The sequence below is a fragment of the Ruditapes philippinarum genome, unplaced genomic scaffold (genome assembly GCF_026571515.1).
Source record: "Ruditapes philippinarum isolate M1 unplaced genomic scaffold, ASM2657151v2 ctg598_1_1_1_1, whole genome shotgun sequence".
NCBI lineage: Eukaryota > Metazoa > Mollusca > Bivalvia > Venerida > Veneridae > Ruditapes > Ruditapes philippinarum.
Window position 1 is genome coordinate 7,898 of NW_026859523.1, and position 71,490 is coordinate 79,387.

General features: G+C 31.8%; 5 protein-coding genes across 8 annotated transcripts in view; 1 reads left to right on the top strand and 4 right to left on the bottom strand.

Annotated features, from left to right (window-relative positions):
- LOC132756846 (inositol-pentakisphosphate 2-kinase-like) overlaps positions 1-7,462 on the bottom strand; it is a gene marked incomplete at its 3' end in the record, with an annotated part of 7,818 nt that extends 356 nt beyond the window's left edge. Inside the window, exons 1-5 of the mRNA XM_060747989.1 lie at positions 7,320-7,462; positions 4,347-4,415; positions 3,942-4,040; positions 2,503-2,569; positions 1,230-1,372 (exon numbers count right to left, since the gene is read on the bottom strand). Of these exons, the coding sequence (XP_060603972.1) occupies positions 1,230-1,372; positions 2,503-2,569; positions 3,942-4,040; positions 4,347-4,415; positions 7,320-7,388 (447 nt within the window). The remainder of the gene's footprint in view (positions 1-1,229; positions 1,373-2,502; positions 2,570-3,941; positions 4,041-4,346; positions 4,416-7,319) is intronic.
- A 7,159-nt stretch (positions 7,463-14,621) lies between these two features.
- LOC132756831 (protein BTG2-like) lies at positions 14,622-16,063 on the bottom strand. Its single transcript, XM_060747972.1, has one exon. The coding sequence runs from the start codon at positions 15,790-15,792 to the stop codon at positions 15,229-15,231; it is 564 nt and encodes a 187-aa protein (XP_060603955.1). The 5' UTR covers positions 15,793-16,063; the 3' UTR covers positions 14,622-15,228.
- Positions 16,064-23,437: 7,374 nt separating this feature from the next.
- Positions 23,438-25,443, top strand: LOC132756834 (uncharacterized). Its single transcript, XM_060747977.1, has 2 exons — positions 23,438-23,560; positions 23,859-25,443. Exon 2 carries the CDS (start codon positions 23,908-23,910, stop codon positions 25,225-25,227), a length of 1,320 nt encoding a protein of 439 aa, XP_060603960.1. The 5' UTR covers positions 23,438-23,560; positions 23,859-23,907; the 3' UTR covers positions 25,228-25,443.
- A 1,685-nt stretch (positions 25,444-27,128) lies between these two features.
- On the bottom strand, positions 27,129-60,589 carry LOC132756832 (striatin-interacting protein 1-like). 4 transcript variants are annotated; one of them, XM_060747974.1, is made up of 20 exons: positions 60,456-60,589; positions 56,251-56,320; positions 50,134-50,208; positions 49,437-49,568; positions 47,000-47,120; positions 45,272-45,340; positions 42,951-43,057; positions 41,785-41,912; positions 41,226-41,420; positions 40,030-40,053; positions 36,910-37,091; positions 36,354-36,483; positions 35,714-35,860; positions 35,288-35,385; positions 34,239-34,365; positions 33,475-33,575; positions 33,048-33,114; positions 32,292-32,396; positions 28,472-28,676; positions 27,129-27,867 (listed from the first exon to the last, which is right to left on the bottom strand). In XM_060747974.1, the coding sequence occupies exons 1-20, from the start codon at positions 60,528-60,530 to the stop codon at positions 27,617-27,619; spliced, it is 2,409 nt and encodes an 802-aa protein (XP_060603957.1). In that variant the 5' UTR covers positions 60,531-60,589; the 3' UTR covers positions 27,129-27,616. The 4 variants fall into 4 exon arrangements, with proteins under 4 accessions (XP_060603957.1, XP_060603956.1, XP_060603959.1 ...); XM_060747973.1 differs by having other exon boundaries at positions 36,910-37,106; XM_060747976.1 differs by lacking the exon at positions 40,030-40,053.
- Positions 60,590-68,992: 8,403 nt separating this feature from the next.
- Positions 68,993-70,749, bottom strand: LOC132756847 (cerebellin-1-like). Its single transcript, XM_060747990.1, has 2 exons — positions 70,304-70,749; positions 68,993-69,962 (listed from the first exon to the last, which is right to left on the bottom strand). The coding sequence occupies exons 1-2, from the start codon at positions 70,452-70,454 to the stop codon at positions 69,541-69,543; spliced, it is 573 nt and encodes a 190-aa protein (XP_060603973.1). The 5' UTR covers positions 70,455-70,749; the 3' UTR covers positions 68,993-69,540.
- Between the last annotated feature and the right edge of the window lie 741 nt (positions 70,750-71,490).

Genomic DNA, 71,490 nt, shown 5'->3' on the forward strand with positions numbered 1-71,490 from the left:
TAAATTTTAAATCATTTGGTTTGATCTGCAATTTTGCCAGGAAGTCCCTCATCAAATACAATCCAGTCATGTCAAACAACCTTTGTGGAGTCCCTTTAAAGGGATTTGAGAACAGAAATATCAACATTTAGCTGCTAATGTTACAAAGTCTGTTTGGTTGTGGCAAATACCTGTCTTTATTATTGACAAGAATTTAATTAAATTCAAGATGCAAAACTCGAATCTTTTAAACCTGTAGAGAAAGCAAGTATATAATCAACTGTTCAGGTTAGATTTTCTCACTCCTTTATTATTTAATTTGAATAAACATCTTACAATAATGCAACAAATTGACACAAACTTGTGTGTTGTTTACAATAAAGCATCACTGTGTCTCTTCAGAGTCATAAATTTAATATGCATATATCTTTGATTTATTCTGACAGAACCATAAAATTCAGTCACGAATACATGTTAAAATTTAAGGACAAAGACATATCTAGATGGAAATAGAAATTTAGACATAATTTGTAACGAATCTTGAGCATATGTAACTTAGAGGTAACAAAAATAACCTTGCGTCGCCTGTCATATTTACTCATAACCAGGGGTTAAGTGTGCCTATGATAACTACTTAATTATGAACGAAAAGTTGACGTCTGCTTGACAAATTGAGACGAAAAACACAGACCAATCTTAAAGCCTCCAGTCATATATACATATACGAGCTAGGATTGTCAATCTGTTAGCATGGACAGATCTAGGTTAACTTTTATTAATATTTAATGCAGTGTGTACAGGAAAATGCTAGCTTGTATTATAACAGCCATAATATTTTAATGGAAATTATATCATGATCATCAATAAGGAAATGAATTTTAAATACACTTCTGTACCTCAGAACAATAAAATTGGTATGCTTTAAACTGAAAATATGATCAATTTAGGTCAATGTATACATCACATAAAAAACAATTAAACTATTCCTTTTTCAATACGGTCTGATGCATTTTTCATGTTTTGTAAAGGCTTTCAATGGATCAAATGTTTACATAGGAATTTTGAGGTGCATTGCCCCAATAACCTGGCAACCAAGTATATACAGTCTGACCAGTTTGCCTATCTTGTCTCCTACCATAGAGTCATGTTCATCCCATGATTAATGTGGTCACTGGGAACATCATGTACATGAAGCATAAGTTTACATCAACTAAAGCTTATATATGCATATAAAAACATTAACATGTTACCTTGATTTCTACACTTAGTATGGGATATGAACATTTTGGGTACAAGTGTGAATCTCTGATGTAGCACAGGTCTGGCATCACTAAAGCCGATAATGTTGTGGGGTCAAGTGTACTGTGCTCAACATCTTTTCCTTTCCTCTGAGCTGTCAAATAAAAGTTACATAAATAAAGTATAATGAGAACTGAAATCTTTGGACACTTGTTGCCATTTTTGTAACAAGTTTCAACATATTTTCTTCAGGGATATTGACCTTTTCGAAAACCTAGCTAAACACCGTTTTCCGGTACGTTGCGGATTTAGCTCTGGGGAATTACACCAAATGAGGTACATAACACAGTTACATGATATTTCTATTTTTCTATCATTATTTTACCAATTAAGGTGAAAAAAAATGATGTTTTTGAAAATTATCAATATTCCTTTAATATCTATTGCAATTTTTTGTAAAAAATAAATTGTTTATAATGAAAATCAATAAAATTTAAACTGACGTAGTGGAATCTTCCATAATAAATAAGGTTATTTTCTGCGTAAACTTGTGTATTTAATTTATTTTTTGTATGGAATTATTCATACAATGATATTTAATTATTTTCTTATAAAGAAATAACTGTTTTATTTCAATTTAGTTTAAAAAAAGGCCGAAAACATTGAGTTCGCTATTACACTCCATTAGGTGAATTCCCCAGAGCTATGTACAGAAAGTACCGGAAAACGGCGTTTAGCTAGGTTTTCGAATTCGTGAATATGTTACTGATGTAATCATTCATTGCAGAAGATTGCTGCCAAAATCTTTTTTTCTTATTCATTAAACAATATTTAAGTTCCTCTCACAACCATTTCTGGGTTTTCAAAGTTTTTGTAATTAAAAATGTGTGTCTGGAATATATCATTCCATCAGATGCCAGTTCTGTTGTTTTATCAGTCCAGGGTACTCTGATAATGATGAGCTCAATGTTCTAACAGTAATCAATGCTACACTGTTATATCTATAAATTTAGTGCAACATTTGACAGAGGCACAATAATCATGTATATGTATCCTGTAACAAAGTTAAAGAACTGACCTTAGACCTACTAGAATAGGAAAGTCATTATTACATCAACAAATCATTATCCATAAGTTTCGTTCTTTAATATTATATAACACCCCAGTGTTTCTAGTTTAAATATTCAAAGTGCGAACAAATATTTTCATTATAAAACAATGCATATACATGTATTATATAACTGTACAGACATGTAAGAAGAATAAAACATTGTTTCACATTACCTGGTCTTGATGTTTTTATTTGATACTCAGCTTCTTGTGTTAGTCGACCTTCAAGCAAACGAAGTTCCTTGAGAAAAAAAAGAGAGAAAAATCAATCACATTTACGCAAATAGACAATTATTTTCCAAACTAAAAGGCGAGTGGAACATTATAATTATTTTGTTGTGGCATCTAGACATCCTTCAAGCTCTGAAATAAATTCTCTCTAATGGGTTTAACCTTTCTCTTATGGAAGAAATAATAACGCATGTGGCAGACAATGCATCAGAATTACTTTTTCCCCTATTATGATGTTTTAACTATGAAATCATACAATTTAAAAAAAAATTTAATACAATCAAACATATGCTTTCAGACTGTTTACCTGTTTGTGGATACTAAAAGTCTATATAATATATCTTATTAGTCTGAAAATGATATTGTTGGAAAAAAGATATCCATGATGTCAGTATTTTATATAATCACTATGTTATTTGACCTTGATTGTTCAGTCCCTGACCTTGAATCTTTAAAAATACACACTACAGACTATCAAGGTTGATTTAGTCAATTATTGACCTTTGACCTTCATGAGTGACATTGTGAATTTTCCTAATATAATGCAACACCACTGTGAAAGTGTTCAAATGATGAGCAATTGTGTAAGTCAATCAATTCTGGGCAATCAAAATATATAACAAGGAAATAAATTAACCCTTTGATGATGACCGTCAAACATGAATGTTGGTATCTATCTATTGGTTGATTAAATCAAATGGTAACATGAAATTCAGCAGAAAAATAAGGCACACCTTAAAAAGACTCTGTAATACCTGTCTACAGACAGCACTCTCCATATTTACAAAAATTAAATGAATGCCAACACCGAAGACATGGTCATTACAATAACTCCTGATCACTTTTTTTTTTACAAAAGTGAAGCTGGAATTGACCTCCAATCTGACATGATTATCACCAAAACTTATGAAAGATAACAGTCACTTATCAGTGACTTTCTTGCTTATATAACTGACTTTGATAAAAGGCCTCTTTCCAATTGAAATTTTCTTTAAAATCATGCAGTTTTCCCAAAAATGTTAACTTAAACCTGCTTTTTTACTTCAAAAAAAGCAATTTTAACAATAATATTTTCCCAAAATCAAGTGGCTAAGGCCTCTTCCCAATAATGAGAGAAAAATCACTTGTTTGTTTCATTTTACACCTTTTCCCAACAGTAATTCAGTCATATAGGCGGGTAGTTTCCTAATCATCGTTCCTGGAGAGTTACACCAGTACTAGACTACCTTCCTCCATGCTAAACTACCAAAGCATCTCCCGGGTTAACTGGATTAGAAGTCATCGCCTCTAACCCCTCGACCACGGAGGCGATATAGAAAAATCATATCACTGCTTGTAAAAAGATGACAAAAGTATTCTGTAACCTAGGAGTTATAACTTACTGGGAGAATAACAAAATATGGTGACAGCAATGGCTGCATGACGTTCTTCATATAATCAACAACTAATTGCAATTCTTCATGTATCCTGTCCATTTTATCCTGAAAATAAAATTAACTTTGCAGTTATATTCTGTTTTAAACATATATTCATCCAAAGTATAATAAATTGTTCCAGGATTATCATTTTAGCAAAAATGTGTTATTAAGTTTTTCAACTAAATCAGGCTAATAAATCAAATTTAATGTTGTGTTTATTTCCTTATCAACTTTTCCCTATTTTTCTATTTATAGTGTCCCAGTAGATCTAAATATGAATGAAAAAAAATGTTTTAAGACATCAGTGAGGTTCCTTTAATATTAAATACTTATTTCTAACAAACATAAAGAAAGACAAAAATAGATTACCTCTGCATTTGTTAACAAATGACCTTTACCCCAGTATTTTGATTTGGCAAGTCTGTACACCATCTTTTCCTGAAATGCAATTTAGAAAACTACACATTTGGTAAAGGAAAACTTGAATTTGTTTCTGGTCTTTTAGCATACATTGTTTTTAGCATTGTAACTGAGCTTCTTCAACAAGGAACATCATGCAGCTTTTAACCATTCAAATATACCTACTTTTCTTTCAAAATCCAAACATTTCATTTTCAATCACAAAAAAATCTACCAGTTGAAATAATTTAGCTGTGTGATATGTGATATTGGTATGCACTGTCATGTAAAATACTATATAGTATCTATTAAGGCACCCATGGTTACATTTTTTGTAAACATTAACTTAATTGTTAAACAAAAGGATCATGATGACTCTATATTGCACACCTAAGTATAAAGGCTCAAAATAACAGAGGACTGATAATATTGATAACTACTAATGAAAGACAGGCATTATGTCGAAATCAAGGTCAACTGATATCAAAGTTAAAATCTGAATCTGTGACAGCAGTTTTCAATGATGTAGTTCTCAAAATAAAAAGGTCACTTGGTCAAAATGCTGACCAACATTCCTTTAAGGTTTTGTGGCTGTAGGTAAAGCTACTGAAAATTGCAAATTTTAATAAATTGACTCAAGGGCAATAACTCTTTAAATACTGAATAAAACCACAAGCAAAACTTCAGGTCCACAACTACACATGCGCATCAACATTCCTGTTAAGTTTCATGACTCCAGGTCAAATACTTTTTGAGCTTCATGCGATGTAAGTTGAATATTGTCAATTTTACCACGGATTTATATTACAGGGATCGGACACTCCCAGTTAACCCTATATAAACGCTTAAATATCTTGTCGTGCACCCGATAAAGGTACATCGATCGATAATTTATCGGCGCTTAGCGTAAATGCGTGTTCGCAACGGATACCTACTTTACAAAATACCATATAGCTTTTCCATTTATTATCCGATTTTGAAAATTTAAAGTTTATTTTGAAGAAAAATACTTGTTTAATTCGAATATCTAATTTATTTTTTAAAGGTACAGTTTATCTGTCGGCAACGACGATTAAACAATTAACTTGACGAAATCCGCGGTAAATTTATAAAAAAAAATATAAAAAGCGGGTATTTGAAATCTATTAATATGGTAACATAATAAATTCAATTTCAAAATAAAAAAGAAGCCGATGTAAGTTATTCACAGATGATCAAAGATGCAATATTTAAGATTCATTGGGTTATGTAGTTAAATTTATTAACGCACAATTGTTTTACGGGTAATGTACGGCTTTACAATTCACTCAACACGTAAAGAAAATTTATTCATTTTTTTAGTACAAAATATTGCCGAGATTTTAATATTGCCATATTCATAGAATGTTTAAATTTCCTTCATCATTTATGTCATTATTATTTTTTGTAAATCTTACTATATTTATTATAATATACAGGTAATAAAATAAAAAAAATATACAAATCATTTGGAAATAATTCACAGAAATAAGGACAAATTTCAGACATGAATTTCTTTAAAAGTTTTTAAGCAATCAAGAAACATTTTTTTGCAATGCACCCATTGAACCATGTAAAAAAGAATTATCTTAATCTGAATCGCGGTTATAATTTGTGCTTGAAGTAAAAGGGCGTCAAAGTGTAGAGAGTATGCCTAAACAATAGGCGAATATTTTTTTAATAAGGTACTTTTTTAACTAAGCGTTGCATAGTTCTATCGGCATATTTTCATATATTAATACTTTAGCGACACAAAATAATACTATATCAATACATTCATATGTGTATAATTTTTGACAAAGCTGCAATAACACCACATACTCTTGTGAAAATCTGTCATATTTCGCACTCCGCGCGTTCCGCCATCTCTCATTCTGTCCACCTTTATCCGATGTCCGATTCCACGCATGCGCGCGACGAGACTTTACGCTAAACGAAAGTGTCCGATCCTTGTAATATAAATCCGTGTTTTTACTGAGGGCAATATAAACTAAAATAATCCACACACAAAAACCCAGGTGCACAACTTTACATGTGTAATGTTTGTTGACTCTGGCTTCTTCTCTAGCTCAAGCACTTTTAGAGCTACATGTGACACAACATTTTGGTAGAGTTTTTGACATCAAATTATCTTATCATTTTATTGTACTGGTATCAATGTTTTCTGTCGTTAAATACTATTTAAAATCTCAAAATGGTTTACAGTCAGAAATCATCATAAATGATCCTCTTTCGTAGGGTGACCATCAGCGTAGAAACAAAACACGATGTTGACCCTAATTTACATGAGACACACTTAAACGCTGTCACTGTAAACTGCCAAGTTATATGTTTATTCAGCTGAGTGACCTCCCTTATGCCATGAAAATGTTTACAAACCTGCCACAGTTGGTCATTTAAATTACAGTGTGATGGAAAAATAGCGAAAATTATTAAGGCATGATGTAGGTTACGAATGCAACATGACAATACATATGGTATGCTGGGAACAGATGAAAATGCCTTTCCAGAACAGATTATTAAAAGTGAAATAATTGTTTCTTTTCATCACATAAACCTCACAAGACTCTGGACATTAACTGAAGTGTTTTGACTCTCAAGGACAAGGTTGACTTTTGTACACTAAAAAACTAGTCCATATCAGCTTATCATGTCTATCCAACATGCTAATTACATATTGAATTAACAAATATATTTGACTTTTATAATAATATTATAATTTTTCATTGCTGTTACTTTATTGATTGTAACAAACGAAAATAACAAACCTAAACAACATAATTTTTATGGGAAAATGTTTCGGATGCTGACATTGCACATCGCAAATCAAAGTCTCTCAAACAAGAGAGTCATATATTGCTGACAACCTTTTCTAACACTGTAAACTTTTAGATTTAAGTGTTTCTATCTATTCAACAAGCTCACCTCTAAATTTACAAGCACCAAACATGCATTTCCTTCGCCCCGAAATTTCCATTTGCTCGCGTCCGCCATCTTTAACTAACTTTTCTATCTCCTTTGAAGAGTATTTACAAGAGATTGTATTTTGACGGAAATCGCTCACCTATATTTGATACATCAAATTTATTTTTTAATGGCTCACTATTTCATAACATTGATTATTTATCTATATTTAATATTTTCAAATGATTAAGTTTATTTTGGATAATTAGATTAGATTACATTCTGATTAGATTCTAGATTTATATAATTTATAACTTCATTAATTTAGTGACTAGATCTAAATGGTCTGTACCTACATAGCATTTGGTTTATTTTGTTTGCACAACAGAAGAGTTGAGTTTGAATACTGCTAAGAGCGAGTTTTTCTGAGATGCAGTTTTGTTAAGAGCTCACTTAAGTAATTAGGTAAAAAAAAAATTTTTAATTGCATAAAGCAAATTGTGCGCTTAAAAAAATATTTAAAGGGAATAATAAGATAATAATCATATATAATAATAGATTTTACTCATAACCCCTTCTTGAAAGCTCCAGTTTAGAAAATGCAATTACCCTTTGTCTAAATTTTATGACCCCCACACATCAGAAAACCTGGATCACGCCTGAAAATTGCTCAATTCTTGGTTACTTTTGAGAATTGTCTTCTTTTCTTAAGCTATGATGACACTGACTAAACAAAAGCCACCATCAGTTGGGGGGACATGCTTAGCTTTTTCTTATTTCCAAAGTGGAACACATTGGAAGGAGAATATTGTAGTAAAGAATGCTCCTAGAAAATTTAACTTGCTTGTTACTAATTATGTTTAAAATTTCTTATTTGACCTTGACAGTCCAGGTCATTTAAGATCAAGGTCATACACTTAAATTATTCAAAATTAAGGTGTTGTCATAAGTGTTGTTTTATCCTAATAGTATGAATCAAATCTGTCCATTATGATCAATAATGATAATTAAAAAGGTTGATGGTCAAGGTCATTTGAAGGTCAGTCACATTTCGAATTATCCATCACGTCAATTTTGTCATCTTTTCTCCAAGGACCATTCAAGTACATAAATAAATAACAAAGTTAAATCAAAATGTAGCAAAATTCACTTATTTGACCTTTAATTTCAAGATCAAATAAAGGTCAAGTTCAAATAAATCTACTTTAATTTTATATCCCAAGGATTGTTATTCCCAAGGATGAAGACAATTCATTCATTACTTACAAAGTCATAGCAAATTATAGCAACAATCAAGGTCACAGTCATGGATAAGTTAAGGTCATTGTTGTCAAATTGGTCTACTTTAAGGTCTTGTCCAAAGGATGTTCATGTCTAAATATTAAGTGTTGAAGACAATCCATTCATAGAGAACAAAGTTAAAGCCAACTGAAGCAAAAAAAAAAAAAAGATTTGACATTGAAGATAAGGGTCGTTTATAGGTCAATATATGTCATGTTCAGTATGGTCTACTTTAAGGCATTGCGCAATGGGTTGATGTGTCCATGTATGAAGACAAGCCACCTAGAAATAGAAAAATAATAATCAATATTAAAGTTTCTGGACGGCAACAGTGCTCAGGAGTGCGGGTAACTAATACCTGCACTCCAGTTAACGCACTGTGCATGTATATGTATACGATTTATCTCTGACCAAACTATGATACAAAATAAATTTACATTAGTCTTTCCTTTAGGTTTTGCATGGAAGATCACCTTGATGATTGTGACAAACATTTAGAATGTTTAAATCTAATTGTGATCTATGTCATTACATTTATAATTAATTATTTTTGTAATAATTATTGATAAGCTGATCATCAATGGGGGACATGTACAATATTGAGTCATTTCCTACTTTTCATTTCTAAATAAATAAACCCCACATCATGATATACTTATTATAGAATGGTAATATGGTAATTTGTGTTCCCTTCATTTTTCAATTTAAAAAGTACAGAAACTGAAAAATAGCCATTTTTAGGGTAATCTTCAAAGGATAATAAAGAAATATCTTCAGAATTAACAGAATATTCATTTTTTTTGTGATTTTTTGCCTAATTTGAATGAAAAGCATTATATTTTTGGGTCATTTTGCACTAAAAAATGACCATTTTGGAAAAACAGGATGAAGGAATGATCTTAATTGCACACAAGTTATTGGTTTGAAAATCCCAGGGGGGGAGGGGGGGGGGGGAGTCCAGTCCTGTTGTCAAAAAAACCTCAGCTGAGTGCCTTTCAGACACATGTACTAATCTTACCAATTCTTGAAATTTTGCACAATCACTCTGAAGTCAGGCAAATAAGGCAATTGCTTACCTTGGTTATGAATAATCAAATTTTCAAATTCAAGTGAAGATAACTGAAAAATGATGTTGGTGACTGCATTAAATTCCTTTAACTGTTTCATTTAGATCATGCAAAGATTAAATGAATTTTATGATATAGTCCAAGCCTTAAAGGGACTCCACTGAGTCATGACGGATTGAAAATATTTTTCGACATTAATGTTCCATTTGATGTAGGTCTAGACAAATAACTTGTCTGCAAAATTTCAGATCATTTACTTACTCTGTTTATCAAGAATTATTATTCTAAATGTGAAATTAACCTTTTACCTCATATATACGCGAAACCAAGCATTTTCGACCCCCCCCCACCCACCCCCCACTTCTTTTAGGCCTCAAATAGTGAAAAAATGTTCTGTTTTGGCTCCAAACACATGTTTTCGTTTGAGAAATGTTGATAAAAAAGTGAGCACTTTTTCTGGCGCCGCCCCCCATCCAAAAAGTACATCAGGGGGTTGCCAGAAGGGGGATGTGCCCCTGTCTGTTTGGGGGGCGGCAGTCCCCCTCATCGCCAAGAAAATTTTTGACTTGTGAGAGGCTTAAAATGACCCCAGGTCGATCATAAGGTAACGTGTAACCAATGCCGAAAAGCCTTTGACTCTATCTGAATCCATTGAGAAGTTGCAGCACTTTGAAATCAATTTTGATGTAAAAAATCAACACAAAATAGTGATTTTTGGCAATTTTGAGATGTCCCCTCATTGCCATGGTAACATGAAATTTAAGACTGAGCATGTTGTTACAAAGGCAATGGTCCAGTCAACATTTGTGCCAAGTTTGAATAGTATTAAAGAAGTCTTTATAGTTTTATAGCAATTTGAACTTGTAACAGTAGACTTTTCAATGAAAACAGCCATTTTTCACAAAATGCTCATGCAGTAATGGGTTAAATAATAACCCAAAATTGAAAAAAAAAATTCTCCTAGTATATTTCTTAATAATATTATCATTTTCATATCTTTTTCTTTTAAGTGCCCCAGGTGATCTGAGTATGATTTGAAAATTTCATGTTTAACTTCAGTGGCGTTCCTTAAAAGATGTTAAGCAGGTTATGGGTTATAACTGTTATTTATTACTGTATGGTTGTTTCTAATGTTCATCTTTATCAAGGTACTATATAAGTATAAAGAGCATGCTGAATATTAACGTTAAAAGATAAACAAGCTTTAAAACAGAGTTTTATATTTGGTATCATACACAAAGTTCTTACAAAACCATCTCTTCTGGCAGATGTTTCCTATTATTTTAAAGCTTATCATTATAATTATTAGTTTATTTTCAGTTCAATAGCAATATTAATCAGGAGTCAGGTGTGTTCAAACAAAATAAGCATTTAAATTTAAGGCATTACTGTTAATCCCTCCATTTTTGTGAGTAAATTGTTATTAATTTGAAACATAAATGAAGCAGTTTTACACATAATTGCAAAAATATGGTATTTCCTGATTACTAACCGTCTGTGTTAAATACATGTATTTGGAATTAACAGACAGTACATAATTTCAATTATGTCTTGATGCATCACAAAATTGAAGATTTTCTTTCATATGGGCCAAATTTTGGGATATAATTTTATGTTTGAAGGATGTGAAAACAACCATTATTCTATAGTCATCCTTCAATATAAAATAGTGAAAAAAGACCTACTTAGGCTCTGTTTGAACAAGTCAAATATGGTTTGATGAATCAAGAAATGTTGCCAAAATTAAATAAAGAATATTTGTACCTAGGTAACACTACCGTCAGTAGCATGTATAATATTGTATAATTTATCATTATTGCAAAGTTTAAAATAAATAGATTTTATCTAATTATGATAAAGTACATATTAAGAGGTACACATGAAATTTGCACTTTAACCCAGTTTTGATCCTATTCTCTTGCTCAAATCAATGTATTGATTATTTCTGTTCAAATAATTTTGAGTCCGTTACAGTGAAAATTTAGCAGTACAGCGAACAAAAAGAAATAATTTGATTCTGCTTAAAATGACAATGAAAAAAAATGAAGGTAGAAAATATTTTTGTTTTCCCAACAAAAAAGTATCTGAAAAACATCACCAGTCCTGATCACTTGTTAAAATTATCGTAATTTCTATTTTAATATTCTTGAAAGCTATAATGCTTCCCTTTCAAGTTCTGCAGTACAGATGATTGTATTATTGTCAATTATTTTATTTTCTAATTAAACTTTGACTTGAAAGTGAGTTTTAGGCGACAACTAGATATTTAGGCCTTATTCCTTATTTATTCCACCAATCTGCACACACATTTGGTCACTCAGTCTGACCAGTCATTACCTTTGGTTGATTAAATTTCAATTCAAGTCTGACCAGTTTATTCAACAAATCAAAGGCAGCTAGATGAGGGATAATAAGCATTTACAAGATTCAGTCAGTAAGAGGTAAGTATATGTATTCTAAAATACCTAATGAAACACAAGCTAGAATAAAGTACACTTTGGTAAGAATTGGAAGACTTAGTATAACTTATTGGAAAGATCAGCCAAAATTCATGCAAATAGAAATGCCATTTTGAAATATGAACAATGAACTAAACTGATATTTTGAAATATTTGTCATTTGTATATCATTGAAGGTTTTAAACATTTAGCAGATGTGGTTTAGTAACTGTTTACATCAGTCAAAGATAAGAACATTCAATTGTTGTTACAAAGGGAGTGGTCAGCCAGTGGTTAAGGGATTGTTTTTAAGGTTTCCTCATTGACAAATGTGCTTGTTTGACCAATGACTGAGAACTCGGTGCTTTTTTCGAACCGGAAAATGCCGACGTTATACCCAACTAGACTTGGTACTGATCCTTCCTGTAAGTTTGGATGAAATAATTTAGTTGTCCAGACAAATTTTGTGAGGGACAGACAGACTATGGAGAAGTGATCCCTGTATGTCGCCACTTCTCTGTAGAGGTGACACAAAAAAGGGAATGGAGTGGAACTGTTGAATGGTTCATGAATCAAGTTTTCTTTACCATCAAGCATTACAATGTATTATCATGGAGGAATTTTTTTGGTTTATATGTCCGATCGAAATATATTTCACAAGTGTCTACATATAAACTTCTGGTATTTAATTTAGTACAACTAGAAAGCAGTAAAATTATTAACTGATTTTTTTTTTTTGACACTCATGATCTTTTTAAAGGGAAATATGTCTGAACAAAGTCCTCCTCCCTACAGTAACAAGACATGCTGACCAGGAAAATCATCTAGTTAAAAGAAATTTTATAACAACAAGTATTGCATTATTTCCCATAAAACATGCACTATTTTGTTCCCTACTTTTTCTTACGAGACAGCATTGAAGAAATTGATTACTTTATACATATTTTTGTATGTTTTTTGTTCCCATTCATTAAATGGCATCAAACTGTACTATCACACATATGCATGAATGTTGTAGTTATGAAATTAGACGAATGGTCATAAGTCTGCTTGGTAATTATGAAGTGAAAGGCCAGTTAGATTACTTCACAGACTAAGACATACATGTATGTTTACTGGTAAATACAACTTATTACATGCTGCTGGATACTACACTTGCTGTGTCCTAATGATAAAGGTGCCTGCCTAACAACCCAGAGATCATGGGTTCGAGCCCTAATCAGGTCAGACACCAGTACTGGTTGGTCCAGGAAGCGGACTCGAAAGTGATTAATATAAGGTGAAAGAACTTGATTCACATTCAAGCTTAAATAGATAAGTTTACAATCAAACTACACTTGCAGAAAATAATATACTTATTTATATGGCAAACTTATTAACATTTGTTTCATATATTTAAGTAACAGTTTGATTTCCCAATTAGATCTGGAGTAATCCAAGTTCATTTGCTTAAAATATGCAAAGGATACCAGTATATGTCAATCTATTTATGTTGTCTGTTAGGTCATAATTATACATGATGTATCAATTTCATAGTCATCTGCATTAGTTCTTCTGTAGAACTTCTGCATCCCTTTAATTTTATATACGATAGTTAGCAGAATGTGTGTATTTCCAAATATAAAAATATTTCCTATGTAGCTTCATATTGATCTAGTTTTTTTTCTGATAGATATCCTGAACTCGTACAAAATACAATTCAATGTCATTGAAGTCATTCCACTTAAGTATGTTATAAAATTTTGAGAACATTTCAGCTTAGGAATGCAGTTGTATTAAAGTTCTTTTATACCATTGAGGATCATTTTCTCTGCTACTTTTAGTATTAATTAATCTACATAACAAAAGTCCCATAAGCATGTTGTCATCTTAAAAAAGTTGCATAAATTTAAATAAGAATACTTATGTTTCTGTTATCGGAATGTTTTGATTAGTGGTTCTTGATTAGTATATATAGTTATCTTATAGATTTGTTTTTCAAACAAATTTCACCAATTCATTCCATATTTAAAAGCTCTGCAAATTACAATCAAGGTAGATATGGGCAAAGAATACCGTACATGTATAACTGTACATATGATTATTTACTGTGGTATAGTGTAGAAGGGACCTGTACCAAGCACAAAATCTTTAGTACCACGCATTTATGAAAATCGATATTGTGCCACTCAGGTTCTCCTAGTTATCAACTTGTTTTTGCAGCTTAATAATTTGCTGATCAATAGTTTCAGCATTTTTGCAGCATTAATACAAATTTGTCCAAAGAATCGATAAAAAAAAAAAATGGTTTATCTATTCTGACAGACCAACACCATTTTAAATGTAATGATTAACCTGTATGAAAAGTCATCTTGAGTTACAAAATGGAAATATTTGCTCTATTTTCGACTATTTTCTAACTTAAACAGAAATTCTTTTCTAACTTATTAATCAATAAAATATGTACTTTGGACAGATATGTATTAATTTTGCAAAAGATATTGTGGCTAGGTTCTGATACATTTTCTGTATGGCATGGTGAATGAAAGAACAAGACGTTCTTATCATTTGCACATTTTTAATATTTTTAATCTTTATTTTTTGCACATATTTTATATTTAAAATATTTAATATTTTGCACCTATATCAGGGATATTACACCCCGACTTTGGTCAAAAATACATTGCAACTTTATATTAATACATATAATAATATCCCATTGGAGATCAGGATGCGTTAAAGTGTACATGAAAGACTTAAATTGCACTAAGTGCAAAGCATCAACATTGGAAATGCTAAATACATGATATCCTGAGCTATTCTGGCAAAAATTATGATTGACTTGCCCAACAGTCTTTAAAAGTAACTCCACAGGAATCACACTAATAAAGATTAAAAACAGATTTACATTGTCACAAAATACATAAAAAATCATGCATTGAACTACATGTCAAATATCATCCCAGAAATTATCACATTGGTACAACAGCACTGCTCAAAACTTAATGTCTCGAGTCTAAAATCACAATAGCCAATACATGATTTAAAACATCAAAATAAAATAAAATGGCATTTGTCAAAGTCCGTAAAACATGAGCTTGTAGTCGAAAACCAATTTAATGAAATGCATGCCCTAAGATTCTTTTAAAAAATATCCATGAACAATTAACTGGAAACAAATCCAGCAAATTGTTGATAATGCACTGCTTCTCTGGAAATACTTGGCAAAACATTCATGAACTGGTCCTTGCACGCCATTATGGTATTGTTGAAGTTCCTGTTCATTTGATGAAATGAGTTATCACTAGATTGCTGCACCATATGAGTTGACGTAGATTGAGATGGGGTTGCCTGCACTTGTGACTGAGAGTCCCTAGTTGTTTGATACAGGACACCAACACTTCCATTTTCACCAATTCTGAATGAAACGTCCCTAGGATCCACCCAAATCGTAAGCTCTGGTGGCAATGATGACTCAAGGAATAAGAGATCAAGTCCACACATATTTCCAGCTTGTAAGATCAATGGGTCCATATTGTGATTCAATCTGATACACCTGTAGCCTGAACCTTTGAATGGTTTCTCAGGAAACCAATGATCTTGGTATCGATCACTAAGCAAATTTGTCAAACTATCGTTGAATTGACGCGTTTGTGTTTCGTTTACATCGTCTCTTGATCTGATAATGTTCGTTAAAAAATCGACAGCACTTTTAATTTCTTCCTTCATAGTTTATACAAGTTCTTTCCTTTTTGTTCTGTTGTGCCTTGTGGCTTGGTTTTCTAGTCCTCCGCAAAAAATGATTTTTCTTCTTATTTCCAAATGAAAAATGTCAAACTTACAGATTGGTTTTCTTGACTCCACGTAGTTATATATTTTTTTGGTATTTTCTTCAAGTTTAGTAGGCGCGAGCCTAAATATTTTCTTAAAATATTGCTGTTTATTTAGCTTGTGTCTTTGTTCGCTTCGCTTTGTAAAATGGCGTCGGTCGCTGCGAAGCAATCGATATTGTTTACGTCACTCAGTATGACGACTGAGTAAGCACCAATGAAATCGTGCGAATAACTGTACGTCACTAATCTTATTTGCCATATATGGAATATCTAAAAATAGAACATGACTGGATAAACAAAATACAGAAAGTTGTAGGTCAACTTTAAGTGCGTCACTACCGTAAATACTCTAATCAATGAAACAGTACTCCTGGAACATGACATTTGACATGTAATTGACCGAGTAAACAGATATTCTCAGGGGGTGCCTTATAGTGGAGTAATGTTTCGATTGAAATGAATTAATTTACTCAATTAATTTTAATGAAGCTATTTATTTAATTGATTTTTTGATATATTCACGAATCTTCAAAAAAAAAGTGGTCGAACAGTTCTTTTCTTGAATATGTATAATATAACACATCTATACCTAAAAATAAGATAGTCCTGAGGTTTCAAAACAATACACTTTTCCTTTGTGATATATTTTTTATCAAACTTTTGGTCTTCTCGAAAGTGTAATTGAAAGACCCCGATGCATCTTTACAAAATGAACTCTACTCTGTCTGTGCTGTTAGAATTTTAAGAAATACACTTTATGGCTTTAATGCATTTATTTTTTCTAAAGTATTGCAGAGACATAGATATAACATCTACATCTCTGAGTATTGCAGTACTTTTTAATGAATCGTTACACACATATGCTTAGAAATTTGGCTTAAAAATCAGTCTAGTTAATCATTCTTTTTGTACAAATTATAAACACTAATTTAATTGGTAATTAAGTGTTTCCAATAACATTTAATTAAAACATCCTTGTTTCTCTTAACAATGCAACCTAATTAAACAAATCTTATTTTTATATAAAAAAGATTCACTTACATGGTATATTGGACTTTTTGAGATGTCATTAATGTTCAAGATATATTGTTTTCTACAAATATTCACAGATATACTCCTTGCGGAGTGATGCAATTACTTGAGATGATGATGATGATGATATAAAACTGAAATGATTTTTGCTACTTTGTAATAAATCTTCTTTTTTATCAAAACAAAAAATGCATAATTGTCAATTAGCAAATACAATTTGGTATCGCCACCAGGTATGTGGACTTCAAATGGCTGCTATTTTGTATCAAATCTTGTGAAAAGGAATCCTTTGAACTATACGCAAATAGTATCATAGGATTACAAAAATCTTTTAAAACAGCACCTGAAAAAGGGCCGCTATTCGGGGCTATTTAATTTTCCTTTGATCAAAGAGAGCCTCAAGCATTTTATGATTAAATATTTGATAACGCGAAGCATGTTGATTATAACAATACTACCGCCAGAGGCATTACGGTAAATCTGTTTGACACTTCAGAATGTTCCTTTGTCTCGTCGATTTTGATTGGTTACTACATTATTTCAACATCTGTCATTGTGTTTACATTTTGTGTGAGGCCCCAGACGGGACGGACAAGCATTATACCAGGAAGGGTTATCTTTCTTCTATTACTTATGTGCCATGCGGAGTAATCCCTCTTGATTTTGTCATTTTGTGTACGAAACCAATAGGCATACAATTGATTCATTTTTTAATGGATCATATCTGAATAAATAAATATGAAGATGAAGAAGAAAGAAAGGTAGAAAGAAAGAATCGGTTGATGATACTGTTAAATGATATACATTGTATATTTTTTTAATATTTATTTATATATATAGGGTATATATATAACATGCAAATCAAGGTCCATAAAAAATGCAAGGTTAAATCTTAACTGCTCTGAAATGATAGGATTGTGTCACTCAAAAATAGTAAAGGTGTCTGGCCCAGCGTGACGCCTTTAAAACACAAGTATACGGGGTTATAAAAACCTCACTAATTACTACTAACATAGATGATGATGTACCGTTCCTAATGATGCCACATTATTTATTGATAATGTCTTTTATGTTGACACGTGATTGGTGTATTGATTTCACGTGGAGTTAAACGGAATAGTGACACATGTCTCGCGATGCACAATTTGCATGTTCTCAAACGACACATATTTGTGAAATAAGATAAAAATCATTAATTATGACAGCGTCACCATTTCTTTAGTTATTGTTTTCAAATATATTTTTATATTTCTTTGACATACATAAAAATTGAGTTATGAGGACATTCAGAATATCATTTGACTACATCATATAATTAATTATACTAGCATAAATGCTCAGTTAAAATATATCTAATAATTAAGGATGTGAATGGCAGAACAATTGAAGAAAATAACAAGGAAATCATACACCCCAAAAAAGTTTATTACGGTGATTTATACACATGAAAAAAAAGTACATAATACATTCTGTATGGTACAGTATTAAAACTCACACGCAAAATATAAAAACACCAAATACACGTGCAACTTTTGCTGCCTTATCAATCAGATTATCCCCTTGATAAACTGACGAAGAAAGAAAAATATCCGAAAAGCTATAAATTTCTTGTAACTTGTCAGAAAATATTTATGCGCTTATAGGCAGAAATTTGTTAAAATTAAAAAAAAAAGAAGATGCTTCAATCTTTAAATAATTTAATAACACTACAGTTACTATCGTTTTTATGTTCAAAATACGACAAACTCACCAAAACATGGCTTTTGTAAAAGTAAAAAAGGAAAGATAGAATACAAGTAATATAAACAACAACTTTCAAACCGGATTGTTTTTCAACCATTGTGTGGGGGAGGCGGGGAAGAGGCGAAAAACAATATACATGTGCACATGTAATTGATAAAGTATGGTGTATATATAAAGTCATTTAAGTTTTGTATTGACAGAGTCGTGAATCCCTTTTTCTTCATAAAAACAGTAATACTATTCTCGTGCGCATAAAAATCCAATAAAATGAAGGTTTTGAGAATAAAAATTCATTTGAAAATGACACACATTTTCCATCCTTCCATGGATAATTTAACGAGTTATTTTATATCTATTATTTTACAACAAAATTATTATCATAATATATACAGTAAATGTATATTCTGCTCTATCTGTTTTATAGTCACGTGGGTGTTGTCTGTGAAAATAATAATAAAAAAATAAATGAATGTAGTGCAGTACAATGTATAAGTCTTTGCTAAATATTTGTTACTGTTCTGTTTTGTTTCGCACTTTTCATTATATAAAGATATTTGAAAGAATACTTTTAAAACATAAAGCATACTTTTAAAGATTACTAAAACTAAGTTACGAAAAACATACCATAGCCCACCAAGGACGCCAAAAAGTTACGAGCTGTAAAGCCTGACCCTCCCATAACACCATAAAGTAACGAGCTATTACAATTACCAATTCTGTATTCTGTACACCATGCTGCAACGAATACTATTATAGTCCACCACTACATAGTAACAGACATCAAAATACATAGCAACAGACACCACAATAGCCAACTCTGTACACAATGAAGAAACGATATACTACTATAGCCAAAAAGGTCCATGTCAACAACAAAGCAACATACACTTCAACAACCAACACTGTACACATACATCATTACCCACCATATCAGCTACAAAGCAACAGACACTACAGCAGCCAACACTGTACACATATATCATAACCCACCATATCAGCTACAAAGCAACAGACACTACAACAGCCAACACTGTACACATATATCATTGCCCACCATGTCACCTACAAAGCAACAGACACTGCAACAACCAACACTTACACATATATCATAACCCACCTTCTCAGCTACAAAGCAACAGACACTACAACAGCCAACACTGTACATATATATCATTACCCACCATGTCAGCTACAAAGCAACAGACACTACAACAGCCAACACTGTACACATATATCATAACCCACCATGTCAGCTACAAAGCAACAGACACTACAGCAGCCAACCCTGTACACATATATCATAACCCACCATGTCAGCTACAAAGCAACAGACACTACAACAGCCAACACTGTACACATATATGATTAACCACCATGTCACCTACAAAGCAACAGGCACTACAAAAGCCAACACTTACACATATATCACTACTCACCATGTCAGCTACAAAGCAACAGACACTACAGCAGCCAACCCTGTACACATATATCATAACCCACCATGTCAGCTACAAAGCAACAGACACTACAACAGCCAACACTGTACACATATATGATTAACCACCATGTCAGCTACAAAGCAACAGGCATTACAGTAGCCAACACTTACACATATATCACTACTCACCATGTCAGCTACAAAGCAACAGACACTAAAACAGCCAACACTGTACACATGTATCATAACCCACCTTCTCAGTTACAAAGCAACAGGCACTACAACAGCCAACACTGTACACATATATCATTTACCCACCATGTCAGCCACAAAGCAACAGACACTACAAAAGCCAACACTGTACACATATATCATTACCCACCATGTCAGCCACAAAGCAACAGACACTACAACAGCCAACACTGTACACATATATCATTACCCACCATGTCAGCCACAAAGCAACAGACGCTACTACAGCCAACACTGTACACATATATCATTACCCGCCATGTCAGCCACAAAGCAACAGACGCTACAGCAGCCAAAACTGTACACATATATCATTACCCATCATGTCAGCTACAAAGCAACAGACACTACAACAACCAAAACTGTACACATATATGATTACCCACCATGTCAGCTACAAAGCAACATACACTACAACAACCAAAACTGTACACATATATGATTACCCACCATGTCAGCTACAAAGCAACAGACACTACAAAAGCCAAAACTGTACACATATATCATAACCCACCATGTCAGCCACAAAGCAACAGACACTACAAAAGCCAAAACTGTACATATATATCATTACCCATCATGTCAGCTACAAAGCAACAGACACTACAAAAGCCAAAACTGTACACATATATCATAACCCACCATGTCAGCCACAAAGCAACAGACGCTACAGCAGCCAAAACTGTACACATATATCATTACCCACCATGTCAGCCACAAAGCAACAGGCACTACAGCAGCCAAAACTGTACACATATATCATTACCCATCATGTCAGCCACAAAGCAACAGGCACTACAGCAGCCAAAACTGTACACATATATCATAACCAACCTTGTCAGCCACAAAGCAACAGACGCTACAGCAGCCAAAACTGTACACATATATCATTACCAACCATGTCAGCTGCAAAGCAACATACACTACAAGAGCCAACACTGTACACATATATCATTACCCACCATATCAGCTACAAAGCAACATACACTACAAAAGCCAACACTGTACATGTATATCATTACCCACCATGACACCTACAAAGCAACAGACACTACAAAAGCCAACACTGTACACATATCATAACCCACCATGACACCTACAAAGCAACAGACACTACAAAAGCCAACACTGTACACATATCATAACCCACCATGTCAGCTACAAAGCAACATACACTACAGCAGCCAACACTTACACATACATCACTACTCACCATGTCAGCTACAAAAGCAACATACACTACAGCAGCCAACACTTACACATACATCACTACTCACCATGTCAGCTACAAAGCAACATACACTACAGCAGCCAACACTTACACATATATCACTACTCACCATGTCAGCTACAAAGCAACATACACTACAAGAGCCAATACTGTACACGTATATCATTACCCACCATGTCAGCTACAAAGCAACAGACACTACAAAAGCCAACACTGTACACATATATCATAACCCACCATGTCACCTACAAAGCAACAGACACTACAAAAGCCAACACTGTACACATACATCATTACCCACCATGACACCTACAAAGCAACAGACACTACAAAAGCCAACACTGTACACATATCATAACCCACCATGACACCTACAAAGCAACAGACACTACAAAAGCCAACACTGTACACATATCATAACCCACCATGTCAGGTACAAAGCAACAGGCACTACAGCAGCCAACACTTACACATACATCACTACTCACCATGTCAGCTACAAAGCAACATTACACTACAGCAGCCAACACTTACACATATATCACTACTCACCATGTCAGCTACAAAGCAACATACACTACAGCAGCCAACACCTTACACATATATCACTACTCACCATGTCAGCTACAAAGCAAATACACTACAGCAGCCAACACTTACACATATATCACTACTCCACCATGTCAGCTACAAAGCAACATACACTACAGCAGCCAACACTTACACATATATCACTACTCACCATGTCAGCTACAAAGCAACATACACTACAGCAGCCAACACTTACACATATATCACTACTCACCATGTCAGCTACAAAGCAACATACACTACAGCAGCCAACACTTACACATATATCACTACTCACCATGTCAGCTACAACACTGTACACATATCATTACCCACCATGTGACCTACAAAGCAACAGACACTACAAAAGCCAACACTGTACACATATCATTACGCACCATGTCAGCTACAAAGCAACATACACTACAAAAGCCAACACTGTACACATATCACTACTCACCATGTCAGCTACAAAGCAACATACACTACAAGAGCCAACACTGTACACATATCATTACCCACCATGACACCTACAAAGCAACAGACACTACAAAAGCCAACACTGTACACATATCACTACTCACCATGTCACCTACAAAGCAACAGGCACTACAAAAGCCAACACTTACACATATATCATAACACACCATGTCAACTACAAAGCAACAGACACTACAACAGCCAACACTGTACACATATATCATAACCCACCATGTCAACTTCAAAGCAAATAGGGGCGTCCGTGACCGAATGGTTAAGGTCGTTGACTCCCTAACCGCTGTGAGATCGAATCCCGACAGGGACTTTGGATTCTTTCATGTAAGGAAGCTATCCAGCTAGCTTACGAAACGTCGGTGGTTCTACTCACGTGCCCGTTCGTGCCTGAAAAAATGCACGAAGGGCCACCTGAGGTCTTCCTCCACCAGTAAAGCTGGAACGTCGCCAAATGACCTATACTGTGTCGGTGTGACGTAAAACCCAAATCAAACCAACAAACAAAGCAACAGACACTACAACCACATATTATTACCCATCATGTGACGTGAACTACAAAGCAACCATATACTACAATACGCATTAATGTTTATTATGAAACAACGGGTAACAACTAATTTTCACGATGTACGTAATAAAGCACGAGCTACAACAATACCCACCATATACATCATAAAACAACGAGATATATATCTGATAAAATATCACTATTTCACGAGAAGAATAAAGAGACGTCATATCCCCGCAGGCTTGAAAAAGACCCAGCAAAACTAATTAAAAATTTATTTAAAATTTCAGTAAATTTACGTGGCAACGTCCATTATTATTTATTCCCTAGTTATAAAAACTATCATGGTTACCGGATTATTATTTTTTCTAAAAGATGACGCTCTTTTTTAAGTAGTAAGTATCATTAATAAACACATTTTATAATAAGATTAATGTTTAAATAATAACTCGTGTCTTGCTTCAAATATATTAAGATTAAGCCTGCACTTCTAGATCTTTTAGAACTCATAACTGTTGATACTGATTTGACTGATTTTTAAAATGTGTACTGTGAAAACAAATTAGACTCAAAATAAAGCCCCACTGATTTGATCAACACCATGGATTAGAACGTGGACCATCTGTTATTCTCTTTGTGATTATTTAATCTCGATGTATTTAATTAAACGTGAAACTTCTTTATTTGTTTCAGTATAAAAAACGGACAGAGTAAGAGTGAAACTACAGATAAATGATGAGTGATGAAGCTCAAGAAAATGACAACAGTTCGCAGCTGTAAGAGGACAAACATGCGGTATACCGACTTCAGGAACATAAAGAGAGGCATTTTCTTGCTAGTTTTGACTGGAGTTAGTTTGGCATATATACAGCTTGTTGCTTTGGAACAATGGGGTAAATTCGTTCATTTGAACGTTCAGATCTCTCGGACTATACATTATAATAGCGGGAAAGGCAAGAACTTGTTAAGAAATGAAAAGTCATCCGATGTGCTCTATTTTGAATATAACGAAACGGATTTGATGAAAAAACAAGTTGATTATAGCAATCCTATAGCAGACACAAATAACAGCGCAGACAATGACGTCGTTGATTTTAGAGAATCAACAGACTTCAATGAAAAGGCGGGAAACAGAAATCAGTCAAAAATAAAGTCTTCGAAAAAACATGCGCGTAGAAACCTTTATGCAACCATTAATCTAGAAAAAATAATTTCCGACGAAACAAACTTTACTAAAAAACCTTTGATGGTGTTGTTTTCATCATGGGTGTCTAGTCCCGAAAAGGCAAAGGTGCAAGGTGTTGTAAAGCGTTTATGGAACTCTTGGTCTTCAATCAAACCAGCTGTGGTGACAACAGATACACAAGTGCAGAATGAATGCACGTTGGCAGGTTGGGGTTCTCAAACCGTGACGAGTGTAGACCCCGGGTGTCACGGACCACCGGTTCTTGCAAAAATGTTTACTGATGTATCAAAAGCACATGATGCTTATTTTTACGGCTTTTCAAATGCTGATATAATTTTTGGTGACGGTCTCGAGAAAACGATGAAGTTTCTGTATTATCATTATAGTCCGTGGAAAACTAAACCGGTTCTAGTTGTCGGTAGAAGGCATAATGTTGACTTTATTGAACATGCTAATTTTACACTCGACACACCAACTGACGTAGGAAAAATGGCCGAAAAGGGGACACTTGTTGTGAGGTCTACGGACTACTTTTTCTCAAACGAACTTTTTCCATGGGCAAGGGCACCAAAAGTGAGTATAGGAAGACCGTATGTTGTTCGTGCCATCATAGGTTGGGCATTGCAAAGGCGTTTTGACGTAATTGACGCTACAAAAACAATAGAATCCGTTCACCTGACCACGCAGGACGGAGTGTTTGCCTCATGGCACAAGAAAGGGACAATGTGTAATGAGCGGGTTATGGCAAAGCTACGCTGGAATATTCCGCTGTCATTCGGTCATTGTGAGTGTGCCAGACTTGAAACATTCAAAGGCGTTAATAAAACTATTGAAATGAGACACAGGCCTATGAGCAGACGATTCTGCGGGAGATGAAACAGTGATTTCAACAGGAACGAGTAAATAACCCTGGCATTGACAGAAAGTGAACCAAAGATACTTATAGCCAATAAATCATAGTGTCATGGTATAACGTTCCATTGTTTTTAAACATTATAAGTTTAAAACATCGCTGAACATGTCTGGAACTAATAAACACCTGTTATTTTCTGATGCAAAACACTGCTCATTATAACTGGTCAATATGCTAAATGGAAATAGCCCTGTCACATTCATAAAATACCATAGTTCCGCACTGAATAGCTGCGCAGTTTGTACTTACATTGATTGGAAAATGCAATTTCATGACTATGTCAAACTAGAATTTTATATCAGGGTTATTAAGGAATAACAACACTTCTCTATTAAGAGATTCATTATTTTAATCTATATTCATACATTATAACACATTAAATCATACATAAGGCTTATAAAATTTACATTTTTAACAATATTTCAAGCATACAATAAACATTCATGATAGAACGTGTCACATATAGCTCATTATAAATACAGTCAAACTGGTAATAGTGCATACAGACCACCTTCCATTCTGATGTAAAATATGGTCTAATAAGTGCACATCACATTATATTCTGCATATTAAGGTTAATCATCCAAAGTCTCACACACATTACAACTCCTATATTTAACATATGCCCAGTAGTAAATAAGTTTGATAATCTTAGGGTATATTATTTAATAAAATTATAATATGTTCTGTTCTGTTCATAATTTTGTCAATTGTTTTAATGTAATTAGTACTCTTCTACCACAGCTGGAAATACAAATAAGTTACAAGCTTTTAATACAAATTTCTTAGTCTTAGAATAAGGAAGTTACATGTTCCCGAGGTCAGAAATAAAAATAGGTTACACATTTTTGACACTGGGAAAAGGGATAAGGCTGGGAACAAGTTCCTGAGTCTCAGAATACAAATAAGTTTCCAAAGCTAGGTCCATAAAATAATGTACCAGAGACAATATGTATATTTCTAATACATCTTTTATCAATAACTGACATAATTTGCTGAAATAATATCTAAAGCTGGTATAGAATGCAGGTAAATTCATAATACATCGTATTTGGTACATGACTGCCACCAGTTGACTCTAAACTCAAGGAAAAATTACCTATATGTTTAGAGACATTATTTTAGTTATAACTTTGTTTCTTATTACCTAGAATGAATAATCATTTAGAAAGTTTTAACAAAATTCAGTCCTGACTTCTGTCAGTCTGGTATTGTTATTCATATGGGATCATGTACATATGAATGTATGTACTCAGTTTTAAACATGTTTAGGGATTATACATAAAAACAAACTGGCCTCATGTAGAGATAAAATACGTAAGAATTAATTATCAGCCATACTTTCCCATTTTTCCAAACTGTAAATTTATGTGACATATCATGTACCATAATTAACACATCGAGCAATGAACAATCCTCAGTGTAACATTTTATAAAACTTTTAATGTATAATCTACCATCTACGTGCAGAATTACAGACCACCAGTTTGTTATTCTGATAGTCTCATATCCCCTGTATAAGTTATTTCACAGTTTTATCTACATGTTTATGAAAACCTTTAAAAGTAATTTTAATGAAAAGGAAAGATACTACCGGTTATAGGCTCATTTTGGTATAACCTTTAAAAGCAAATGAAAAAAATCGTTCTGTGCGTCCGATTTCCTACGTATTGACTTTGCCTATTGACAATAACATTTCATAGCTTGGTAACCTTTTCTAAATGCTCCCTTTCATAGATAGCAGTTGCCATTTACTAAGGCTAAGGCTGGAAGAGACATAATCAACTTAAGGGCTATAACTTAACCATATCCTTACTGAGACAAGGCCTAAATAGGATAAAGTTTTATTGCTATGTGAAAGGCATACTTATTTTTTTACATAATCTGTCATGTATTCATGCTATTATCATACATGCTAACTGTAAATCTTAACAAACACACCGCAGGTGGTGTTAACTTTGATCTATTAAAAATTCTGAGTAAAAAAGGGGTATAACACAAAAAATTGCTTTCAGAATTATGCCACTTGTCTAACAACTGCACCTTGTCATGATCAGAAAGTTTTCCAAGTTTCATGTTGATGTAAACTTTTAAAACTTAAAAGTACACACAAAATGAGGCAAAATTTTAACAAAATGTGAAGTAAAGTAAACATTAGACATGAACATATAAATAAAATAATCTACATTTACATGGTTAATTTACACAAGCACTTGCATCTTTCCACAAGAAATATAATAATCTACATCATATCAAGAGTTCTCTTTAAATGATGTTCAGTCTGACTTTTTTTTATACAAAAATGTCTTCATAAAACTGCTTAAATGTCTTCTCAACAAAAATATATCACTCTTAATATTGCACTATTTGGTCCCAGTCAATTTGATTTGTAAAAACTTCCATATCTAACCAGACTTCATAATTTTGTTTGAACTCTTCACTAAGATCAAGGTTTTGTCCTAATACACTAAGTATACAGTTATCAACAGGCTTGAAATCAGGGTCGGCCCCATTAGTCCCGTATCTACGATTACTGAATCGATCCACACAAGCTCTAAGGGCACATTCTTCTGCTTGAAAATCCCATGGTCTTGCATCCATATCTGAAGGGTAATAGCATGTAAACTTATTTTATTGCAGTCTGCAAGTTTGAGAAGAAAATAATGTAAACATTGTTTTGTTTATAAATTATTTTTTGTAAGAATATTTCTTTCTTTTTATTATGATGTTCTATTGACATGTATAGAAATTTATAATTTCTAATACAAATCATACTGAAATTTAAGGAAGGTGAATCATTTGAAAATTCACTACTGATTTAAGGTCTATTAATTATTATTCAAAGTACCAAATAGAAATATATAACAAAGGATTTTTTTTTAAGTGACAGATATCTATTTCCATAACCTGCCATTTCTTTGGACATTAGTGAACAGGATATTGAAAGTTCGGTGTATGAGACAAAATTGCATTAGCGGTTTATATTTCACAGTAAAGGTTGTATGGCCAATCACTGGCTATGAGATTGAGAAATACCTCCGGTGTCCCTCCATACATTGTTTCAGGTACAAGAGTAGAACCATCAAAATTCAATATGATAGTTGGATATGTTACCCTATCTAAACTTATTTTTTCCCTCCTCAGCTAACCCATGTGCACATCACTTCCTTCAAATATGTATGTCAGCCTAATAACAGCTGAACTTACCATTCCCATAAGCCCAATCATCATTTAATCTATGCCTGACTTTCTGATAGATGGCTGACATAGTTTTCATGTTGGATTTCCGCCACTGACGACCCAGGTATTTGGTCTGCATCTTTAGAAGCTTGAGAATATACAACTGCATCATCGCATGCCGAACCTTTAAAGCCCGCTTCAAAATCGGCGCTGATTTAAAAACCACAAGCATCTGAAGTATAAAGCAGTAACACATTCTTTAAAGCAATGTCTCTAAACATATGGGTAATACTGAATACTAGTACATCTTATATTCTTTCGAACATTGATATTTTTCAAATTCCACCAGAATGTCAATTATTATGATGCACACTGGCACAGTTGGAGTCCTAGTTTTCCCTCATTGTATTGTTCAAGTCATTTGAAAATTACCTTACCACAAAAGTATCTAAAAATATAAACAAAGAAATTTAACTAAGTGTTATTTTTGCATAAAATTTGTGAACATACAGATACATTAACAGAGAAGGAAACATACATGAATGGATAAAATCATATTGCTGCAATCTCGGAACAATCTTTCAAAAAGAAAAGAATTATGACAGCAAACTTCACAATGCTTGATATTAAAACAAAGGCCATGTATGAATATTTAAGTTCTTAGTCTCACAGTTTCCAGAGAAAAGATTTTTAACTCTAAATCTGCTGGTAGGAACTGACCCTACCCATGTGACCAGTACAGACCATGGTCCATTGGAATATTTATGTACTCATGTGAAATGATGAATAACAACCCTTACAAAATAATTGCCACTTCTTCTCAACCAAAATAATAATTGTCCAAATAAACATGCAAATTAATTATTTTACTCATTAAAGGTAATTTAAGATTATTTTATTTATCAAAAAGATAGATATAGTCATATAATAACTTGTAGAAGAGAATTTTAAATATTGTTATTGTCATTACGAATCTTTTATCATGCAACATCAATTAGCATATCCATTTATGCACAGAATTTAGTTCAACGTGACCATTAAGGAAGGGCTTTTTTTATCAATAATGTCACATGTTTTATTATATGTTGTACAAATTTTTGGTTCCGCAACAAACATAATGTAATCCGAAGTTGTAGAAACTCGTTATCCTAAGTTGTGCTTTCACTTCAGGCTAAGATAACATTATAAAACACAGAAGATACAATTACGAAAAAAGTACAACTGTATAACATAAAATTTAATTAAGCTACAGTTTGTTTTACATTTATAGAAAAATTAAAAAAATAGCTGTCAAAGTAACAGCAGGCTCGACCATTGTCATAACTTGAAGGAAGAATGCAGGAATGTTCAAAAATCACAATGTATTAACTCAGTAAATTTTCATGCTAGGCTAAAATTATGACCAAACAGCAGGTTAGTTTTTAGATTAAAATTTCCAGTGGTTCAAATAGAACTTGCACACAGCACTTTAACCGGGAAATTTCAAAGTTCAAAAAGGACTATAATTCTGTCAATCTGTCAATACCCATGGGTTATAAGACTAGATAGTTATCTACTTTTATGATCTCAAAGACTTATTTCAAGTTTCAAATGAATCTTTTTGATACTTGATGAGAGATAAACTTCACAATAGAGTATAATTCAGTCAAAGTCCATACTAGAATAGTGTATCTTAATCAGTTCCCCACAGTTATAATACTGAAGATATCTGTGATGTTTCAAGAGAAAAGCTCCAGAAGTTACAAAGATATAAAGTTATATACAAAATGTAAACTAATATGTTATACAATATCAATGAGTAGGAGTTCAGTACTACTAGAGGTTCTTGTATAGTTAGGCTATTTTAAAATACATGTAGTCCAACTGCTTCATAAATTCTAAAGCAACTAATGCCTTATATACTTACTTGTGCTACATTATCAGCATACTTTTTTCAACATAAATCATCATAGGTGAAGCTGGTTGATTTGAAAGGATAGCACATTTCACTAGATAGGGACAGAGATAGTCTCACTCAACCAATAATGTGATATCTTATTCATGTATATATTATTCTAGATGTCAAATGAATGTGTTTTGGCACAAATCTGCAATCTGGGGGCCTTTCTGGTCTTTTTTGTCAAGGAGGGGAAAGGGGATGGGTGATGGGAAATTGAACAAGTGAATACACTGGTCTACAAGTCATAGTGCAGCTAGGTCAGTAATGATGGAATTAGTTTGTACAACTAGTCATTTCCACATCTATTTTCAAGATATAGAAAAATGTTCCTATCAGTAACATTACATAACAACACCGGGAACAGGATTTCCTGTTACACTCACTCCTTGTCCAGTTAGTATTAACAGTTATTTTAGAAATCCTTCACAGTGGCCAGAATAACAACAACAGGTAAACAGACTATCCTACATGAGTACTGTCACGTAAATTTGTCTATCAACAAAAGCAGCCTTCCTAAATTGCATGGGGATTGTCATTTACTTAACAGCATCTTAAAATATATTACAGGTCAATATTCTAACAAACAAATATTTTGAGGCAGGATATCAACATTGTCTATAACATTGTGTCATGTAGATTTTCCATGCACTGGTATTTACTAAGATGGTGAATGGAAAAACCAATTGTCACGTATGAATCTTTAAGTTTCTTTATGTATTTTGTTCCTAATCTAAAAGACATATTCATGCAAGTTATTATTATTGAAGGCAAATTTGAATTCCTTTAAACTGTCAAACTTCAAAGCAGAAAGTACATTCTTTTTTACTTACCACTACCAGATTTCATTGAGATAATAATTTTTTCTGCCCAATATGATTAGAATAAAATTTAATGATACATGATAGCTTTTTTAATAAGCAAATGAGTCAGTCCAGAAAGGCCTGATTCTCTGTAGAAACTCTGTAGAAAATTTATTGGGCTATTTTGGACTTGTTTAAAACAAATTTTCTCTATAAGTATAAGAAAATGGATACAATTATATAAACATGAGAGTCTGCCAAAGATGATTTGATTACAAAATATTCAGCAATACACAGGAACATATGCAGTTCAATTCAAGATATTATGATGCATGTACACTTATTATATACATTTGTTAATCTTTTCAGTGCCTGCAAAACTAGAATACACATCCCAATCAAAGTAATATCTAATTGCCAACAAGATAGGTATATTCATTCATGGAATATAAAAACATGTATTTGATTGTTTTAGTTTTTAATGTACGTGTTTATTTTCTGTTACTTTTAGTTTTAGAAGCTTGGAGTAAAATTTTTCTTTACTTCTTTTATTTTCTGCTTTGTTAAATATAACTTGTGTGCAAATTTTCAGATCATTCTATCACCCAATATTTCCAGAATCATCATTTTCATTATGCAAAATGATCAAAAAAAGAAAAGCATTACACTTTCACTCAAAGTGGGCCAAGAATTGCACAATCAATTTTTCAATTTAATTCTGAGCATATTTCTTTATTATCATTTGTAGATTTTTTCCATTTTAAGTGCTTCACTAAACTTATGTAAAAATTTCAAATCTTCAAATCAAATGTTTTAGGTTTTTTTTATTATATATATTTTTTATATCTTTAAATCTCAGAGGAGCTCCTGTAACTGTTGTATAAAGCTGCATTGCAAATTAACCTACCTGCTTATTACATCTATATAACGCAAATGAGGACACATAAAAATATATGCATAGCCATGCAGTATTATCTTTCAGCAGTCCCACCCAAAAATAATACAGGTATGTGATAAAAAACTATACTAAGATAAGCATCTTATGTGTATACCTCGTATAAAACATAACTACACACTTTATGAAGAGAAACCTATATGATATACCTACCATTGTTCTAGAGTGCTTCCATTTGGTCAGTTTGTTCAGAATCCTCAACAGATTTATACATGAGAAAACATTCCTCCAACAATATGGTTGATTATCTCCCTTTTCCTGTGTGAATATACAAATAAACCTGAGAAAACTAGAACTGGATATCAAAACTTTACCTAAACAGATTTCAACAATCTATCAAAAACCAAAAATCTTTTTATGTCCTATACTTCACAAGTGCCCGTCTGAGCATTATCTCAGACACAAAGAGGCACCAGAGTAAAACCACTGATGTTCTTTACGCTAGCTGGATAGATTCCTCACATGAAAAAATCCAAAGTCCCTGTAAGGATTCAAACCCACAATAGTGAGGGGCAAGTGGTTTGAAGACAACAACCTCATTCACTTGGCCAAGGAGGCTCCTTAACTGAAAGTAAAATCTCTATTTTTAGCACCTGTGTCCTTGATCCTGGAGGTTTCTAACCCTACCCAGTAAGAAGACAATTCAAGATAACTACCTACTAAATATTTAAGACATCAGTTAATGCTTGAAGACTGTATGAGCAAAACGAGTAAAACTTTATTTTTAGCACTAGTGACCTCCATGCAGTCAAACAGTTTGTGCTTAATCTTACAATTCTGCCAGTGACAAGTAGTTTCATACTCGAAACAACGCAGACACTCACTGCAAGAAATCACTGCAGCGTAGGTAAATCTACCTTTACAATGAATTTTATAGTGAAAGGAGCATGTTTATAAATTATACCATACCAAAGCATCAGCTGTGAGTTCCTTCTGGTCTCCAAGTACACATGATGGGAAATCTAACACTGGTATACTGTAAAAGTAAACAATATGTCAAACAATGTATTTCAGGGTTAATTGTTACACTATCTAACTATCTAAGGATTACAAGTTTAATCCCCACATTCTCCATCTAAAATTTGATAGTCTTTCCAACTGGACACTATGTAAGCTACAACTGGCACTAAAATAACACAACCAGCAACTTGCCCCAGTAATATTTCTAAATATTTAACAATACCTATGCAAACATTGATGTATCCACAAATCACTTGTTACATAGTACCACCGTGACAGGCAATATTTTTTATAAATAGTTTGCTATTTGGGGCAGTGACATAAGAAAATAATACTGATAGTTCATTTTATGGCTGTAATGGAGGGAGAAACATACCTATTTTTGGCTGTAACATAAGAGACAATGTTTTGGTTGAAGAATTTCAAAACCAGGGGTATACAATTGGCAAACACAAGATGCTGTGACATAAACTCAAACTGAAACAAAAATGTCAATATTGTAATGTATTATATAAAAGAACATAAAGATAACATGCATTTTTCTTTGAATTTCTTGCATTTAGCAAGAATTTTGAGCACTGAATTAATCTTTTAATTCAAGTATGCAGACATTTTATAATAAATATTATAAATATATATTACTGTATAATATTATACAGTGTTTTTTTTCCAAACTGTTCCATGATTTTGTTCAGCTTAAAATAAAAAAAATAATATCAGCAGATTATAATTTGTGTTGAAGCTGGTTCTTCAAGTGTTAAAAAATGTTACACATTTTATGACCTATTTATACATTAATGACATCATAAGATAGAATTTAGTTTGTATTTTTGTAAATATTTTGAGCTCAAGTTTTTAGTATGATAAGTTTCATTAGCGTCTATAGAAAATTGACTAGTAAAAAAAACCCTGAAATTTTGTTCAGAAACTGGTTTCATACCAGCACATACATGTATATTGGGGAATCTCATCCATATTCATTTTTTTCTCATGATAGATAATTGGCCAAAAAATTTGCTGATGTTAAACAGTGAAAAATGCCTTGATAATTCAATGCATATCTAGTTCTATAAAAATTTCTCAAATTTTATGCATTTACATGTTTATCAAATAATTTTATTAAGACAAAAAAGTTCTTACCTGATAGATATGGTTAAGTTTAAAGTGTTTTAACATGAGGAGAATTAGCCCTGAGATAGCTTTCACTATGATCTCTTTATGTCTGTTTACATCTATACCAAGTTTCATTGACTGAAATACTGTTGTTCTGTAATGAAGAAATGGACAAACTATCTGATTATATTTATACATGTAAACAGTTCTATGAAAGATTCAAGCATTTTCCCTATACAAATTAAACACAGGCACATCTTATAAAAGCCCCATTGTGCACAAGAAAAGCTTTTATTTTTATTTCTCTATGCATTTTTCTTTTGCTTTCCTGGTAAATTTTCTAAAGGTTATTCACTGACCAATTACATGAACCATCTTTTGCTTCTGTTGCATTTTAGAAATTTGTACAATTATAGTGCTTGAGTATTTTGTTGACATTTTGCTGCTTTTGTGACAAATAATTTCACATTCTGCACTAATTCCTTCAGGTGATAAGAATCTAACTTGCTCTAAAACAGTTATTTAAACATTAGCAAACTCACATTAAGAAAAATTATTCATTTTTGAGGCATAACGTGCCTTTAATGGTTTTTGTCATTAAGGTTATAAGTCACATAGGACATGTCAAGATTGATTGGCAACTTTCAAGCTCTTCTGATACAAAACACTAACATTACTCTCCTAATATCAAACACAAGCTGGTGCCTGAACTCAGCCTTTTTGCAAGTTCGCTGAATTATTCTGAAATAAAAGATTTCATATCTCTTCTGGGATTAAAGCCAAAAGAAGCAGAAAAGCCCATCAACATCGCAGGGTGACCACTAAGCCACAAATAATTTCTATATTAATCCTTCAAATTAAAGATTTTTTGCACTGAACTATGTAAAATATGATATCATGATTGTTTAAGGTGTGAATCACAATGATCAGTGATCTTAGGACTTACAATTAGTCGATCCATATTGTCCAGATCTGAATCATGAATATCCAATTATCCAAATAATCTTTACAGCCCTAATTAGCCCTCTTATATAATATATGACAATTCAAATTTGTAGAAATAAATAAAATCTTACGGCATTTCTTCAGGTAAGAGGTCAGCTAATATATTTATAGAATCTGTCTTTGTTTTAGATGTTGGTGCAGCTGCTAGTAAGATCTTCAACAATGCTATCTGTAAAACAATGATCACTTCATTTCATCATTTGATTATAAAACTTGTTGATTATAGCCATGTTACACAATAGCTCAGTATTATAAATTAACTCTAAATTGACAGGTATTATGCAGCTGTAAAACAATGTTTTAAGTTTGCTTTGAAGTTCATGAATGCAACAACATTTGATACTAATTACACAGGTAATGATTTAGTCAGCAACATAAACACAGGAATAGTGATATACAGGACTTGTAAATTCAGCATAACAATTAAAATCAGCACTTAATACACATCTACTGTTTGAGTCATAACTAGATAACCTAATGACTGTTAAAGTTCTCACCATATACTGTGGCAGATTAGGTAAAATAGCCTGAAAGAGTATTTCAGCTGGAGTGTTAGGGACATCAACTTCTGGCTGAGATAATGGATTCTTAGCGATCTCTTCTTCACGTTTTACCTGTAGCTCTGACAATGACACGTACAGGTGCTGCAATATAACCATATACAAATTGTTACATTACAAATTATTATATCTTTTAAATGAAGCTTCTGTCATTTCTCATAAAAGTATTGAGCAAAAACACACATATAATAATATGTATTAAGTCTATAAAACTATTTAAGTATTCTATTGCTCAAATTGATTAAACATTACCAACTAGTTTTGTTTAACAAACTGACAATGGAACATTGTTAATAAAAATTAAAAAAATGTCTGAAGAATAGAATTACTAGCATGAGCTGTTGGTAAGACAGCATGTTCAAATATTATACAATGACTGCTTATTATGCTCTCAAAAAAGTGTGTGATCTTCAATCCATTCCCTTCAGTAGTTTTGGAGATACAAACTTGCACACAAAAACTTAAAGTATAATGCTGATGACTGGGTGTGTTTAAAAGCTCTCCATTTTCTTCCAAAAGTTGAGCTAATAAAATGTTATTTGCCTTCAGTAAGTGTAGAACATGCATATATCTATACCTGTTTTAGGACCTTAACGCCCTCATGTATAGGTTGAGGTAGCCCAGCCAGAGAGTCCTTGTCATGCTTTACTTGAAATCCTACAAACTTGGCTCTTGTATGCTCCAAAAACATTTCCAGATCCTTTGTCCTAAAATATGCAAAAAATCACAACAACACTGTTATATGATATTTTGTTTGTTGTTTCATTTTACACCTTCTTCCAAAGTATTTCAGTCATATAGGCACCATCATTCCTAGAGGTTACATGATATAATAAAGCGTATGTCGATATTATAGCAGCTTTTACTAAAACAAGTGGGTCATCAGGGCCCTTTACCACTCGTGTGACTGAAGACTGTGAAAGTATTCAAGCATATATCAATGATGAAAAGATCAAGATTTTATTATGGTAAACAAAATTGACCTTGTATTTTGTCCAAGTACAATGAAAGACAAAGATTTAACCAAAATTGTTATCTGTTCACACTAGGATAGATTATCAACGAAAGACAACTGACCGGTCCTCAGGTCAGCTAAACTAACATTTACTTGATAATAATACAAAATATTCTACCTCACTTTTGGTTTCCATGGCAAGGTTTTCTGTGGTGTGATTCTAGGTGTAGATGGTCTGGGTGGGGTAGGTGGAAGTTCATCATCACTTCCTGATTTTGCTGAATCTAACTCCTTCAGTAGATCATCGTCGCCATTTTCAACACCATTCCCATTTTCAAACGGATTCTCATCCAGGCTGCTCTGTTTTATCAAACTCTTGAATTAGGCCGTTGCCATGACAACCGATGATAGTCATGCAAAGGTCAAGGCCATTGTTAGGAGCAGAAGTTAGCAGCAGAAAATAAAGGTTAGAAAAGGCAGCCATGTTAGTAATTGGAGTATCTATATTATGTTATTTATTTCAATTTTACATAAAGACACTGTTAAATAAAGAATATATTGTTGTTAATGGACCAGGAAATTTTTATATTGATGTTTGTAAAAAAAAATTAAAATGAGTGTCCTCTTTTAAAACAAAAAAAACAATATTTAAACAGTCTTATTACATTACTCAATGATAATCACAAATGGAAATTTTTCTTCTGAATTTTCTAATTACAGCGAAACTTTTTTATTCTCAGATTATAAATTTGTGCAATTTGAAAAAAGTTTTGGAAATGAGGCTGCCTTAGAAGGGTCTACACAGACTGACAACATGTATGCATTTATTCTCTGCCAGTTATCTAAACTCCTCCCACTCACAACAGATCTCCGCCCATTTACAACTCTTTCATTTCACAACACAAGATTCTGTATAGACCCCTAGAAAGGCCAAATGAAGCATGATAGAGGTGAAGTGAAAGGTAAAGGGTGGATATAGAGGGATGGGGAAACATGCATTACAAGTACACTCAATGACAATTCATAATAACATAAAATAACATCAATCATGAACTGGGTATACAACTTATTGAAATTAAACAAAACATTTATCAAAACAACAGCACCAAATGTGGTGTCTATGCTCATCTGTAAAGGGCAAAAACTAAAATAAAAATTTAATTCATAAGTGTTACGGATGTTTTGCAAGTCACTTCCTAAAAAGATGATTAACTTTGTGAGGACATACTGGTATTTGTACAAAAGTTCAATTATTTTCCATGTAACAAAGGGCATAACTCTAAAAACACTGATCTCTCAGTTATGGTTTTGTTTTAATTTTAAGAAATACTTCACGAAAAAAGGGGCATAACTCAAAAATAGTTTTAAGAATTATGCCCCTTATTTTGTAACTATGTCATGTCATGATAATCATGTCTTTTGAGTTATGCGTTGACAATCAAATCATTCTACTTTATAAGCAATTTTGATACCCCCCAAAAAATCAAAGTTAAAAACAGGCATACTTCCAAGAAAATAGCTTTCAGACCCTACAACTGCACCTTGTCATGATTATACAGTATGCCTACTTTCATGTGGATACTAATTGTCTGTATAATGGGCTACAATAAAGTTTTTACACCATGACAATGGCGACTATGACAACAACCCGGTGATCACAAATTCATAAAAGCTTGAAATTTTCTCTGAAACAAACAAGCTAACAAGTATGTTTCCTTAATAACTGTTAAAACATAAAAGTTTTTAACATAATCAAGTCACATATTGATACATTCAAGTTACACAGATAGCTTCAAGAACAAGATTTTTTGTTTGTATTACGATATAAAAGATACTTTATAGACAAGAACCTAACCATTAAAAATTTGCTTCATTTTCAATAATAGTTCATTAAATCTTACATGAATAAATAAAGCAATAACAATTACAATGAAATTATTATAACTGTTATCATAACAACACTGTAAATGTAAACTGTGGTTAAAATCAGTTTAACATACTGGAGTAACATAGACCATAAGGTCTAATGATATACAACACAAAATGTTTCATTAATTTAGGAAGAAACAAAAGCCTTTTGGTTTTTTTTGGCTCTTGTTTTTGAAGCTATTTGTGTAACACATCCCTAAAACTGCAAGATGTTTTATGACTAGACTTTATACCAACTAACCTATATAGAATCCAATACATAGCTTATCTAGACAGGCTTATTTTCAGATTTTTAGGGGAATGTACAGAATAGCATACAGTGCAGACCATAAACTGACAGCATGGATGTGCTGGCTGATTTCGGTCTGCACTGGTTGCATTGGTAAAAGCATATATACCGGGTAGGTACCGTATAATTAACATGTGGTAAAATGTCCCTTTTTCATACCAACTACTTACAACTTAACAAAAGTTATGATCTTTTGTTTGCTTTTGTTTAATACATAAAATGCAAAATTATTTTATCTATATGTGATTTATAAGCAAGGTTGAGCTATATAAGTTGTTTTTAATTATTAAAGCTTGTAATGATGGTAACTATGGTAACCTCTAGCAAAGCTTCTAGGGAAAACTGGTGGAAGCAATATTTCATATATTTAACTGTGGAAGAAGTTGTAGCTCTGTGTACTATTGTGAAGATTATATAAATTACATTTAATTGAATCAAATGTAAATAATGATCTTGAGCAAATTAACCACTGACAAGATAAATATCTTAAATGGACTTCTTTCAATTTGAATAAAGGTACAACAGACTAAGAATTCATAAGACACAATTTAATTTCATAAAAGAATGACACTTTAAATCTTGCCTGTCACATTACAATGTATTTACAAGTATTTTGAGTTCCACCAGAGATTGCCTTATTCTTGTTAAACAAGAGCTGTTGATAGAGCAGTCTGCTTGACTATTCACAGTGCCTGATAGTCCTTGGTAATGAAGACTTTTCTAAGCTCAAAAGGGACATAATTCTGTATAAATCCATGTTAGAGTTATGGGCCTTAGCCAGTGACCTCCTATATATACTCTCAATATGTGAGTAAAGTTTCAAGCCATTCCCTTTAGTAGTTTTGGAAATACCAAGAAATACCAAACAAAAACTTAACTAAAGTGTGACCTGGACACTTGGGTGAGTACAACAGCTCTCCCTATTCATCAAATAGACCACTAAATAGTACTTTCAACTCAAGACCATTTTTGCATTAATTGCTATATTCGGAATTTTTCTCTCTCTTTTTATATACTAATATTTGGTTTACAAAGCTTAGCTCCAAATAATTGGCAGGATAAATAACTGTCTGATATTACCTTAAAATCACTCATTGATAGAAACTAAAAACGAAATACATCAATGAAAATTGTGCCTAGATATAATGTAAATAAATAATTGTAAAATAAATAGCAAATGATAGAAGCATAATAAAGTATATCTTGTTAGCAATGTATATATTGTTTAAATAAATATAGCAAATAAATAATGATTCAAATTTCACACACAATTAAACAGTGCTTAAAAAATAACTATAAGGTAAGAAACATCCCCCCCCCCACCCCAGTAGTCAGAAAAATAGATGATGTTTAATTTTAAAGAATACACTTTCAAAACTGCTCTTGTGTTGTTTTTTTCTCTTTTATTAGCAAGCTTGATGTTTTACAACAAGGGAATCATGAACATTAACTTACATGCTCACAATGATATAAAAAATAAATTATACATGTTACAGTTAAAATATCTATAGCAAATCCTGCTGCAGAATAAAATGAAATCTAGAATGAAAGAAATAAGTCGTCAATTATGTTGAACACATATTTTGTGAGATTTTAAAGTAAATGAGGTTAAATAGAAGCTAAAAGTTAAAGTCAACAGTGAAATAAAATGTAAACTTTAAAATGTGATTTATAAATATATCTAACAAATAAATAACTATGTTTTATATAATCAAGGTAATGAAAAAAAATGTGCTATATGGTAAAATAAATAATAAGTATAGTACATGTCATTTTACATGATTTCTTTACCAAAAATACCATAATAATTTTGTGACTAAGGTATTGTACAATTATTTGTATTTTTCACTTTTTATTTTTTGCTGCTTTACATGACACAAATCTAAAACAACATTATTCAATGCACTTCATGAAATAACATGTTGTATACAAGCTTAAAATTATATTAAAATATGTGTGGAATAAAAAAAGTGAAATTTCCAAAGTCAATAGTTTTGGTATTCTATAGAAACATTCTTTGTTTTTTTTTGTTTGTTTGCTTTTAAATCCATTTAAACTTATAACCCCGAAGCAAAGTTTAATAGCAAATGTTTTTTGCCCAAAAAGTCATTCTTTAATATTCTATGCAAATTTCAGTTTTTTGTTTGTTTTTTGTTATACTCCCTACTACAGAATTGGAAATCTCGTCTAACTCCTAATGTAAGGGCCTATATATTTATAAATATTGTAAGAAAAAAAAAGTCATCATGCATATATAAATGTGCATTTTTTCTTACCCGTTTATTAACCCCTGCTCTGAGGCCTCGATGAGGGATCTGCTGCTCTATAAGATCGGCAGCCGAGGCTGGAGGTGACGAGGCTCTCATAAGGCGGCAAACTTCACCAGGATCTTCAGGGAGGGGAGGTAACCCTGCCTGATCTCTGTACTGATTTTTCATCTCTTGAAGCTTATCAAGACCGCCCATTGACACCTGATTACAAATATTTCAGTACAAATTTGCCATTATAGAATAAATCTAGCCAAAGATGAAAGTTGTTTAAAAAATTAAACAAGAGGGGGTTAATGCACCTTATTTCATGCATTAAAGTTTGCAGAAACACAAGGACACATTTAAAGTCCAAGCCACGAGGGCCAGGGATTTAATAACAAAATATGATGCACTAGTGTGATAACAGCTGAAATAATTTTAAATCAACTTTAAACAGATTGATTATGAAGATTCTTAATAAAAGATATTCATGTATTCTGTAATTTTCATTATTCTTTTTTTCAGAAATTTAAAATTTATGCCATTTAATAAATATTAAATTACAAGCAGTTATGTCTAGGCTTACTAGGATAATTTTCCACAATAGCATCAGTGTTTTCTTCATAGGGAAATGAGGAGCTGATCCACTGCAAAACTTTGTTACCATTCCAAATAATGTCACTGGCAATAGTTCCTGTCCAAATGTTGGCTCCACTAAATAATATAATATTTAAAGTTTGAATAGCTTATCTATTTATTTGTGGTTTCAGCCATGATGACAAGAAGATCAATCAATGACTCTACATTTACAGGAAGAGAACAGATACAAGCTACCTTCTTGATCATAATTTCTCCTAAAATTGCGCAACAATGTAGACCCAACAACCAAATAACCTGGAGACCTTACATTCTTGTAATGATCGAAGTCATAGATACTGGGCAGGTGGTTCACAAGGAGACAGTATTTGACTGTTATGTTTTCCTGGTTTTTACAACAATTTAACATGTTTCTGAAATATCCCAACAGTCAATCCATCTTACAAGCTTTCCTGAATAACTAACCAGTAGTATCTAATATCTCTGCAAGTGGCCGACTACTAATACAACATGATATCTGGATCAGCAATGGGAGACAATGACCATTTGACTCAAATGTCTGAGATCATTTGTCACAGACAAATTTTGCCTTGCCAGAGGGTCGAATCTGCAACCCCTGTATCTGAAAATCTGCTGCTCTGCCATTTGAGGTAAGTGGGAGGGCTATGCAGACAGTAAATTACCCTAACATCTTCTACTATAAAAGTAAAATGAAAACTGATCTGTAATAAAACTGAAGAGAAATAAATACTAAAACCTTAATCTTGATTGAGCATAATTTTGTAATTACTATTATCATTGGAAATATAAGAACCACTGGCAATATCTAAGTATTTTTTGCTTTAAGTTCACCTAGTTTAAACAACCAGCATTCCCTTTTAAAAATATCTTTAATCTGTACCCTGCTCGACCAGGAAATGATTAGCCATTGATACCAGTATACAACCAGGCCAGACTCTTTACTGTTAACTGACAAACTTTAAATTTTTGTTTTGATATCCCCAAAATTGATAATGAACAGTCTCAAAAATTTAAACTGAACAACTCCAATTACAAAAATAGCAGTTTTTGGGTTATAGACCACCAAAAAATAGGTAATGTCAGTTAAAAACAAAGCAGGAATGAAAATAAAATCATGACAAATGTGATGTATACCTAATTCCTCAGCAAATGTTTTTCTATTTTTTCTTTGTTCTTCTGTGTCATCATCCTGTTCTGTTCTCATGACTTCTACCATAGTGTACAATACACTTAATATAACCCTAAAAATACCATACATAGTGTACAATACACTTAATATAACCCTGAAAATACAATAAGTGTACAATACACTTAATATAACCCTGAAAATACAGAACATAGTGTACAGTACACTTAATATAACCCTGAAAATACAGTACATAGTGTACAGTACACTTAATATAACCCTGAAAATACAGTACATAGTGTACAGTACACTTAATATAACCCTGGGAAAAAAAAACCGAAAAAAAAAACAGTACATAGTGTACAATACACTTAATATAACCCTGAAAAAACAGTACATAGTGTACAATACACTTAATATAACCCTGAAAATACAGTACATAGTGTACAATACACTTAATATAACCCTGAAAATACAGTACATAGTGTACAATACGCTTAATATAACCCTGAAAATACATACATAGTGTACAATACACTTAATATAACCTGAAAATACAGTACATAGTGTACAATACACTTAATATAACCCTGAAAAATACCATACATAGTGTACAATACACTTAATATAACCCTGAAAATACAATACATAGTGTACAATACACTTAATATAACCCTGAAAATACAATACATAGTGTACAATACACTTAATATAACCCTGAAAATACAATACATAGTGTACAATACACTTAATATAACCCTGAAAATACAATACATAGTGTACAATACACTTAATTTAACTCTGAAAATACAATACATGGTGTGCAATACACTTAATATAACCTTGAAAATACAATACATGGTGTACAATACACTTAATATAACCCTGAAAATACAATACATAGTGTACAATACACTTAATATAACCCTGAAAATACAATACATAGTGTACAATACACTTAATTTAACTCTGAAAATACCATACATAGTGTACAATACACTTAATATAACCTTGAAAATACAATACATGGTGTACAATACACTTAATATAACCCTGAAAATACAATACATAGTGTACAATACACTTAATATAACCCTGAAAATACAATACATAGTGTACAATACACTTAATATAATGCTGAAAATACAATACATAGTGTACAATACACTTAATTTAACTCTGAAAATACAATACATGGTGTGCAATACACTTAATATAACCTTGAAAATACAATACATGGTGTACAAAACAATTAATATAACCCTAAAAATACAATACATAGTGTACAATACACTTAATATAATGCTGAAAATACAATACATAGTGTACAATACACTTAATATAACCCTGAAAATACAATACATAGTGTACAATACACTTAATATAACCCTGAAAATACAATACATAGTGTACAATACACTTAATTTAACTCTGAAAATACAATACATGGTGTGCAATACACTTAATATAACCTTGAAAATACAATACATGGTGTACAAAACACTTAATATAACCCTGAAAATACAATACATACTGTACAATACACTTAATATAACCCTGAAAATACAATACATAGTGTACAATACACTTAATATAATGCTGAAAATACAATACATAGTGTACAATACACTTATATACCCCTGAAATATTAACAATTCTAATTCATACCTACATTGTAAATGTTTTACTAATTGAGTTACAAAAAAGAATGACAAAGAAACAATTAAAAAAGTATGAATGTTATAAATTGTCTCAGGTGACCAGTAATTTTTTTTTTATTTATTGATAAATGGCCATTTCTATTGTTATTTTTGTTTTGTTTAATAGATGACCATTGAACCCTTCTCTATTGTTATGGAATGAACTCTATTGTTCTCTTTTGTTCTGTTTACAGTTAGATCATATTCCTATTTGGTCAAGCGGACAGACAGACAGAGGGAGAGAGGGAAAACCTACAGTCCCCTCTGAGTAAACTGCTAGGAGACTATTAAGGTTAAAGTGACTATATATATTAAGTTATAAGACAAATAAGGTCCATAAGTTGTACTGAACATATTCAATTCAATAAATTTCTGCACCCAAACTTGACAAAATTTAGTTGTCCTTGGTCATGACAATTCAAATCTAATTTTAATAGGACACAGAGAGGTGAAATATGGCTCAATTACAACAATAAATAATTGATTTATTGCCAATAACATCAAAAACATTTCTTTCATTTTCTTAACTTAACATCTTGAATACATTAATGTGATATTTATAAACAAGTCTGTAACTTTAAGTGTTAACTACTTAAATTCAAAATATTGACATTTGAAGAATAACAAACCTGAGATCAAAACTATCTTCTATAGATACTGATGACTTTCTCATAGCAGCTGCAATAGCATCTTGATTTCTAAAATACAGACAATAATTGATAAAATACAGACAATAATTGATATATGGGCAAAGGGAAACAACTCTTACATGACATAAAAAAATATGCTGCACTTGAATTAGTATCTCTTGAAAGTTTTTATTCCGATTATTAAGTGTATAAAATAATATTTAAAGTTTTGAAGACTTTCTATTTATATAATTAGAAATCTCACATATTTAGAGATTGATGTCAGGGTTTTCTACCAAGAAACATTTTTTATCAATACTGGGGTTTAAAGCATATTCAAGTTACTCCATTTATGGTATACGGTAACAAACATTTTAGAATCTGGATAAATCAAGTTGTATTTGTTGCTCACTTAAGATTTTTTTGCATTTCAGTCAAACTTACTTCATCAATAGTTTTATATAATCTTGTATGCATCATTTAACAGAGCTCCAGATAATTTTTTTGGCCAAGGGGTTTTTACCCCTCAAAATCTAGAGTGAGGGGTAAAATGCAAATTCTGAAAAACTTAAGGGGTAAAATCTGTCAAAAAATCATTTTGTATTTTTTATAAACAAATTAAATTTATTGTTTTTGTTTGTTTGTTTGTTTATTTTCTTTCTTTTTTTGGAAAAAGTTTACAAATAAAATACTGATTCAATGTAAAACAAAGTCACAAGCCAAAATGAAGAAGTAAATGACTCCCAAACTTCCACTAGTGGAAACTCTTATATTCTAGGAGTCAATATTTTCTTTCTTTATTTCTGTTGGCATGTACCTTATCATGTACTCCAGTTTGATCAATTATAGTTGAAATAAGAATTAAAGAAAAATAAACAAGATTTTTTTATCTTTCCTTAAAAAAAGTTTTGGTCTGAGAGAAAATTGCCCGTTATTGTAGACTAGGTACGAAAATATTGAGTACAAAACTGCAGGTGAAAAACATGTTTTTTTGTTCCAACAACAAAAGTGAAAGAAATTAAAATATATTTTTGTTTATATTGAGGCATAAGCATGTCAATAGATGCCTAAACAAACTTAATACTATGTTAACTCCTATGATGATTATCTGGCACAAATTTTATCAATACTTTCACAGGTGGATTTACAGGAGTTACCTCCCTTCTGTGACTTCCTGCTTTTTCGTTTTTAACATGCGTTGTTGACAACAGAATTTTTAGTTTTCAAAGCAATAAAATAAAAATATATTGATTTTTATGCACAAAACATCCTCTTTCTAAATATCAAATGTTAACACTTCTATTCTTTCACGCTTAAATTTTGACATACAAGCGTATTTTCATTTTGTTGTGCGTAAATTTGACGCACAAATTTTGAAAGTGATGCATATTTTAGATTTTCTATGCGTATTTCACGCTGATATGCATGCTATCTGGAGCTCTGATTTAAGCATATAATTTTAAGCATATAATTTCAGTTATAAATTTGATTAAGTTTGTAATATTGAAAAAAAAAATGGCCTGTTTATTTTCCAACATTTCCTAGGACCACAAACTTTATCATTAAATTGACTTTGAGACTACTCCACATACAAAAACTAAAATAGTACATTACATTGTACTTTGAGGTATGTAAACAAACAAATACGGGAATGTATTTATACAGTCAATATGTGTAAAGAAATCTTGTGACTGTTTTGAGAAAATATGTATGTATTAAGTAACTTACTCAACTTCCATACAGAGTAGTTCAATGAATGAGAAGAAAAGTCCTTGTTCATACAGCATATGTACATTTATCTTGGTTAACTCTGCTTGTTGTGCCTCTGATCCACACTCATCAAATACTCCTACATTATATATAAATCAGAAATATTACACACTCATCAAATACTCCTACATTATATATAAATCAGAAATATTACACACTCATCAAATACTCCTACATTATATATAAATCAGAAATATTACACACTCATCAAATACTCCTACATTATATATAAATCAGAAATATTACACACTCATCAAATACTCCTACATATATATATAAATCAGAAATATTACACACTCATCAAATACTCCTACATTATATATAAATCAGAAATATTACTCATCACTACATTATATATAAATCAGAAATATTACATCAATCAAATACTCCTACATTATATATAAATCAGAAATATTACACACTCATCAAATACTCCTACATTATATATAAATCAGAATATTACACACTCATCAAATACTCCTACATTATATATAAATCAGAAATATTACACACTCATCAAATACTCCTACATATATATATACTTATATCAAAAATATTACACACTCATCAAATACTCCTACATTATATATAAAATCAGAAATATTACACACTCATCAAATACTCCTACATATATATCAGAAATATCATCAAATATCAGAAATATTACACACACTCATCAAATACTCTACATTTATTAAATCAGAAATATTAACTCAAATACCCTACATTATATATAAATCAGAAATATTACACACTCATCAAATACTCCTACATATATATATAAATCAGAAATATTACACACTCATCAAATACTCCTACATTATATATAAATCAGAAATATTACACACTCATCAAATACTCCTACATTATAAATCAGAAATATTACACACTCATCAAATACTCCTACATTATATATAAATCAGAAATATTACACACTCATCAAATACTCCTACATTATAAATCAGAAATATTACACACTCATCAAATACTCCTACATTATATATAAATCAGAAATATTACACACTCATCAAATACTCCTACATTATATATAAATCAGAAATATTACACACTCATCAAATACTCCTACATTATATATAAATCAGAAATATTACACACTCATCAAATACTCCTACATTATATATAAATCAGAAATATTACACACTCATCAAATACTCCTACATTATATATAAATCAGAAATATTACACACTCATCAAATACTCCTACATATATATAAATCAGAAATATTACACACTCATCAAATACTCCTACATTATATATAAATCAGAAATATTACACACTCATCAAATACTCCTACATTATATATAAATCAGAAATATTACACACTCATTATATATAAAATCAGAATATTACAATACTCCTACATTATATATAAATCAGAAATATTACACACTCATCAAATACTCCTACATTATATATAAATCAGAAATATTACACACTCATCAAATACTCCTACATTATATATAAATCAGAAATATTACACACTCATCAAATACTCCTACATTATATATATATCAGAAATATTACACACTCATCAAATACTCCTACATTATATATATATCAGAAATATTACACACTCATCAAAATACTCCTACATTATATATAAATCAGAAATATTACACACTCATCAAATACTCCTACATTATATATAAATCAGAAATATTACACACTCATCAAATACTCCTACATTATATATAAATCAGAAATATTACACACTCATCAAATACTCCTACATTATATATAAATCAGAAATATTACACACTCATCAAATACTCCTACATTATAAATCAGAAATATTACACACTCATCAAAATACTCCTACATTATATATAAATCAGAAATATTACACACTCATCAAATACTCCTACATTATATATAAATCAGAAATATTACACAAGTGTGCTATCCTGTTTTACTCAAGTTGATTTTGCCCGTATTTTTATCAGAAAACTCATTCTATTATAACACTCATCAAATTCAAATAAAATATCAATTATAAAATCTCTAAAATATGAATGACAATCATTTATTTTGTTGTTATCGGTTACAATATTTCCTCTTCATTTATGAAGAAAAAATTTGTTGTTAGATTTTATATTGGACTGGCACTTTAAAGGTCACATGACAATTCCTGGGGGAATGAAGAGAACTTATAAAATTATGGGTACCTGTATGGTGTCACAGATCTACAATTCCAGCATGAAACCTTCATTTAATAAATACAATCAATATCTTAAATTGGATCTGGACAAACAATGAAAGTAGTTCAAGCCCAACAATGTCTCCTTTTGCAAAACAAATTTTTATCTATTTTTTTTTCTATCTTACGTGTACATCTGGACTGCGTATACAAGTTATAAGATAAAAAGTGCATACCTTGTACAAGATAGAGTATAGATCGTATAGCTTTCATTCTCCTGACTCTGTCTGCAACCTCTAGTTCATTTTGTAGATATACGATGTACTTCTTCCTGTTTTCATCATCTAAAGCTCTCCATGTTGTGTGACCTGCATTAAATGATAAACATTACAAACAGACAAAACATGATTTATAACTTACTGACATTTTGTAGTTTACAAGTAAAACTATAAACTTATATTATACATGATTATATCTTTAGCTTTTGTGTGATTTTCAGACCTCGTTTAATAGTATTTTAATTATATATTATATACTGGTATGTATATACATAATGATTGTTCATTAGGTCTGCAACAGTGCCTACCTTACTTTGACAACATGTAAATCATTTACAGTGCCCAGGCCAGGTATTCATACATCTGGGGTCAGTAATGGATCCAAGTTACAATTGTCTCACAAGTGCATTACCGGTATGTATTCTGGATATTTAATTAAACTTAACAATCCAATTATCATGAGACAATTAAATTTACTATAAGAGAATAGCAAACAACAAATTTGACATTTATTCACTAAGTATCACAAATGTTTTTTTACTATTCTCCAAAAACAATACACAGATCTCTTTAAATCATCAAAAATATTTCACATAAAAGGTTTCTATATTATGTCTAATGTTTGACACAATAATAAATATGAAGTTTTATGTACCTTGTGCAATAAAATTCTCTTCAAAACACTCCTTGTTCTCAGTGTATTCATCCTCCTCAGTATAACTATACAGTTCTATAATATAATAATAACATCAATTAACTTTCCCAATTATACCTGCAATATAATATAATAATAACATCAATTAACCCTCCCAATTATACCTGCAATAATGACCATCAGTCTAAACTATACTGTCATCAATCTGACTTAGTCCAATTTGTTTTTATATAAGAGTCATCAACTTTGATTTGCCCTCCCCTCCATGATTTAATTTGGATTTTTAGTAGAGCTAAATTTAGACAACTTATATTGTAGCTTATCATCTCTTTACAAAGATGCATTTGGCAAAAATATCATTGGGGAAATTCTTTATTTTTGGTTCGGTTTTATGTTGAAAGTAAACAGTATACATGTAGGTCATATGGCCACTTTCCACAGGGATTTTTTCCAGGATCTTGGAAACATAACCCATACCCATGGAATTGGGAATTTCAGTGATATTTTGTAAAAAATTGGGGGAAAATGCATGACTGAAATTTTGCATTGATTAAATGAATGCAAACAATCACTGTCTAGGATGGCATCTTCAAACATTTAAACACTATAACAGTGAAGAAGCCCTTATTTTCAAAGGTTTTAGAAGTCTTTATTCAATATTTTTATTTTTGTAACTTTCAATTGGGAATATTTTCCTGTGGATTTGGAAAATAATATACTATTTTCAATTGGGAATATGACCCAAAAAGGGCCAAAATCGGCTATAAAATAAGCCAAAAAATCCCTGTTCCAGCTTTTATACTGGAGGAAGACCTCTGGTGACCCTCAGTGCATTATTTCAGGCACAAACAGACACCTGAGTATAACCACTGACACCCCATAAGCTGGCTGAATAATCTAACCTACAGCTGTGACAGCCAAGGGGTTTTTAGTCAGAGATTAACGGCCACAGACACACCAAGGTGGAATTAAACAAAGCATTTGAATGTAAGTGAAATATTGAATGAGACACATGCTATTCTATTTGACTCTCAACATTGTGAAGTGGAGAGAAATAATATAAAGTGCAAAGCTAGTGCTAACAACAAGGAGATGCAAAGTATGGCTTCTTTTAGCGATATAGTAAGAAAGAACCCAACTTCTACAATGTCTTCGAAACAAGAGGATACTAAGGAATTATTTAAAACAGGTACGAGTGAAAGTACTAAATTGGACTTGTTACTAGAGACAGTTATGGATATTAAGAAAAGTCAGGATAGCATGAAACGTATGTTCGAATCGAAATTAGAAAAATTCCGATCTGATCTGATGGAGAGCATCGATACGAAAATACGGGCCTTACGTGACGAGTTGTCAATGGATATCAACCGAGAGAGTTATCGTTTAGAACAAGTCGCGAAAACTGTTCAAGCTATGCAGTCTCGGATTACTACAATAGAGCAGACGACAAGTTCACGCCAGACAGATGAAAATAAGTCACGTGATAGCACGGATCAACACAAACACGGACAGTTTAATCCAAGCGATGACCCAGATTTAACGGTAACGGCAAGTGGTATAAAATACACTGAGGGGGAAGATTTAATGGCGGTAGCACATGACTTGATAAGTGCTTTAGGCGATGATGTTTCTTTGAATGTTCTTATTACTAGTGTATCGCGGCTTCCGACACGGTACGTTAACCGCCCACCGTTAGTCAAAATAAGCTTTCAAAATGTCGACGAAAAAATACTTGTGCTGAGGCATAAAATGGCACTTAAAGATATAGACAGATATAAAGAAGTTTACATTAAGAGTTACAAGTCGCGTATTGAAAGACTGATTGAAATGAATGCGCGAGCTATTTTAAAGGAATTACCACAAGGCAACACGTTAAGGGTAAATGCAAATGGACGTATCATGCACAGAGTACAACAAGATGATAAACAGAAATAGGAAGGACCCCGTCTCAATGGCATAGTTAAATTGGCACACATAAATGTGTGTGGTTGGACAAATGATAATAGTGAGCTTAGGTCGGGTATAATTGAATCCGTTAATGCTGACATTGTGTCAATTTGCGAAACGCACTTAAAGGGGAACGATGGAATAAATGTATTGAATTATACATGGTTTGGACATAATAGAACGGAATTACACAGGAACGCTCCTAAAGCTTCTGGGGGAGTAGGTTTACTAGTGAAAAACTCTATTTGTGAAGAGTACGAATTAAATGTTATAGATAAATCGTATGACGGAATTTTAGTTGTTAAATTTGTTCACAAATCGTGTGATTATGAATTTGTCGTATGCGCATGTTATCTGCCGCCAGAGAATTCGACCAGAGGAAGAGATTCCGAGGGATTTTATTCGCATTTGTTAGCACAGGTATATTTAAATAGTGACAGTGACGCATTATTCTTAGTGGGTGATTATAATTCACGGATAGGTTCACTTCCGGATAGTATCAGTGGAGTAGACTCTTTACCAAACAGACAAGTTCTAGACTTTACAGTAAATCAACATGGTCATGAATTTTTAGAATTCTTATGTGAAGCAAAATTTTGTGTTCTTAATGGTAGATTCGACGCTGCAGACGACAATTTCACATCCATATCACGAAAAGGAAAATCTGTTGTTGACTACATATGTGTACCACACGATGTTTTGAAGATATGCTCGAATTTTAGTGTGCAAACTGTTCAGTCTATTGTTGACAAATATGGATTACACGGATTAATAGGTGAAAGGTCGCGGTTACCAGATCATTGTATGATATTAACGGAGTTTAGCGTGTCAAATACCGTTACAATGAAAGACTGTGATAACGTTAGTAGCAAGAATATTATTAATCCGACACGTTTCAACTTAAATAGGATACCTTCAGACTTTATGGGGAGCGAACTTTCTAGGACAGCATTGATAAATATAATTACTAGAATTGAACTTTGCCGAGAAACACAGTGTGATATTGACACAATTTACGACACATTTTGTGAGACACTTATAACCGAAATGAATAATACAGTGCCAAAATACAGTTCATCAAAGCACACAAGCAAACGATTCAAGAACAAAAAACCGTTCTGGGATGAAAATTTGTCACAGCTTTGGAACAATATGAATGTTAAAGAACGGGCATACTTGAAATGTAAAGACATAAAATCCGTTCGTAACGCTTTACGTATGGAATATATTGATGCAAGAAATATGTTTGATAAAACACTAAGACGAGCAGAAAGACAGTATCGTGAATCAATCGCCCTAGAAATAGAAGGTTTATCTTCAAATAATCCTAACGACTTTTGGGATAAAATCCGGAGATTAGGACCTAGGCAGAATAAAAATATACCTGTTGAGATAGTTGAAAATGGAGATATCATTACCGACGAAAATCGAGTCTTTGAAAAATGGAAATGTGACTTTGAAAACTTATACAATGGTGAAAATGGCAGTGATTTTGACGAAGAGTTTTTCAGTCAGAAAAAGATTCATAAACAATTAATCGAGTTAGACATGTTGGACCCTTTATACACGCCCAATACACAACTGAATGGAAATATTACAATTCAAGAACTTTCTAGCATAGTCATGCAAGCGAAATCAAGATCTGCATCCGGTTATGATATGATCCCGTACGCTGTAATTAAATTTCCTAGCATAATAGCGGTCTTGCAGCAATTATTTCAACTAATTATGGATACTGGAATTATACCTTCACCCTGGAGAAAATCAATAATCTGTCCCATTTTGAAAGACTCAAATACTGACGCACGATTACCTATGAATTATAGAGGGGTCAGTCTACTATCATGCATAAGCAAGTTATATAGTGCATTCATTAACAAAAGAATTACGGTTTATTTGAACGAACACGATATTTTAGCCGACGAACAGAATGGATTTAGAGCAGATCGCTCATGTGAGGATCACATCTTTACATTAGATAGCATTATAAGGAATAATACGTCCGTAATGACAGCGTTTATTGACCTCAAGAAATGCTTTGATTTCATCGATAGAGACATGATGCTATATAAACTACTCTTGAATAAAATTGATGGTAAAATATATAATTCAGTGAAAAGTATATACAATTATTCAACGTCATGTGTGCGCATTAATAATAAACTCACAGACTGGTTCATTTGTTCAAAAGGTGTGAAACAAGGATGCAATTTATCGCCGACAATTTTTGCTATCTTCGTTAATGACTTAGTTAGGGAAATCAACGACCTTGACCTAGGAGTCAAGGTGGGGGACACATCAATATCAATGCTACTATATGCAGACGATATAGTCTTGATTGCCAATTCTGAAGAAAATCTACAATGTTGAATACAATGCACGACTGGTGCAAGCGTTGGAGAGTCTTGATTAACTGCGAAAAATCCAAGATAATACACTTCCGGAAAGGACGAACGAACCGCAGTGATTACCAATTCAAAATCGGAGCTAATTATCTTGAAACAGTCGACAAATATAAATACCTTGGTGTTATTTTCCATGAAAAACACGACTTTAACTACAATTGTGAAACACTTTCAAAAAGCGCAGGACGGGCTCTTGGCAGCCTTATTTTCAAAAGTACATGGGCTAAAACATTGTGGATTTAAAACATTTGAAAAATTATATTACTCATGTGTTGTTCCTATTTTGGATTACTGTGCTTCCGTTTGGGGTTTCAAACATTTTCAAGCGGCGGAAAATGTACAACATCGTGCGATTCGTTACTTCTTAGGCGTTCACAGATTTACACCTAAATTAGCATTGTTGGGAGAAACAGGTTGGATACCGTGCGCCTATAGAAGATGGATTTGTATTGTCCGATATTGGAATAGACTGGTTAAATTAAGTGATGATAGGATTACTAAACGAGTGTTTAATATGGATTACGATAAATCAAGCGCAACAAGTAACTGGTGCAGTGAAGTGAAAACCATTATGTCTAAGTTAGACTTATCCAACCACTTTGACAATAAATTAACAGTGAATATGGATTATATTAAATTGAAAATTTTCGAGTATTATGCAAATATATGGACAATCGACTATGAAAAGGTCCCTAAATTACGGACTTACAAAACATTTAAGACTCAATTTTCAGGTGAAAGCTATTTGTCACTAAATCTTAAAAGAAATGAACGCTCAATCTATGCACAATTTCGGTGTGGTATTCTGCCCTTACGTGTAGAAACCGGAAGATATATAGGAGAAGCGCCAAATCAAAGACAATGTACTTTGTGTCAATCAGGATTAATTGAAGATGAAACTCATTTCTTAATTGTGTGCCCAGTATATAATGATATAAGATCAATGACATTTAATGACATTATTATAAATGATGTATATAACAACATGACAAACACGGAAAAATTAGTATTTCTCATTAAAAATCACCAGAACAAAATAATAAAATTTCTTGTTAAAGCATATGTGATAAGGAGAAATTTTCTGTATAATAGGTAATTGACTTTTAACTAGCCAATAGTGACAACATGATGATATATTGACTGTCCATTTTCTGAAATGTGATACTGTAATTTACAGATCGAGCAGCAACTTTAATCTCATTTAAATGTTCCATTTTAAAAGATATGTACTGTTCACAGTTTGTATATTTGTATATATATAATAAGGTGACTTATAGGTCCAATGGGCCGGGTGTTTTTGTATGTATTCTTATAATGTATGTGAAATGATAAATGCACAATGTCACTATAATAAACAATTTACTTACTTACTTACTTACTTACTTACAAAGCATTTTATTTTGTATCCAAAAAAACAAAACATTACAAATTAAAAATAAATCTTTCAAACAAACATTAGAGTAGTTTATATTTTCTATTGTTTAAAGATCACTATAATGTGATGCAAAGCTGATCATAATAATGTTATATTGTCATTAGATCTGCAAAATTTCTGTACCTTTTTATAATATCAAAGAACCATTCCAAATTCAAATTTAGGCATGTCAACTACATAAAACTACAAATTTTCAAGATTGCATGGAGCACATTACAAAATAATGTTATCAATGCACAAGAAATAACAACTCTAGAATTTCTTTTAAATTAACAATGCCAATATATTTCACTGGCTTATACATGCAAATATATATATAAATATTATCACCTGCAATTTCTGCCTGTAAGTTGTCTGCATCATCATACTGAAATTCTAGGTCATTTTCATCACCAGTACTCTATAAAGAAATAAGATAAACATAAAGCAGTCTTATAATAAATAAGAGGGATGTAAGGAAAATAGACATTTGCCCCCTCTGACCATTGCCTCCCCTTTTTTGTCTCAGGACAGACATTTGTCACGTCCTCTATTTTGGAAGGGCAGACATTTGCCCCTTCCAAAAACAAAGTTTTTAATGGTATAAAAAAACTGTAACTTAAAAATTAATTTCATATCTTTTTTATCACTTTACCTTTCTTTTTCTGTTACAGAAAATGTTTAAATAATGTTATAAGTATTTTTTTTTTAAAAATTGAATTCAGTTATATTATAAACAATAAAGAATTATGTGTGTAGAAAGGCCTAACATGCTACTTATCAGTATGCCTAGTATATGTAAAAAGGACTTTCGTATGCGAAAAGTACTATTCAGTATTGATTTATTTATTTGCGATTTTAATATAATGTTTTTCATAGCTAGATTGTTATGATAAAGTCATGTCAAAAGAATTTTTTTTTCTGAACAATTAATACATTTTTAGCATTTTTTTTCTGTATCATTGTCATATCCTGTATTTTAATAGAAAGTGTCCACTATGCAAAATGACTTAGGTGATGAATTCCAGGGCACTCGTTTGGCCATTTTTGGGGCCGAATATCGGCCCCATTCCCCTCTCAAAATCATGTGCTTTTTTCCCCTATTTCAGCAGAAAATTCCCCTAAAAAAAAATTGTAGAATAAATGTTTGATATTTAGGCTAACAAAAAAAGTGATGTTTTCATTTCATAAAAATAAAATATATTTCTGTTTAACTTTCAATGGATTGAAAACTAAATTACAGTTGTCAACAACGCTGTATGTTAAAACCGAAAGTAGCAGGAAGTGAGAAATGTAGAAGGGAGGTAACTCTCCTAAAATTATTGACAAAATTAATGTGGCAGATAATCATTGTAGGAGTTTACCTTATATTCAATTTGTTTAGAGAATAGACATACATTGTCATATTTTGCTTGTTAATAAACAAAACTATTTTAATTTCTGTCAGTTGATGTTGGAAAAAACCACAGGCAATCGGTGCGTGGCTAGGATAGTATACATGTACATGACCACGCCCACTTATTTTTTTATAAATATTTTTTTTTCTTATTAATAAAATATTTTTTTATTCAAATTTTTTTTAAAATATCTTATTTTCAATAAATCAACAAAGAAAATTTGTTTTTAAAAAAATTCATCCATAATATACTATTAATATAGTATATATGGATGAATTTTTTTAAAAACAAATTTTCTTTGTTGATTTATTGAAAATAAGATATTTTAAAAACATTTTGAATAAAAAAATATTTTATTAATAAGAAAAAAAAATATTTATAAAAAAATAAGTGGGCGTGGTCATGTACATGTATACTATCCTAGCCACGCACCGATTGCCTGTGGAAAAAACGTATTTCTCTTGCAGTTTTGTACTCAAATATTTTCGTACCCAGTTTTACAGTTACAGACAATTTTCTCTGAAACCAAACCCTTTTTTAGAAAAGGCATGTAACTTTCTTGTTTATTTTTATTTAATTCTTATTTCAATTCTCATTGTTATAATTGTTTCAATCTAAAGAACAGGCAGAAATATGTAGAAAATAGATTAAGAACTGACCAGTGCAGATTGCAAAATAGTGTGATACATTTTTAACTTTAAAAATAAAGAAACAATTAATGACTATAATAGGAAATAATTTTCCTGTGTTTCCATAACTTGGGTACAACATACCCTTGCCTAGGAAAGTCTGCCTTTCCAGAGCTTGTTGCACTGATTCAATTTTTGTTGTACAAGTTTTTTTTAAAAAAAAACAACAACAACAAAAACAACTGTCAGTTTTAATTTTTTATCATAAACAAAAATGCATTATGCTTGTTATAGATTTTAATATAACCCTAACGTTTTTCAGAATTTGCATTTTACCCCTCACTTTAGAATTTGAGGGGTATAAAACCCTTGGCCAAAAACATATATCTGGAGCTCTGATTGATGTCTGAGTCAGTCAAGTGCAATAACAAAGCAATAAAGAAAATAATGAGATAGCCTATCTCAAGAAAAACTTCATGTTATATGTTTTATTTGTTAGGTCTATAGTAATAAATATACTAGCTATTGTAAGTAATGGTAGGAAATTGTGCCAAGAGTTAATGTAAAACCTAAATTTAAAGAACTCATATATGGCTTAAAATTCCCCTTTTTGTCTTAAAATGACGCAAAATTCCCCTTCCTGAGGGTATGGGTACCTGTCCCCAAAAGTTGTCTAGTGCCCTGAATTCCATTATTTGATGATTTGTAACTATTTCACGGTAAAAAGAAAGCTGCTTATTCCAAATTATTTTCACAGTTATATAAATGTCATTAAATACCAAGAACTTCTTGAAAGTAGAAACAGCGAAATCCTAAAAAATCTTATTTATAGCGTACATCATGAACAAATTTACACATTAGTTTTACTTTATGAAATAGTATTTCACTCAGACAGTCAATGACATTCCATAGTAACAGCTTTCCATGTGCTTCACTTTATCTTCTATAGAAAATGGACAATTAAATATCGCTGTCCCCACTCTTTATTTTTAAGTTTTAAGGTTAAAAAAAAAAGTTTCTAGTTGTATACATGTACTATTTTTCACTTGATTATCTATCATACTCGATGTAAAACATGTAGCTGTTTTCTATTTGATACCCACATATGTATTTATTTACATGATTATTCATTTATTGTAATGTCTGTTTTTACAAATGTAACCTTGACGAAATAAAAGAATGTTGTGGTAATAAGGACACTTGCAGATCTATGCAGAAGGTGTGAAAAAAAATGTACAGCTTAATAACTATAATCGGCTATTTCGTTTGACTTGTTTATCAGTCAGGTATTCAACTGTTGATAACCTCACATTCAAAGCTGTGATGCGGAAACATAAACAAATTAGGTAAACACTGAAGTGATTACAGGTGTAGGCCATTTCTAACAGCCTTGCCATTATGTTAACCCTTCAGCGACATGGTTGAGTGCCCGCCTTGTAATCCAGAGGTCAGGAGTTCCAAACTATGTCACCACCTGAGGACTTTTCAGGTTAAGAATAATGGTGCTTGGGTAAAAAATATAATGACCATGCTTATAAGTTAGTGTTTCATTTGCATGCCTGCAGAATTGACTAGCAATCAATTACAGACAGAAAGACAGTATCTAGCATATCCCATACAGGAGTGTCTGCCTTGTAATTAAGAGGTCTGGAGTTTAAAACCCGGTCACTGAAGATATTTCAGGTTTACGTTTAGCCCAACAAATTGTGCGCTTTTTATCATATACTAAGACGATGGTCACCCTAAATAAAGACATCTATGAAATATCAGATTATAAAATTGTTCGGTCTTGCAGTTGAAATATTGAGACTAGAGTGGTTGGACCAATGCTCGGCGCATATTAATGCTCGGCGTAAAAAATATTTCTTTAGAATTTCTGAAAAATTTTCAAGCTATCTCCGATTTTGGTCACCGGTGCTTTTATTTACATCTTTCACCACTTTATCCTGGTGCGGTTCACTGCTGGTAAAGTCACATGACAATGCTAATAGCAGAAGAACGACCATATATGTAATCCGCAACATATAAATTATTAAAATCTTTTAACACTAGAGCTCTAGGGCTGTAAAATTTAAACTAAAAGTTGGGTACTTGTAAATGTATGAACCTAATTTGGTTGTTACAATTTATTCAAAATGTTTTATTTTGTACTTCACAACAGCAGGTGTCAAGTGCCGTGTGGCAGCCGTAAAAAGTTGCCCCGTACTTCACTTCAGTGTTGTTATATTTTCTGGTCCTTTGGGATCATTGATGCCAACACTATAAAGTGTTGAGAATTGAGTACCGCTCAAGCCGGTGCTAGGGGGTGTGAACGAAAAAGATATTATAGTACTGTACACTGTTATCAAGAGGTCCTTTGTGCCTTCTTAGAAATCCTATGAGGGCTAAATTATAAATTTACCCGAATGATCGTCACCCGATTACTGTTACAATTCAAATGGAAAAGTCAGTGTGTCTGCCAATGCAATCAATATACAAAGTAAAGGGAATATAAATAATACAAATGATATTCAAGTCAACGTTTTATTACCATTATATCCGTGTCATCCCGCTGACGACGAAGTATTTCGCGTAATTTTGGTAGTCCTTCTTTTCTTTCAGCCATTTTGATTCATCGTTTATTTTACAATTCGTGACAATTGATAATGGTTGCACGGCACTAAAGTGGTTTCGGGCGAACTGATGTTTAATTTTATTAGTCTATGTATCAATTTTATCACTTGTTGTTATAATGATTTATGCATTTATATGTATATAAATATTCTTATATTGTTTAATAGATTTTTCATCTCTTATAAGTTCATGCTGGAGTGGCATTGTACTTTTATGCTGTTACTTTTAATATTATAATGGAAATATAAAGATTACTACAATATGATGGGGTTTCCACGATGAATTTGTATAATGGGCATGTCAGTTATCGTAGGTCTCAATGTGTGGTGCATCACACATATTCATGCAATTAAAGATAAGATATTGAAAATTTAAATTAAACCTTTCTATCATTTATTTTCTTCGCTAGTATATTAACTTCATGTATATTTACATAAAAGCAATACAAAAGATCTCAGTAAACAAACGACATTATAAAAATGTGTATATATATACTAAAGTAAAACCTGAAGAATAATGATTTACGCAAATATACACATTGAGCGAAACCTGCAAAAACAACCAGTAAATTAACCTCTTTTTGTCTTAATAGTACAGAAATTGTCTGTGAAAAAAGCGTGAAACTTCTTTGTGTTGAAATAGACTCTTTACTAAATTTTGACTTACATGTATCTAACATTTGCAAAAAGGCTGCAAAACAAATCAACATTCTTTCTAGACTGAGTAAATTCTTAAATCAAAATACTAGATTGTTAATTTACAAATCCTTTGTTCGTTCAAATTTTAACTATTGTCCTTTAGTTTGACATTTTTGTAGTAAACAGAATACTGAAAACACTTGAAAAATTGCAACATAGATCATTGAAGATAGTTTTTGAGGATTACAGCTCATCATATGAATTTCTTTTAAGTAAAGCTAATATGCCAACTTTACATATCAGTAGATTAAGACAATTAGCTATTGAAGTTTTTAAATGTTTACAAAATATATCACCAAAATATGTTCAAGAACTTATTACAGTAAATTCCTCTTATTACTCTTTTAGAAATAACAACACACTTGAAGTTCCTAGAGTAAATACAGAGACTTATGGTAAGAAAAGCTTTCGCTATGAGGCCACCCAGGTCTGGAATAGCCTCCCGAATGAACTAAGAACAGAAACTGATGACGGTGAATTTCGGAGGCTTATCCAAACCTGGAGTGGCTTCAAATGCAAATGTTCTATGTGTGCCTAAGTGTTATGTTTTTTGTTGAGTTTTGATATGTGAATCAAGTGAATCTGCATGCTTCTTTTGTTTCTTCTTTTGTTTTTCTGTATTCTTGTCTGCCATAAAGTAATGCTGTATAAGACCTGTTTTTATCATGTAATGCTTTTCATGTGCTTCTTGTATGTATATTTGTATAGTCATTTGTCAGTGCATGTTAGTGTTTGTATATGTGACAGCTGCTGATCAGCTTTTCATATATCCCATTAGGGGAAAATAGCTTCTTAAAGTCTATGTTTTACCTTTTATTTCTACTTTTATTTTATTTTGGTTCTAATTAATTAATTAATTAACTTAGACCATGAATTTATCTAGGCCAGCTCAGATCAGCAACTGTTACACAAACATTTCAAGTTTTATTATGATACTTGTACATGTTTTAGTTACACCCATATTTTCATGACTGAGTATATATCAGATGCTGCTACTGATATATGCTCAAGCATCATACTGGAAATTAGGTCAACTATATTAAAATAAAATAAAATTGAATCATTTACTTTAATTTATTTTAATAATTTAAATTTTAAAAAAAAATTCTAATTCTATTTCTGATTTTAGGGTTGTGTACATAAATAGAATTCTTGTATGATGTAATTTTATGTGATGTTTGATTGTAGTGTTATATTTGCTTTTAATCATTTAATGCTTTCTTACCCATATTTATATGTGCTGATAAATCTTAACTGTTTTACAGAGTCTTTCATAAATGTACATTGATCTTCTTAATACTTTTATATATTTTCTTTTATACAGATTGTTTGTTTGAATTGTTATAGGATAGTCAGTTATGTCGGAAAATAGCTTATATAGCTAATGTTTATATGTTTTTATGAAACCGACTATAAATAAAGATTATCTTATCTTATCTTATCTTATATGAAAACATTTTTTTCATTGATATGTCAAACTATATTCACAAATGGTAAAAGCTGAAAAAGAAGGAACAATGTTCGAAATAAAATCGACACATATACATAAAAAATAAAGCCTGTAAAGATAAGAATTAGCAATGTATTGTATAATAATAAGTATACATGTATACACAAAAACAATACATAAAAATACATGAAAAATAAGAAAAAAATGTACATGTACCATGATTTTGTACGTTATAAACAACACATCTTTTTTAAATACTTTCTTAATCTCTCTATATACAAATATATGCAGATGACAGCACTATTTTATTCTCACATAAAGACCCGAATTTCATCTCAGAAAAACTTGGGACAGCCCTAGAAAGCTGTTCAGAATGGCTCGTAGACAATAAGCTGTCACTCCACCTTGGTAAAACAGAATGTATGCTATTTGGCCCCAAAAGAAAATTACAAAAGCAAGAACAATTTACTGTTACATGTAATGGTCATAGCATAAAGGGTACTAATTTAGTCAAGTATCTTGGTCTTTATATTAATAGTGATTTATCTGGGGAAACTATTGTTAATAACGTTATTTCTAAAGTGAATGCCAAGCTCAAGTTTTTATACAGGCAGAGCAGACTTTTAGATACTAAAACAAAACAGCTTTTATGTTCAGCCCTGATTCAGTGTCATTTTGACTACTCTTGTTCCTCTTGGTATGAAGGTTTATCAAAACATTTGAAAAGAAAGTTACAAATTACTCAGAATAAGGTATTAAGATTTGTCCAAAACTTACCGCCCAGAACTTCTGTAACAGTGTATGAGTTTGAAAAATTAAATTGGTTAAATGTAGAAAACAGAGTCAAACAGTTAAGACTAAATCATATGTATAAGATTTTTTACAAAAAGAGTCCATCATACCTTAGAGCTGACTTTAGATGTTGTGCTGATGCAAGATTTTACAATACTAGATCAAGCAATTTTAATTTTATTGTCCCCCAGTGTAATTCTGTAATTAAACAGACCTGTTATTATAATGGAATTAAAGACTGGAATGATCTGCCAGAATATATAAAATCCATTAATAATTTTGTGCAATACAAAAAATCTGTTAAAAAGTACCTACTAGAAAGCTATAAAAGTCTTTCAGAAGATATATATGTGTACAACTAATGTGTTAGGCACTGTGATCAAATATTTCTGTGATAGTAATACTAGGCTTATTTTAAAAAGGGCATACTTTTATAAATATATTTCCTTTTTCAACCAAAATTTTGACCAAAGTTAGTTAGTTTATATTTTTATATTTTTTTATCTTGTTTTGTTTTTTTAGGGGGGGAAAGGGTTAAAATTATGTTAGTTTTTTTATTTCTATGGACCCCATTGGAAATAAGCATTTAGCTTAATGGGCTATCCATAGGTGCATAGTACCTCTTATTTTATTTTTTATGACAAAAGTGTGCTCTTTTATGCTGTTTTATGATCTCATTTTATATATATGATTTATTTATGTTATCTCTTAACTGTATGATTTTATATTTTGTATCTTGTGCTATGTTCCTAAAATGTATAAATAAATAATAAAATAACACATGCATAGTATTAAAGAGAAAACACCATGATTTCAACGTAATAAACAACAATCTGTTTTTATTATCACTCTATATAAAATCCCTTCGTTGGAGTTGTTGGATCCTATTCCTGAAATGTGGCTACATAGTAGCAGTAGTTGGGAAATAGTCTTATCAAGCACAATGATGAAATGTCTGTCTTTAAATACGTTATACTAATATAAATAATTATGATCATTATTAATCAATTATATTTTTTGATGATTATGACAACTGTAATTTTGGTCTTAGTTTCTGTCGGTGTAGATTTGCTGCCCTAATGAGAAGTTCTGGTTTGTGTAATATGTCCCCGTTTGTCGTCATCTGTGTCATCACTGTATCCACTATTTCGGCAGCCGGTCTGAAAATGTCCTGTCTGGCTATCTCCTTCACCTGAAAGACGGAGGATGAAAATTACACAATATGTAAGCTATATATAGATCAAAACTTGTGATATTATGACACTCCGAATACATAATTCTATAAAATTGGCATTAATATATCAATTTAGTAATAAAGCGATTATGATAACGTACCTTAGCTGCTATCTTTGTCTTCTTTAATGCACCGGGCTCAGGTTGATGTTGATGTCCATTAATGCCAGGAGTAAACAGGTCTTTATATTGTTTTACGGTGGCACCACACTTCATGTTGTTATTTCTAACACTACATCTCCAGTAAATTCGCTCTCCCTTAGTCTTCTGAAATAACATAATAAAACACAATTAGAGTTATATAATATTATATCTTTATAACAGAATAACATAGCAAAATCAAAATACGATCGTTTCTATGGAATTGAAGACTATAAATAGAAAAAAATAAGAAATTAACGACATACCATACGAGTGTAAGTGTAACCATCGCTACTGACTAGTTTCTGTCCTCCACGCTTAGAACCACCATCTACGAGTTCGTATGTCAATGGTCCGTCTTGTAGGATCACATCATCTAGCGGAACATCTGAAGGTAATCTAGCGTCAGGCGGGGCCTGCTGTCGGTTGTGGTCTCGATTGTTTATATGAAAAGATTTGTCTTCTAGGAGTGTTAAATCGTCTTCTTGTATCTGGTGAACTTCATCGTCTCGGACAACATACGTGGTGTTCATCAGTTCATATTGTAATGGAGAAGCTGCTATAGTCTCGTAGGGCGCTTCGTTGATACATCTGGCACAGAACCATTCTAATTCTAATGTTCCTTTCACCATCTGTCTGTACTGGTCTGTCGTCAAACCCGTACTTCCGCCTGAAACAACAAAAAAGAAACAAATGTTATCTATGAGTTTATGAAAGTTCTTCAATTAGTACGACAATAGATTACAACATTAAATAGGAATATTCAATAAATTTTAGATAAATATATTTATGGTAATTAAAATTAATATAAAAGTTGAAAAATTAAGTTCATTTTTCATAAAGTATTTAACGTAAAATGAAAGTTATTTACCTTTCTTGCATTTCCTGTGCTGCCAGTTCGCGCATCCGTCACAGCAAACAGCATGCTGCCGCATGGTGACCATCTCAGAGCAGTTAATACATGTAAATACGGTATCAGCCATGATTGCTAATGACAGACTCGTAAATTGTTAACTTTTTTTATATTGATACAACTTGAAGACATGCATCACTTTCTTATCTAACTGTTAGTTTTAGGCAAACACGCACGCCGAGTAAAACATTTCAACACCTTTATTTTCAATTACATGTCTTATGGTTAGCAGACTTTCTCTGTGAGCAAACAATTGATATTGTTTTTTTTTAAATATTTTTTTCCTCAAAACTAATTAATCAAATAACGAACAATTCATTATCAAAATAAGTAAAATATATAAACATACTTAGTACAATATACATGTATTATATTCATAAATGTCATTTGCGTCATAATTTAATTACAACAAAATATTGATGATAAAAACACTATATATATCAACCAAGTCTACTTAAACCGGTAGTTCGACGATAAATAGATAATGCGCCCGCTAAGTTCATTGATTTTTTTACGTTAATTAATATAATTGTTCTTCAACATTAATTTTGTAAAAATAATTTATTAGATGTTACTAAATTTAATTGAGAAATGTTGATAACTGTAATTTTACCGAATATTGAGATTTTCCATATTCTCCCTTTGTATGCTACTATGCATCATTAACAGGATCTAGCATCCTTCAGGTCATTTTGTAAAGTGTATAAAGTAAGGTGAGAAAATATTTTTTTTATAAACGGTTGTTTGCTATATTAACCTCACATAACGGCTCGGGTTATTTTCGATCCTTGATTACATACCTCCTCTATTGTTTGTGAAAGGTCTATATTTTTCGGATAGACCTGCTTAAACAAAAGAAAGTCCGTTATGGGGTCTATCTTTTGCACGTGCACATGTCTGTTCTAGTCAGACAGACCCGATCATGAAATACACGTGAAAAAAAATGACCTGCCAAAGGGCAGACAAAGAAAACATGAAATGCAATCAAAAATTAAAAATTGAAATAAAATGTAAATGATTGTCATAATGTTCCTGTCTTACAAAATCCGGATACATATTTTAAACAAGATAATGTTTATTGAATGCACTAAACAATTATTCCTGCATCCCTATATTAAATCTTTGAATAAAATTATTGGATATCATATCAAAGTTAGGACACATTTAACATATATTTAATCGCGTCATTTTTCAACGAAATAGTAATCTAAGTTGTTCTTTTATCATTAAGTTCACAATATAACAAAATGGACGTTTCAAGTTCATATCTATGAAACTATATAGCAGTAATCACAGCATAATCATTACGATTTTAAAATGTTAATAAAGATATAAGTGATTTAGTATAAAAAATTATGATGAACGATCATATTTTAATCTAGAACACTTTATAATCTGCTATATGAAATATAGTTTCGGTTCATGTATATTACACTTGCCAACAATATACATATGTAAGTCTTTCGTGGTCTGTTGGGTATCTGGACATTGCTCTTCGGACAACCGCCCCCTCGGAAGTTTGCCCCCTTTTTCCAGTGGCGGTTATTTGCCCCTAATATATTTGGAAGGGACGGACATTTGTCCCCTTCCCTGTTTTAAAAATGTTAAAACATTTTATTGTTGAATTGATAGCTACCAAAATTCATCGCCTATTGTCGAAATTTCATTGTGCTTAAATACACAAAATGTCGTGCAAATTTGTGAAAGTCAAAATAGCACCCATAAATAAATGAACTATTATGTATCCATTGACATACAAAAATCTATACACGAGATGACAAGTGACAAGTCACAACAGCAAAAAAAAGAAGGCAAACGTCCGGCGGGCAACTGCCCGGGGACAAATGTCTTAGAATCTCCATTGTCTGATACGAAATTCTATCAAAATAATTATTAATACTTCAACATACTTTCGAATACAGACCTATTCACTTTATTATTGACAAATTACACATTTAGCTTTTTTGATTATTATTATAAAGGGAAAAGCAAAGTTAAATGCAAAACGTTGATAAAAGCTTACCTATACTGTATATGCGTTGTGTTAAAAATAATATTTGTGCATTACATCAAATGTTCCGAATCAGCCATTGCTCAAGTAAATATAGTTTTACGGTGTGTAAGTTGGATATCGGCCTCGTACATCGATCTTTCTGTTTAGGAAAGACCTGGTCACGAATTTCATGAAACACTTCGAGCGCTAGTCACGAATTTCATGAAACACCTCGAGCGCTACGCGCTCTCGGTGTCACATGAAATTCGTGACCAGGTCTTTCCTAAACAGAAAGACCTCGTACTCGGTCGATATCCTATACAGATCGCTCAGCACGACATTATTGTTGTGAGTGTTTACTTTGGTAATGTAATGTTAGTTCTTTCCAATTTGGTGTTTTTCAAGTCGGGTGGTTCCAGTATTCCTCACTTGAATACTATTTAATCACCCTTAGGATATGTGGCCTGCTTTTAATTTTGTCATTTGACAGCTTATGTGTGATATGCAGGCTTCATAACCTCCGATCCCCTTTAAAATTCCAGTTTATTTAGTTTCACCCTTTGTTTTTATTGTTTAGGGCACACGCATTTTTGTATTTGAGGACCATTTGTCGCTTTTAGAAACGTATCACATTGAAGGTTACATGGTAACCGGCGCCATATGAACACATCTGCAGTTGTAATTTTACCAGTTCATGTTAAATTTTGAATTCTGTTTATACAAATAATACAAAAAATAAGAAGATGCAAATTAATGTTTTATACTTAGTTTATATTTCATATCAATCTTAATTAACATTTAAAGATCCTGTAACACAATTTTTTCATGGTTTTATTTCATAAATATGATGCTTAAATTAAGATTTGTCAATATTGTAAGTTCCAATAAGCATTATTTACAAAGATATTACCAAATTTAACATTTCATGTAAATAAAGGAAGGTAATTAGAAATTTATTTTTTATAAATTCTAAGTCAAATTTTCCAATAAGAAATGAATGCATATAATTTTCTGATTAAATAGAATGTGCACATATATTTACAGTATCGATTTTACATATTCTTCGATATTCGAAAATGGTTTTATTTGCATAATTATATAAATATATTAGATTTTGCAAGTGTGGTATACACACAGTGACAATATCAATCACAAAACATACAGGATCTTTAAGATTCAATTATGAACAAAAACAGATATTTTTATGAACAAAAACAGATATTTTTAAAACAGTCACATTTTTAGAAACGAGTCTCAGTATTAAATATTTTGAAATGTAAGGGAAGTAATTACGAATCAAAAGCATTTAATGTAAGAGTAGTGTATCCTGTTTCTTGCATCTTACTATTTTTACATATATTTTGTTTAATTTATTGACAGATTTATTGTTGACTAATGCCAATATTAATTCATAAGTGTATATACAAAAATGTGACTATGAGCTATAATGGCTTTGTCAATTGTGTATTTTGAGATTAATGAAAGAATAAAGATTCTTTTTCTTCTTAAGCCGGTGTAAGGGCCCTCAACATTTTAACTGTTTGCCGTGTTGGACTTTCTTTAAGGATTCGGATTTTCTATATTTTTATTTAATCAGACGTTCACGTATTAGCAAATATTACAATATATAACAGTTTATGGTTTTCTAATTTCAAAATGTTAAAATGTTAAATTTTAAAAACATTTAAAAACAAAATTTGATTTCCTTTGAAACAACGTTGAATTCGAAAACATAATAAAAGACCAAAAACGTACATAATTCACAAGGAACTATTGTTTTTGTTATTCATACACCAGGTAGCCTGAAAACGTGCTCGTTCTAAGCGTGCTATATCCTTCAATATCATCACCCGCAACAGCAGCAGACACCCAGACAGATTCACCGGCATTTAAATGAACCAACACAACATTGCCACCTTGAATGTTTTGCCCTTCGGGTATCGGATCAGCAATTGCACTTGACACAATATTTTTATTCACGACTAAATGAAATATTGACTGAAAATCGTGGAAATCTTCGACAAAGAATATAAGCATGTAAACTCCACTTCTTGGGACTGTAAATACTCCAGTGTAATTGTTAAATCCATTCCCCTCGTTAAGGGGAACATTCTCAAACTGAACAGTTTGGTCTTTACCCATAAATCTTACTTCATGGTCCACGTAAGCTGAAAATGCAATGTTGTCTCCCTCTTGTCTCTTAACTGAAACAATAGAATGGGAAACTTATTTCTAGCGTAAATGTAACAAGATTCTTCGGCTCAAATAAAAACAATCGAAAGTATAAGTTTCGATATAACTGCAAAATTCAAAAGATAAAAAGAATTGTTATTGATAGAAAGTATTAGAAATACTTCTGCATTGAAAAGATACTTTTTAATTGAAATAAACGAATGTTGTACAACAGTAATTGCCATATAATATTTGCCTTTTATATAATATATTTCCGTAAAGCGTTTGTAAAAGTGATGTCTGACATGAGTTTATTTTAGTGTAGAATATGTTAAAACTAATTATAGTTCAATATTCCACTAAAGAACAATACCTCTTTTATTATCTACCCTTTTGTTGAAAAAATCAGTGTTATTTCTTGTTCTATTGAACAATGGCTCTGTATATGCGTCTTCTGTCGTCCCTGTCGCAACTTTATGTTGAGAATCACTCAGAAGTCTATCAAAGTCTATCAAACATGCCATCCAGACGTTGTTCTAGATTTTTGTTATTCTCAATTTGATTTTCCAATTGTTCCTTCAGCAAACTGTAATCGGATTCAAGAACAGAAACCTTTTGAGATAACTTTTTGTTATCAGATACTAAGTTTAACACAACTTCCTCACTTACATAACGTTCAGGCTGCTTTTTAAAGTCGACACCGATTGGGTGAGTGCTACAACCAAATATTGCTACTCCTACCAAAACTAAAACGATAGTATTACCACACTTCATTTTAAACGATCTTTTTCAGAAAAGCAACCTTGCAGAAGGCTAGGTTGTTACAGAATGAGGAGATGTTATCATAACTTGTATAAATAGGATTTGTGAATAAAAAAAAATTGTTGATAAAATTGTTTGCATTTTGTCAACCGAACCTATCAACAAAACTATTGTATTATTTAAACAAACATGTCCTTTTTAAAATTTTTGATGCAGGGAGTTATATCGGAAATAGCTGTCACGATCACCAGGTTATTTAATTCTATTCAGTTAAACCCTCTATTTTTCATAATGTTTCATGATTATGTTGAATTTATTTCACCATTTTTAGAATGATTTTTGTTTTGGTTAAAATAGAATCGAACTATTGAGCTATGTTAGATTCCAAGCGGAATAATATTTTTTTATCATATTCGTTCAATTTAATTTCTTAGTTATATAAACATTAATACTTATACATACACTGTACATCAATATTAATAACAACATCATATAAAAAGAGAGAAATAAAGAATCCCTAAAGAACGTACAAAACGACGAAATTGAAAATGTTGCATGCTCGGTTTGATTGAGCCTGTTCATGGACATGGGAAATGGTAAATGCAAGTTATTGTCCACGCCCCTAGCACAGGCTTAAGCAGTATTCAACATTAAACATGAACTGGTAAAATTTGGAATTGTGAAACATCCGCAGATATGTTATCAAGGAACTTTCAATGTGACACGTTTGTGCCATTCCATGAAAAGCGGCATATGGCTCCCAAGTAAAAATGCGATTGCACTAAATGAGAAAACAAT

Coding starts and splice junctions, on each gene's coding strand:
- LOC132756847 (XM_060747990.1), bottom strand. CDS start 70,454: ATGGCATGTTTGATAGACTTTGATAGACTTCTGAGTGATTCTCAACAT. Junction 69,963..70,303: donor AAGGGTAGATAATAAAAGAG/GTATTGTTCTTT, acceptor CTATTGTTTCAG/TTAAGAGACAAGAGGGAGAC.
- LOC132756832 (XM_060747973.1), bottom strand. CDS start 60,530: ATGGCTGAAAGAAAAGAAGGACTACCAAAATTACGCGAAATACTTCGT. Junction 37,107..40,029: donor TATCAATGAGTGATTTTAAG/GTAATATCAGAC, acceptor GCCTAATTCAAG/AGTTTGATAAAACAGAGCAG. Junction 35,386..35,713: donor CTAATCTGCCACAGTATATG/GTGAGAACTTTA, acceptor ATTGTTTTACAG/ATAGCATTGTTGAAGATCTT.
- LOC132756831 (XM_060747972.1), bottom strand. CDS start 15,792: ATGAAGGAAGAAATTAAAAGTGCTGTCGATTTTTTAACGAACATTATC.
- LOC132756834 (XM_060747977.1), top strand. CDS start 23,908: ATGAAGCTCAAGAAAATGACAACAGTTCGCAGCTGTAAGAGGACAAAC.